We start from the raw sequence: 62,939 nt of genomic DNA, 5'->3' as shown, positions 1-62,939 counted from the left end.
CGAGTGGCCTGGAGTCCGCCGACCTGGTCCTGTAGCAGAAGGGTTATGGTGCCCGGGTCAGTGTGCCGCTTCAGCCCTAGAGTCAGGTCCGGTTGAGGGCATTTCGGATAGTAATTCACCACCACTTTTTGGTCCATCTCCACACAAGCCTTGCTCAACGCCTCCTTCTCCAACCCCATCGCCTCCGACAACAACTCCAGCAGCTTGCAACCCAGCTCCATCAATCTCTCGCTGTATCGCTCCGTCGCAGCAATCCATCCCGCCGGCTTGTCCGGCCACCGCGAGTAGTCCCTCAACCGCCGCGGCTGCGAGAAATATGTCACTATCTCACGCCAATCTTGTACTGTTTCTCCCTGCAATAATAACCAAAATCAAACAAAATCAGTATACATACATACACATATATATATTTATATAAGATTTTTAGTTATTACTTGTAAGTGGCTAGAGACGATGAAGCCGCCTTTCTTGCCGCCGGACATGTCGAAACGGAGCTTTTCTTCGGGGGGAAGAGCGAAGAATTCGTGAGCGAGACGAGTCATCTCGGCGATGAGTGTGGTGTCGACGCCGTGATCAACCACCTGAAAGACTCCCCATTGTTCGCAGGCCTCCACGATTTTCCTGCGAATCTCTGATCTTTTGCCGTTCTCTCCGTCGTCGTCGATTCCGGCGAGGGATATGACCGGAATCTCATTGCTGAATTGGTTGTAAGGGACTTTGGGTCGCTCATCTTCGTCCCGAACGAACTTGGTTTGGAGAGTTTTGTCCCCTGCTAGAGCGGTGAGTGTGGTGGGGTAAGCCATGGTTGTAGTTGCAGGAGCCATATATAATATATATTTATATATATATATATATAGATGAGTATGTATATACGTGTGAGACTTTGTTACAAGGAGAGGATGCTGAAAAGTGTGTTTTGATGAGAAATGATGGTTCGTTTGAATGGGGGAGATTTGGTTAATGGTTTTCTATATATATTACCAAAAAAAGAAATATATATATATAAATTATTCTTTTTTAATGATTTGTTTTGTTAAGAATATTATAAATATTTAAGAGAATATATTTGTATAACTAAGTCAAATTAAATATTTATTAGTTGAGTAATGAAATCTGCTACAAAATATATATCAAAATATTATAGATAGTGATGTCATAGTTTATCTTATTCAATCACAATTATTAAAATTAGGATATACTATTTTAAAAATCAATAACACGTGAGTGTGTGTAATATATATATAGGAAAAAAAATTTATAGGGCTCCCCTTTAAGTCTTACTGGTGGGGTTCTCAGTGTTTCTTGACCCGTGAACAATTTTAGACGCGATTTTTTATGATCGTATATATTGTAGCTATTTAGAGCATCCTGCAAATTTTCAGAAAATTCCGAATAATTTACAGGACCGAAAACTAGATTCAAACATGCTGTTTTACACGCGCATAAAAAAATTAGTCACGCGTACAAAAAATGTTTGAACTTAGTTTTCCGTACTGTAAACTATTCAGAATTTTCTAAAAATTTGCAAAATGCTCTAAATAGCTACAATATACACAGTCATAAGAAAAATCGCACCAAAAATTATTCACAGATCAAAAATAGTAAAAATCCTACTTGGAAGACTTACTATAAAAAAAAATTCTACAATATATAAATATAAAGGTTTTGTTGTTTGGTACGGGGAATGGTAGATAGTAGCACCACGTGATGATCTATACAAACCAGTCGATAGCCCTACTTATAGTATCTACCTAAATTTATACATTTACATTTAAATTAAATAAAAAATTGATGTATAATCATTAATAAATGAAAATGACATTGTATATGAAAATTAATTAATTTTATTACAAATTTTTAGTATGTTTAGATAACATATATTTATATATATAAATATATTTAACCTTTTAAAGATGGGATCAAAAAAATATTATAATATAATATGAAGTTTATTCTTATTTATAATTGATTACAAATTAGTACTAAAATTTTGTAGGATTATTAAGCTATTTCAATATAAAGTAAAGTAACATTTTAGGAAAGTTTTAATGTAATTTATATATATATATATATATATATATGAGTAAACACTCAAATATTATATGTCAATTTCACTTAATTAATCACATTTATTAAAATTATATGATTTATTATTTTAAAAAACAATAATACGAATTATTATGTTTGAGTGCATATAGAGTCTATATATCATTACTCGTATATATATATATATATATTTATATGCATATCTAAAAGTTTTGTTGTTTGGTAGGGTGAGCGATAGATAGTAGCACCACGTGATGATCTATACCAACTACCTATATTTGGTTTCTACCAATGAGTTTTTTTAACTTTATTAATAGTCACTTGTTTGTTAGTACTTTTTTCAATGAAATAATACAGTCCTTTGTTCCAATTAAATGAAGAAGAAAATTGGTTCTAATAAATAAATAGTCAAAAAAGGACACAACTTTTTACTTATTTTTATCACAATGGTGTTTCAATGGAAAACAAGCCCTTGATATATCATGTTAAGAATTATACAACTATAGATTAAAACCAGAGTAATCATATTCTTGTAAATTAGTTGAATATTTTCACACACTTTTCTCGTATAAAAAACATATATGAAATATTTTTAGGAGAGAGTAAGAGGTTTTGTTTAAAAAAAAGATAATCAACTCAACTACACTCATTCTTTCTTTAATAAAAAAAGAAAGAAAAAGATTTAGCTTAATATTAACTTTGAAAAAATAATAACACTTGTCATTTTTTTTTTATTTGAAAGGGAAATAGTCGTAATATTTTTTTTGAAGATAGGATAATTGCGGCGAAAATATTTAAATTATTAAGTTGTAACACCTTAAGTATAATCAATTTATTTTTTTGGCAACGAAAATATCTTATTTTTATATTTTGGTGTAGTTATTTATTCCCACTCTTACGCTTAAGTAGTATTGAATATGCTTATAACTTAAATACTTTTACCTTAAATATGTATTTAATTAAGTACTTTTACTACAAATAACCATTTAATTAAGTACTATATGGTTATAACTTGTACACTTTCATTTTAAATATAATTTTACTTGGTACTTTTCTCGTATATGTCGTAAACAAACTTAATAATAAAAACAAATAGTTATATCAAATTACACTAAAACATGAAATGAAAATATTTTCACTCTAACAAAAAAATAACTTAAACTCTTAAGTGTTACAAATTTAATAGCAAAAGTAAATAAACACAAAAATACCATTTATTACATTACTCTAGTGAAACAAACACTCTCTTGCATTGAATCTCCTCGACAAAAGAGAAAAATGGTTATTAATGATAAAATCATCAACGATGTTAGAAATAAATATCATGATTCAGTGTCCTTATTATCATTCACTTTCACACGTAATCACAATGTTTTTATTTATTTCTTCAAGTATATTCTTTTTTTTTTTTGAATATTTATTTTTTTATTTTATTTCTTCAAGTATATTCTAATTTGCTTTCTTCTTGAATTTCTTATAGATAGTTACACAGTTTCTTTCTTCAACATATTCACATAATTCATGTTTATTTAATTTGTTTTTGGAATAAATCTAAAAATCACAATTCAAGAAAGCAGGTTTTTTTTTTTCTAAATAAATTTGCTTTATCAAGCTTATTAATTTATTAAGTTTCTCAATATTTTATTTTTTATTTTAAGTAATTTATTAATTAATTATGTTACGTTATATTTCTTTGTAAATTTTACTTAATTTTATTTAAATTTTCTCTTATGTAGATGTTTTAATTACATAGTCCTTCATATTATTATTTTTTTTTTCCTATATTTTTAATTATTTTTTCAGCTATTTTTTTTTCTTTCTTTCCTACTAATTTTTTCCTTCATCTTTTTTTTTCTAGGGGTGCACATGGGTCGGATTTTCGGGTTTCGAATGCATCGGGTTCGGGTTTTGCGGGTTTCGTGTGGAAAAAATGGTACCAAAGCCGATCCGAAAATTTCGGGTTTTTGTAAGGTTTCGGGTTTTGGGTTTGTTCGAGTTGGGCTGGGCCTATTAGGTTTTGGGCCGAAAAGCCCAATTTTGCAAAAATACCATTTTTTTACACTTTTTTTTTCAAAAATACCATTTTTTTCGGGTTTCGGGTCTGAACCCGAGTTCAACAAATTTCAAACTCGAACCTGACTCAAATCCTGTCGGGTTCGTGTCAGTTTTAACTCGAATCTGACGAATTTTCCCAAAAAATGAGTTTTCGGGTTGCAGATTGGGCGATTTTTCAGGTCAAAATATCACCCCTAGTTTTTTCTTTCCATTGTTTCATTGTTCTTCTTTTCATTTTTATTCATTTATCTATTTTTTTTCTTTCATTTGTATTGTTTTTTTTTTCCAGTTTTATTTCCTATTTTTTCCTTTTTTTTCTTCATTTTTTTATTTATCATTTTCTCCTTTTTTTTCTTTTTCTTTTTTCACACGTATGAGCTTTTTTTTTCTTCTTCCATTTTTTTTTCTACCAATTTTTTCATTCATATTTTTTTCTTTCTATTTTTCCATTATTTTTATTTTTCTTATTTTCATTTTTATTCATTCATCTATTTTTTTTTCTTTATCATTTGTTTTGTTTTTTTAGTTTTCTTTCCTAAGTTTTTTTTTCTTCATTTTTTGTACTTATTATTTTCTCATTCAATTTTTTCCCTTTTTTTCACACATATATTTTAACATTACATAATTATTTTACTATTTTTTTTATTATATTTTATTATTGTAATTTTTTTATAGTATTTCCCACTACATGTAAAAAAATTCAAATCAATTTTTTTAGCATTTTCTTTTTGCTGTAACACTTATAGGAACACCAAAATTTGGAAAGAAAACTAATAAAAATATGAAAACGTGAATGGGTAACTAGTTACCCTGATACGAACATTTAAATCTAGAAAAAAAAATATGAAGAAGATGGGAGAGAAGGAAAATGGGGTGGATCTGATTTTTTTTTTTCTATCTTTAGATCTATGGTAACTGGTTACCTTCACGTTTAGATGTGCATGATATTTTTTGGTTCTTTATGGTAACTATGTTACTAAAATCATAGTTACTTCTTCTTTCTTTTTTTAATGAAGTATTCTTCATTTTTTCCTTCAAATTTGATGTTTCTTTTCATATTTAATATGAGTAACCTGTCATTCTTCTTATGATAGCTGGTTACCCCTCTAATAGCAGAAAGTTACTCATCTCTGGATAACTGGTGACCCCTTCTGGTACATATTATTTAACCTAGCTCTAAGATTTTTTTTTTACATAACTGTCAAAGATCAATCAAGTAACTGGTTACTTTACCCAGGATTTGAAAAAAGAAACATACAATCTAAAAAAAAGGAAAAAAATGTTTATAATAATAAATAAAATATAAGTTTAAACAAAATTCATATTAAAAAAAAGACAAATTTTGCAAAACAACCAAATAAATATTTAATATAAAATTAGTAATATAAAAATAATATAAAAAACAAATAAGCTAAAAAAATAATAATAAAATTACAAACATACCCTTCCAAATTAATAAAACTTGATTAGGAGTAAAACTATAACATAAACTGAGAAAATAAACCCATAAAAGTGAAAGTTCTTAAAAAAAAACCATAAATAAACTTTTTTTGAAAAAAAAAACAAAATTATGTCATTTTGTTGAGACCAAAAACTCCTAATCAATAAGAAATTACATTTTATATGGGGTTTTTTATTTATTAAAGTTTGCAAAAATATGGTTTTTAAAAAAAAAAATGATTTTATGGTTTTTTCTAAAATTTTTCACTTTTATGGGTTTAGTTTCTCATATTTTTGTATAAAAATTAGTTTATTTCATAGTTTTACTCTTAATCAAATTTTCAATATCTAGTTATTTAACAATTATATTTCCCATACTTTGGTTTTCTCTTTAATAAATATTTCCATACAAATTAGAAAAATTAATGATATAAAAACCATATTTATGAAAAATCCCACCTAATCAAACCATTAAGCCCAATCTAAGTAAGTAGCTAAGGCCCACAGTATTAGAAACCTAACGCGTCATTATTCAAATAATCGCCCAACGGCTAGTTTTAGCCAACGGGTTTACGCCATGTTGCTGTGCACGCGCCAACGGTCATATTCTAATGCTTCTCATATATAAACCATCTTTTAGCTTCCGCAAAAGAACATCTAATCTTTCTATTGTCTGTAATCGATTTCGCTTCGCAAAGAAACATCTAATCGTCTTCGTCTCTCTGTTTTGTCAATCCAAGTTCGCTTGATTCAATTCCAATGGAAACTCCATCATCAGCAAGAAGGGTCACAAGATCACAGACCATCGCTACCCAGAATGGAAATAATATTCCAATTTTGAGTGAGTGAATATTTTTTTTTTTTGTCTTCTTGTTTTCTCACTTTCGTTATCTGTTTGATTAATCTTTTTCTTTTTTCTAGATTTTGAAAAGGGTTTATCGAATTCGAGGCAAAGAAAGGGAAAGCAACAAGATCGGTCTGTGCTGGTTGATATAACCAACGATTCTCCGATTGTTGGGGTTGCAGTGGGAAAGTTGGAGACTCCATTGTCGTCCATGGCGAAACAAGCCAAGAACACTCCAGGGTCCGGTGAGGCCTTGCTTCGGGGTCAAGTCAAGACCCTTTTGCAGAAAGTTGAAGAGGAAGCCGAGCTTTCGAAACTCACTCTTGAGAGCCGCCCTTTTGTTCATCTCAAGGGACTTGTGTATTCACCAGCGGGACTTCTCGCCCCTACACCTGCTAACACACCACAAATCTCAAATTTCTCTGGGGAAGAAGTTAGTATGAACAACAACAATGGTTTGTCTTCTGAGGCTCCATCTCCGATTGTAGAAGAGCAATTGGCTTTCCAGGTAGAACAAAGCAAGAATAAGCAATTTCCTTGTTTTCTATATTGTTTTCTTTCATCAAATTTATTATCCTTATACCTACTTTGGTTTGTGAGAATATGTTTATTGATCTACTTAACTGGGCAGGTTGGAGATGATAAGCCAGAGGAAAGTCTTGAAATGCAAAAGAGCATCATCACACGATCTCTACTCCTAGATTTCTCTGAGAAATCGGACAGCTGTGACTCTGTGGTGACATACCAAGGAGATGAGACAGAGAGCAAAGAAAAATCAACCCCAGATGATGATAGCTCTTCCATCTGGTCTACTCAGGTTAATGCTAGTACTCTAGGGGAGGATGATGATGAAGAAGAGGAAGAGGATTTTGAGGAAGATGAAGAAGAAGACTATGATTTCGAAGAAGGTTACGAGTATGGAGAAGAGGAGCAGAACGAGTTGGTTGATGAACTGTGTGATTGTATCAGTAAGATTTCCATGAATGAGAAGAAAACGCTGCCTAAGTTTGCAGGGAAACACACAAAGTTTGTGTACGATAGCGATGACGACAATTGTATCGTCAAAGTGGAAGAGACCTGTGTGGATTTGGCTGATGGAGCTTCTTCTTCACCAAGCATTGTGAAGTTAAATGGCCTGCCAACTCCTAAAGGGAAGCACCTTCGCTTTCTTGAGGTAGAGAAGGAGATGACTGAGAAATGAGTTGTACTGTTTGGTGGTTTTCTTTTTATTTTAGTGACTTGTTTTGTCATTTTTTCGGTGATTCTTATGATTGGGGGGTTCAGATATTTGAAGCCACAAAATTTGTGGTTGAATGATTGTTTTAAAATAACACATTTGATCAATGAAAGCTTCTCATTTGCACTACATTTTTATGTTCTGCTAATTACTTTTATAAGACTTGTCTGTCAATGAAAACAGCTTCTCATTGCTTTTTAATCTAATCTACTGCTAGAGATAAAATTACGCAACAAATAAAACTAATGGAATCAAATTTGGAACTCGCCTCTTTATGAAAGACTCCGTCTGTTGCTGTGGAAAATGCTCTTGCCCATTTATGAACTCACCTTTTTATTGCCCATTTGTCAATTGGTTCTTTCAGCCACCTCTTCTGGATATGAAAAACTAATAGTACTTGTAAGGAATTTGCAGCGGTCTTGTGTGATCTCATGTGTGGGGAAAGCTCGAAACAGACAGTTTCATAATGGGAGGAGTGCTGCTGGTGGTGCTGCTCAGCCCAAGACTATGATATACCAAGCTGCGGCTGACTACACTGAGGTTCAGCTCATCTTGGCCTTCTAAGACTGTTTTCCGCTGCCTCTTTCAGAAATGGAGTTGGGGCGGCTGCGGTGATTGGGCGTGATGGAAATGGCCACATGTGTGCGTTGTGTAGTTCCATGGTTACTCAGCCCGGGACTATGATATGCCAAGCTGCGGCTGACTACACTGAGCTTCAGCTCATCTTGGCCTTCTAAGACTGTTTTCCGATCCCTCTTTCAGAAATGGAGTTGGGGCGTGATGGAAATGGCCACATGTGTGCGTTGTGTAGTTCCATGGCTGCTGCGGGGGAGTCTGTTCGAAGCTGGCTTTATCCATGCGCAGGCAGAGATAGCCAGTGGCTGGAACTCTGCCAAGCTGTTTGGCGTAGAGCTTGGTCCTCTTGTTGGAGTGCTGCTGATCTTTATAGAGCTAGGAACGGTGCTGCCCATTAGTGCAAACAATGTTCGTGGTGGTTTTTCCTTTTGGGAGATGGCTTGTTGTCAAACTTACTTCTGCGATTTAAATAAATACACCAAGTGTTTACGACTCTTTTACTCGAGTTTGTTGTTTGAACTGAAGATGCAATGCAACATTCAATTTTCCATGACTTAAAATAACCATGCCAAAAGGCTAAAATATCTGATGTTAATTAATCATAGAAGATCCAATATTACAGCACATATGTATTGTAAACACGTAGTTGCGAATAATCCAACCTAAGACAATTCTAAATAAAAAAAAAGTCAATAATTTCAAAGAGGAAAAGGAGACTACTCAGCATGAAGTTAAATACAATGGAACTGGTAAAGACAAATGAATTCATCAAGAAGTTTCATTTAGGGTTTATATATATGTCGAGCCTAGTCGTCCCTTGAATTGATTCCAATCCAAGTAAAAGATATTAAAGAGAATCATAATAATTATAATAATCCAAGTAAAGTGATGCCCTAAATATATACGATTTTTTACACCCTCATGATAAAACTAATGAACCATTCGAACTATAATTAAAAAAAAGTTCAAGCCTGAAATGTTAATCGTCATATGTACACAAAAAAAAAAAAAGCTTAGATGATATTTACAGGAGGTATATTATAAATAACTGATACTAACGTTAACTCTACAAGCACTCAGTGATCTCAAAACCAAGGATGCCACGTCGGATCCATCATGCAAAGGTTTCTTGGGGTCAATGCAGCTTCAACCAACTCAGTGACTCCTCTCTGAACAGATTGTGGTGGGTCCACAGTATTCTCCTCCTGAATTTATAGAAAAGATAATTTAAGGTATCATAAAATTTGTCTAATATTATACTACATGGGAAATTTGATCAATGGTTTACCTCTTCAGAGAAATACTGTGGAGCTATTCCACTGATCCGGTTTATAACGTTGTCAACATTTGTAGTCACTTTTTGCTTGAAGTCCATGGGGTTCATGCCACTGCTCCCTCCGACGAGAGGAGCAATAGGCATTCCGAGGGGTCTTCTCCAAGACCAAGACAACAATTCATCGCGGAAAAACATGGCTAACTGATGCCAAAGGTGTTGACTTTGCTGCAATATAAGAAAGAAAGAAAAAAATTGTGATGAGAACGAAAAATCGTAATGATTCTCAAATCTTTACATAAAGTTGTAAACAAAACTCACTTTAGGCGAAACGACAGCCTGGGATGCGGCACACATTGCCGACACAATGAGGCCCTCCACTCCAAAGTGGGAGAAGAAAGCTTGTAGATTCCTTGTTAGACGGAAAGGCACTGGTTCGTTAAACTCTATCATTCCGTTTTCGTATGCAGGATGAAAATCTGTTTGGAATATCTTCCCAGTGTTCTTCGCAAATAATATCTTGTTCGGGGACCTTCCCCCAATTTGCAACATGTAGGACATGAAACTTGAGAGAGCCAACTGGATGGCAAATTGCTTTTTAAAAGCCCACATGTGGTTGCCATTTAAGAGCGTCTTGTACATATATTGAGAGAAGATTCCATCGCTTACAAGATTTCTCGTTATGTCAGTATAAGCTTGAACCCGAAGATCTACAATAGCCTCCGAGGAGATTTGACCAGATATAGCTTGATTCAGTTGCTCCTTGAAATAGGTAATAGGATGATCTGCCTCTTTGTCATTTCTTGCACAATTGTTCTCGTACACCTCAAGGAAGGTGCTGTACATTAGATCATCTTCCACCATGCGCACCTGTAATTATGTAGAGTAATATTGCTTATAAGAAATCACATGGAGTCAGGCTATAACAACCCTTGAGGAAAAGTAAAGTCATGTAGCGAAAATATCACATATCTTGATCTGAGCAATCATTTCCAGGGTATACACACACACACACACACACACACATATATATATATCCATGAAATTAACAACAAAAGAAAACCAAGTACTACATCAAAGATCCTAGGAAGGTCGTCATATATATTAGGGCAAAATGTGATGTCTTAGAAAGATTCAATAGATCAAGAATAAAAGATGAACACCCAACATTCTAAGGAGGTCATCATATATATTAGAGCAAAAAAATATAAAGTAGAAAGAAATCAAGATATATATGATGCGAAAACGAACCTGTGACCAAACAGGAATAATGATTGGGGTGTGAATAGAGATGTGCCGGCGCCTTGATTCTTTGTGCTTGTCAAACATTTGGTTTAACACTCGGAACAGCTGCAATATGCGTTCATCACTTCTAGCATTGGGAGTCAAAGATGTCTGGACAATAAAATGGCGTTGAGAACCATCGGAGCCAATTAGAGTCAAACGGCGGAAACTACTTCCATGTCTACGCACGATTGGAATGTCAGCTCCAACCCTGTCTAACTTTACAGTGTGGTCCGGTGCAATTTCCTGCATTGATTGTATACAAATGGTTTATTATACATACCAACAGCCATGTGCAAGAACTACAAAAGATATAAACTGTTAAATAAGAGACTATGATTTTCAGGCCCATGACAGCTTATGCATAATACTCCACTGTCTGTCGAATATATTACCAACAAATATGCACACACTGATTTAATTACCTGATCACTAAAGTACTGTCCTGGTACTTCCACATCAACCACATGGAAGTCTCGCAACACCTTACTTTCTTCTTCCAGTTTCAATACAGCTGGGAACCTGTCCTCAACATTGCTCTGAAGAACATTTTTCCAGTGTTTCAATCTCTCAGTCAGTTCAGAGAGGGTGGCAGGAAACGTAGATGTGCTTTCCGGATCAAGATCGCGTTCAAATTCTTGTTTGTACTCCCTCACAAATTCAACATGCTTGTTAACAGCATCAGCAGAGAAGCAAGCTCTGCACACACCAGATAACTCCTTCTTAAGAGACTGGGGAACCTCAGCTGTAGTGGCAGTTGGATACTTGTAGCAACGGTGAAGCAGTGCATTTACTACAGCAAGAAGTCTCTCCTCTGGCAGAGTGACAAACTTTGATCCAATTTCTGTTAGCAGAGCCTGAGTGATTTGATGTAATACTGAGTTAGTAGAAGTACAAAGAAAAGAGAGGTGAGGAAAGGGATAACCTACCAAGAGAGCAAAAAAAAAAAGGAGAGGGGGCACACTGGAACTAAAGAAAGTTAACAATTTGGTAAAACCCGCATATACAACTTTTCGGGATTCGTAAAAATAATGATGTATACAATTATACATATATTTGCAACAAGTACAAAAATGAACTGATGAATTTGAATACATAAATATAAATAATTAAAAGAGCTCAGAGATGCAATAGCCACCTCAAGTTCACTGGCCAAATTTGCATGCTTGCTTCTAAGAGCCTCCATGATATCCTTTGCGGCATCAAAAGCGCTAGCAGCAGAAGGCACAAAACCCAAAGGACCATTACGTCGCAATGCATTCTGACCACCATCATTGATACTTGAAGAACTTTGCTGCATAGGCTGATCATTTCCTGAATGCATGCCACTCTCCACCCCAGTGGACCTTTCAGGTTCCTGCCCATGAGCATTTCCACCATCATGAGAGCCAATGCCACCACTGGATTGATTTGCTTGGTGAACTTGGTTATCTGAGGATAAAGCACCCCCAGCATGACCCTGTATTCTGGCATTTCCATCACCAACTAAGCCAATGTTACCAGATACACCTTGCTGCATTCTTTGTTGTGCCAAAGCCATTCTATTTGCCTCAGATTTACTTGCAACATCACGCCGTTCAAGCAAATATGTGCGCAGCCAATAATACAGGGCCTGCAGTTTGAATGCAAGAGAATAAATTTCTTTTAAACAAATTAAGTGGAAAAATAATCCATTTAAAGGTATCAAATACATAGAGCATTTACCTGAGGATAAACGGTTGCAACTTTTAATAGAACAAGTTTGCAATGAGGAGCTTCTGATCGCTGCAAAGAAAGTAGGAGTTGAGGAATCCATGAAAGCCAAACCCAATGGGGAATTTGCTCTAAATGCTTGTCAAAAGCCCTTCCCACAGGTTCATTGGGAGTATCAAAGCTAAGAAGATACAGAACACGAGCTAGATGGCTTCTTGAGTTAGAAATGCCAAATTTTATGCCTTGAAGAAAGCAGCTGACAGCATATTCCAGCCAAATCTCTTCACGAGTTTCTTTGTAAGCCTGTACAGGGAGGGGAAATCAAACAGAACAAGAAAATTCAGTATTTAATCAGGTAAAAAATGACCAAATGAATGCAGAGCATAAAAATTAAGTACCATGTCACAATAATTTCCCCAGCTTATCCATCCTTTTGGCAAATTTTTAAATAGGGTTATGGCATTGGAGTACGCAAGATTGGCCTCTTCAGAGTCATTTAGCTTTAACAGAAAATCCCCTCTTAAGCGATATATTTCTGCTTTGTGTTTCACAGAAAAATACTCTAGATTAGTGTTATTGATCAGATTAAAACCACTGGTAAGCTCTCCCTTCATTTCTAGATAAGCTTGTGCCTGCTCTCTTATCTTAGTAAATGCTTCCTGCATAAACCAAAAGGAGAGATCAGAAACCTATTAGAAAAATGCTTCAAATTACAGTGACAAAGATGTAAACTCCTGCAGAAATACACGCTTGTACCATTTGGACCTTTAAAGTCCACAATTTGACTTATCTAATAAAAGCATTCACTCTTGTTGTCTGAATATTACAAGAAAGCCAACCCAACAATTAAAATCACAGTTCTTATCTATGTGCAATATTTTAGTAATGTAAAGACCATAAACAATGAAAACAGATAGCAATGGATACGTAGTCATAGGAAAGCAGAAAACTTTCATTTCCACCATTACCATGTGGACAACATAACATTAGTAGTACCTGCACTTCCATGGTTGCATGACCATACATCTTGTCAAGTATTGTCACGCATACATCGTAAAGGCCTTGCTTACGAGCAATATGAGCAAGCTTGTTAACATTCCAGGCTTTGTCACGAAAACCAAGGTGATGAAGTTGTGGGTTTGTGGTATTAAAATCCTTGAATGCATCTATGACTGATGTGTACATTTCATTCCTCCATTGAAGCAAATCATACCAAACCGACATATTGTCCCATTTATTTGGAGTCCTCAATCTCCAAGTCTCAAGAATGTCTTTTAGATCCGAATAAAGATTACCATGTGCACCAACAACAGAACCTCCAGAGAGCTTGTTTCCATTCGAAATGTCCACAAGAATTCTTGCTGATTCTTGAACTTCAACAAGTTGCTGGAATTGCTGCAAGAGAGGGATCCTGGAATAAACAGACATCTCTGGTAACTGCCACCATTGCTCTAAAGCAAGATCAACACCTTTTCCTACTATATTTTCAGCATCCCCAACACCATTTACATTTCTATCATGCAGTGCAAAATATGCTTGAATAAGTCGAAGTTTTGGAGTTTCTTCTACTTGAGCTTTTGGAATTACATGGTCCTTCATATAAGTCCAATCGGGTAACTTCCATAAACTATCCAGAAGTATTTCATAATTCTCAATACTCTTGCCAAAATCTACCAATGCATCCCACTGACTTAGTTGTGTAGCACAATAAAGCCATTGTTCTTCCCAAAGACACATCTCAGCTTTTGGTACTGTATTGTTATATGTCCCTTGAGTTGCCTTTACCATGGCTTGATAAAAGAGACTTTGAGCACGCTGCCAATAACCATGCTGAACTAATGAAAGTCCAGCCCTGGTTTCTGCAGTAACTGACTTCTTCTTCCATAATCCACACCTCATATCTTCCTCATTGAGCAAACGATAAAGCTCAGCCAGAGATTCAGAGCACTTTGTTTCTTTTTGAAATAGCATGACATGGCTTTCTAGCAGGGCCAATGCAATATGCCAAGCATTATATGTCTTCCCAATATATTTAATGAGTTCACTTGGCATTCGAGGTTGTGGATGGCTCAATTGAAGCCCTTCTAAAAGTGCTTGCACGACATTAGGTCGACTAGCTTGCTGTTTCTTGTGATAATCTTTGGAGAGGAGAGCAATCATTGGTTTTGCAAGCGTAACCTGCTCTTCCTTTTGTAAAGTGACCCAGACAATGGGAAATACAAGCACCCACAGATGATATGCAACATTTGCATCAGTATGAGCCAGCTCTCTCAATGGATTAAGAAGATCAGCCACCTAGAAGACGGAGAGACAGGTCAGAATTGTCATTTGTAATCAAACGCATACTAGGCCTTTACTAGACTGTCATAGTTCAAGTTAATTTAAGACTGAACCAACAACTTCGGAAAACACTGAACAATTCCTAAATATGTGAACACAATAATTTATTCCAAAAGGAAAAACTAGAACAAATAAGCATTGTACTTGTAGAACACTAACCTTTAATTTGCTCATTTCATTCAGAAACTGTGCATGCTTAAGCACGAGAGTCTCAAATGTTAAAGGAGCATCGTCGGAACCCTCTGACACATCAGTAGCCTGGTGTAGCATCCCAGAAGAATCTGGAAGATGCCCTGAAACCACTAGTGGTGGTACCCTTGCGGTGTTTGGAGCAACCGTAATAGGTTTATCCTCAACTAAGATTGCTAAAAGAAGATCAAGTCCCTGTTTGAGCCAAAAAATATCGCTTACAGCTTCCCAGTCCTGAATTTGAATAATATACTGCAGCCTTGAAAACAAAGATTTCCCAAGAGATTCATGATATAACAAAAAGAACTTCATCCTCATTTCAGGATCTCTTGCCCGCAATCCCAGCATGGACTGTCTTTCAACCCTTAGAAACACTTCCTGACGCATTTGTTGGGAATATCTGGAAATCATTAACATTTAAAAAATAAATTAATAGCCTAAAAAGCAATATAACATTCCAAATATAAACCACTTTTTTTACTTGCCTAATTGCATCAGAACACACGCCATAAAGAAGCTGAAGATATTTCCTCTCCCACTCCTCCAAAACAGCCTGGGAGAGGTTTTGCTTATCAACTTGTGAAAGCTTCTGAAAGAAAGAGACTATTTCCTTTGGGGTAAGAAAAGCATTTGCCATGACTGATGATCCTGGCTTAGTGAAGTCATCTTCAATCCACCCTTTTATCACATCAAGTATGCAAAGAAGCACACTTGCATCAGTACCTTTCTCCGAGAGCAATGCATTCAAAATCTGAGTTATGGATCGTTTGCATTCTGGAATAACCATAACCCTTTCACTAATGAGTTTTAAAACAGATTTTAGATTAGAAATGACTGCACCAACGTCAGCACCCTGACGCGAAGAACTAACTGCAGAATCTGGATCTTTTGTTTGACCCTGACAATGATAGAACATTTTTTTAACGGTAGAAAGCAATCCATAAAACTTAAATGTCACCTTCGATTTCTAAGTAAAAATTTCATTTTCTCTCGTGAAAATGAAAGGCAAACAGGTTGAAATCAATAGTGTATATTTAATAAACAAGATGTACTAAAGCAAAAGAAGCCAAATCACAAAAGGATGCATCTATCACATCAGAATCAGCCAACATTTTTAAGCACATATCACTTCCACTTCTTACTGAACCCCATGGAAAAAGACAACCCAGCATCTCCTTCAAAAGCCCCACAAAATAATAGTAATGCAAAAGAAGACAACAACTTGTACGTAATGGTAATGTATGACCTACTAATATGGAGCGGATATATGGACCCAGGGCCCCAAGGACAAAAATCTATGATAAAAGATGCATCGTACCTGTCTCAAATGAGAACTTGATGATGAACCCATATCTCTGGCCAGGCGTTGAAGAATACGAACCAAGATAAAAGGATCAGTGAAGTTCTTGTGCACCTCTGTCAAGGTCTTTATCACAAGCAGAATGAAGCTTATTGGACTAGAAGTGCTTTCTTCATTTGATGTTTGATGAGCCGTAACAGCAGTAATATGCTTCTGTATCAATTCATCAACTTTCTGATACAATTGCTTCACATCGGGAGGTGTAGTAGGTGCTTCTAAAGGGAAAGCTACAAATACCATCTTCAACAGGGAGCACAATGACTTTCCAGCATCTAATAATTTATACTTGAAACAGGGTTCAAGAATCTGTTAACCAGTTTCCCCACATCCCCAAAAACAAAAGAGAAACACATAAACATTAAGAAAAGAAGCAAATATCAATATTTAGGAAATTTTAAGCTTGTCGAAAAAAAAAAATTATATAAAAACATTCCAATGCATACCTGGGAAATCTGGCTAATGTTATTTCTAATGAACAAATGTGGCTGCTTCTCTAGAACCTTGTTCATGACATCCAAACCCTGGGCGAGGGCAGTGGAAGGATCCTTAGACTGAGATTGTTGAATGCTGCTTAGCAACTTGTCAAGATAATTGAACTTAACATTGGCATTTGGCCAGACCTCCAAAGCTTGTGAAAGTAGTTCTAAAGCTTGTTTATACATAGTAGTTGCTTCTCTGTCCTTGGGCTCTATAACCAGGGCAACCTGTTTTTCAAGAAGGCATGAAAATCACAAAACAGTAAATCTCAAAGGCATTGACAACCATTAGGTGTCCAGAAATATAATAAACTAAAATCAAGTGCTATTGGATGTAATATAAGGACTGGGACATCTAAAAACACGTCAAATCTACAATTTCAGAATATAAAATGTTAAATACTTCATATTTCTTTTGTGCCATACATGGTCACTGTCTAAATACATGTGTATATTCATAAATAAAACAAAAATACTTCCAAGATAAATGATAAAAAAAAACATTAAACAAATTCCTATCTCAGCATAAATCTATAAACAACAAATCAAAATTATAAATAATGTGTCTGCTTATGTATACAACAGAATATAGATTACTGTCACTACTATTAAGAAAAAAATTGAAGCAGTACTTTATAAAAAAAAATACACCTGTGCAATATGAAGTAACAGGTTTTCAACATATGGATCTAACTCATAATTCATAAGTAAAATAACAAATTGATGAATGCCTCACCCTTATAAGGAAATTAATAATCATTTCTTCCATAGCAGCATTGGGCTTGAATTCTTCATCAGGTTGACTAGCCGGTCCAGGGGTCTCTATATTAGGAATTGATGATGCACCTCCAGGTGACATGACACAAAGTGACTGGAGACCAGGTTCAACTTTAACGCGCTTAGATGTATCTTCAGAGAAGGTAGTCCCATCTACAGAGCGCTTAGGATCAGTATTAACAGGGCCTGGATTAAATCCCTCAGCGTTCTGGTTGGGTACATCATTATCTGTCACTACTTTCATCTCATTTTGCCTTTGCCTTTCCCAGCCAACCACCAAACCAGCAAGCTCAATGGCTAGACGCCTGTTTTCTGCTGTAGTGTTATATGGCAATCCAAGTCTACTAAGAGAATTCACCATTTGAGGCACAAACTGAGCTCTGCAACTGTAGAAGAGATCTGAATGGCGTACAATGAGCTGGAAAATGTGAATCAAATTAGGGACTGAGTGACCTTCCTCAACAAGAATCTTTTTTGTATATCGGATCCAAATTGGCATACGCGAATCCCCAACAAGGGGCAACCTTCGTGGAAGTGCTGGCATTAGTATATCAAGGGCTTGTTTGACCAACATTTTGTTTTCTGGCTGACAAGTCCTAAGAAGCGCAACAAAAACCTGCAACCAAAAACCGACTTTAGGAACTTTCTCAAGGACAAATGCAATTTGATTGTGGGGGACAGGGAAGTACCTGCATACTGCCTGTGTGTGCACCTGTGTTTCAGTTTAAAGAAAAACAAGTACATAAGAGCAACTCTGCAGAGTTAGTGCAACTACCATTTTCAATACCTGAAGTATAATTTTTTCTGGAGCCTGATAGGCTTCTAAAAAGTGGCAGACATTCACAAATGCCCACTGTTTACTGGCACTATCTTCACGTTTGAGATGATTCCAGCCAAATTTGATAAGTTCTTTTCTATGATGAACAAGGTCATTCTGAAGATACTTAAGAAGCAAAGTTGCAAGCTGAAGAAGTTCTATTCTTAAAGGCTCATCATACTCAGCCGAAACCTACAAAAGAGATGCAGGAATATGGGTGAAAAAGAGAGCAAGTTGTGGAGGATCAAGAAGTTTGTCAGCAATTGTTTTAATAACAAATAACAAAACTAAGAAACACAAATCATACAGAAGAGCTAGAAAATCACCTCTTCTGGAGGATCAAGAAGTTTGTCAACAATTGTTTTAATAATGGTTGGGTCAACAACATCCCAACTTTGGCCATTTTGGAAGGCATGAGCAAGCATTGGAAGAATGAGCATTTGCATTATGATAACCAAATGATCATGACCAAGTTGTTTCGATTGGAAAAGGTCTAAGAAATGCAAAAGAAGTGCTTTTTTCAAGTTAGGAGGGTAACCTTCAGCAACCTGAAAGAGAGAATGATCGTTGAGCATTCATCAACAATAATATAACATAAGATATGACCAAAAATGAGTAGTTGAGTTCAACCAAATTAATTCGAGATACAATACCTCAATTATATAAAACTCCTTCAAAAATGTATAATCAATGCGAGTATGAAACAAGAAGATGGAGAGTATATCAAAAAGAACATTCACTTCAGTTTTGTCATGTCGTAGATAATTTAGGAAGCATTTGACCAGCCATTTGCTTTCTTTTACCTGCATTAAAGTAACTTTTGAGTTCCCCATATTAATTGATCCAAAAAAACAAGCTTAGACAAATAACATTATATTGTTTGTTATTTACTTGAAACAAGAAGTGCTGAAGAAATTACTAATTAAATATCCCAATAGTGTATACTATACAATCATATATATATACACTTTTGGACCTTGTGTTTTGTCAAATTACCTATTTGGATTATGTATTTTGTAAAATTGTTCAAATAGAACCCTAAACTCGATTTTAGTCAAAGTTTGCTGAACTAAAATTACAAATAATTCACAAAACTAACAATTCAAAACAAAAACAAAATCATTATGCCTAACAACAACTGTGTTGTTATATTCAATTTTTTAACCATTTTACATCTTACAAAATCAAAATACAGGATCCAAAAATAAATTTGTCAAATCACAAGTCCAAACAGGTAATGAGACAAAACACACAGTCTAAAAATGTATAAACCCAAAAATAAATCGAAATTTAGTTGAAAACTTCATCAAAGAATATTTAACTAATTAACGGACACTCTGGTAACAATTACAAAGCTAGATATATATTATAAAGTTGTACAGAGGATAAAAATGAAATCTACATTTTATAAGTTATCAAGCCAATCAACCTGTACAAAAAAAAATCAATCAAAGCAAAAATTACAATACTTGGACAGCCCCATGTACAATCACTTGTTAATAGTTATACAACAAAACCAAGCGTCCCTATCACATTCCTTCACAAGAGATAGCATTTGGTATTATCAAGAAATTTAAAATGTTGTTCTTGCATTATACTGCAAACTAATACAGGGTTTTGAACCATATAAGTTCATCAGGATGGTGTATATTCCCTTTAAGATCAAAAACTTTGGATGGCTAGAAGCCTCAAATAGAATAAACACAATTGATGACATTCAGAAACAAAGTCATTGTAAGGTTTCAGAAACAAAGTCCTTGTAAGGTTCTCCCTCAAGATTGGTGTGTTCCGTAAGAGATACTCTGAGACAGTAAATCACATTTTAATTCATTGTGAGTTTGTAGTGAACCTACAGTCTCACAAAATTTTGAATGGAGTGGACTATTCAAAATAGTTGTTATGAGTTTATGGCTCACAATTTTTGAGGAGTTCTAATAAAAGATAAAGAAATAAATGGAAGAAGAAGAAGATAATTTGAAACTGTGGTGGCAAGCCCACTACATGGACAAATTGGTTGGAAATAAATGACAGGATTTTTCAAGACAAGTGTGAAAGAAGGAAGAATTCTCTAGATTATACATAGGATAGGATACATTTGAATAGCAGATAAGTGTGAAACAATTAAAAATCTTCTCTTTTTCTAATGGGAAGTTTTTCTGTATCTTATTGCTGCTTTGAAGTTTGTTTTAGATTGTTTACATTTGTTTTTCTAGTCTTTAATTTTTTAATTCTGGTTGGAATTGTTTTGGTGTGGATTGTTGTACACTACGAACTTTTTCGGTTGTTATGGTATTTACAAATAAAACTAGTAACCTAGCGCACAAACAACTCACCTGCACTAAGTCCAGCTCTTGTTCATTCTGCAAACGAGATATTCTAGCAGGGGACTTCCACACAAGTACTAAGGTATCAAACACAATACGATTGTTTTGAAGCCACCCAGGTATCAGTTTAACTAAAGTTTTAACAAGTGCAAGTCCCCGAAAATAAGCATCAGAAGTTGCTACAGAGGGTGGGGGATTAGAACTTTCTGGTGGAGGTGTGGTAAGACTCTCTTCACCTACTGGAGCAGGTGGAGTTGACGACCCTGGAGTCATCACTGCATCAGACTTTGGAGCAAATTCTGGAAAGGCACTAGCAAGTATCTTCTGAGGTGACTTTGCAAGTTCATCTCTTAACGGCTGGCCAGCATCTGACCGAATAATATACATAAATCTGAATTTTTAACAGGAAATCAAATGAATATAAAGAAGAAAATCTCCCATCAACAAAGGCTAAAGAAACATGTATTATGGGACAAAATCAGAAACAAAAACAAGTGCAAGTCTTGAAGAACAACGAAATTTTCACCTTCTGAAGTATTTCGGACTATTCAGTCGAGCAAGAAAATAATCAACAGCAGGTGTTGCATAGCGATTTAAAAATTTGGTAAGAGGAGGGCGATATGGACTGTTTATTTCACTGAATACTTGTCCAGGGGAGAGAGCTCCTTCCAATTCAATGGTTAATGTAACAAGTTCGTCAAGGAACTTTGATGCAGCCATGGGAAGTAAGTGGAAAAGCTCAATAATAGCTGCATGAATGTGAAAATCACATGAAATCATCCATAACTAAAAATGCAATTAGGAAATAAGCAACTGGTACTGTAAGTAGCCAAGAGATTTAAATAAATTACCAGCAGCAATTTTTGGTTCTTCACCAGCCTTCCATGACTTCTGGCTCTGTGCAAGTTTCTCCGGCTCTAACCATTTCTTCAGGTGTTCTAACAACTTACTACCTAAGGCAACATTAAACCAATTGGACAATAATTCAAGCAGCCGAGCTAGACCTTGCAGAAGAGGCATGCTAAGGTTCTTCGTATGAGCCAAGTTTACCAATATAGGCCTTAGGCTGCTCTGCAGAAGATCTTTAGGCATCCTCTGCTGATTAATAACCTGAAATGCAATCAAACATCAAAAGATATGAGAGAAACAAACTTTTGTAGCTTTAGACCTCAACACTTTCTTTGCCACATTATATGACTGATTTATGTCCACAAACTATACCCGCAAATGTCCACAAAAATAATCACACATAGTATTTGTCAATATCTAAGAACGATAAGAAAGAAAGAAAAAAAAAGATAATAAAGAGATCACAAATACCTGCCGCAAACCCTCTTTCCCAACAGCAACAATTTCCAGTGTTCGACAAGTCAAAGATTTAAAGAACATGGAAATGATCTTTGCACGCAACTCGGCATGATTGGGAGCTTTAAAATCTGTCCAGGCCATTGTTGTACAGAGGAGCTCAATGCAGGCGGTTTTAAGCTTGGTTAATGATGTAGCCACCTTTGGGTTCATAAACTTCACAACCCATACAGTTTCATCAGCCTCGGCTATCTGCAATGCTTCTTGAAGAAAATTCACTAATTCTTGGGTCAACTTGAGAAGGGGTGGTCTCAAGGCCAAGCAAAAATTCAATGCTGTCACCGTGCCAACCTATTTGCAAGAGACAGTGAGCAATTTGTTGCATTACAACAAGACCACAAGGTACATTAATGAAAACCACCAAATATAATACCTGTTGATCAACAGTCTTTGACCGGAGTGGCCGAATCAACAGAGGCTGCAAGAGTGGATGATACAAAGGCTCCAAAAGCTCAGACACCTCACTGCCAGTCCTACTAGCTAGAAGTGCCAAACATGACTGCACATTCTTTCTCACAATAATAGATGCATTTGGATTAAATAGTTCAGAAGCAAGAAAGTCAACTGCTCCTTCAAAACTTTGCCTGCGAGGTTCACTGTTTGCTTCATCAACATTGTTAACTACGCGAAGAACCTGAGTGAGCACCTGGCCTGTCTCCTCCTGCTCTTTGCTAGCATAGATAGGAAGCCTCTTAAGCACATAAACCAGGCCACGAACAATTCTTACTTGGAAAAGGCATAAAGTCTCAACAGTGACTTTGCCAACTAAAGCACCAAGACCCATAACACCTCCCATTTGTGCTTGCCATGTAGTTCCGTAGCAACAATGCAAGAGCCGGGGCAAGAGTTGCTCAAAAATTGGTATACGAACACTTGGAGGAGGTGAATATACAGGATTCATTGAAGGACTGGAGACAATCATAGGAGTACCAGGGCCTCTTGACATCAACACATCAGCGTGCTTTGTGCGGGCAAGTAAAAGAAGTGTTTCAGCAAACACATTTAAAGCATTAAGAGCAGCCTTTGCATGGAGCCTATTTTCATCTGCGAGCACATCAACTAAAGCATCTAAAAATATCAGAGGATCTAACTCTTTGAGGTTTGAAGAATTACTATTCTTGGTCCTTGAACTAGCATTAACATTTGATGCAAGCATAGGACCTCCAAGTGCTGTAGTACTTGAAGAATCAACATGGAAAATCATTGCAAAATGGCGACATACATTGGCTACAAAATCATCCTTCGGTTCAAGCAAATCTGTTTCAGCACTGGCAGCAATAATGGTCATTAAGAGAATCTTAAACACAGATTTTTCAGCAATAAGTTGGGTCTTCGTCTTTACCCCTAAATCAGCCTGCAATTATGCAATCATATGATTAAGGGCAGTATGGCTGGAGAGAAACACAGAATCTTCAACGATGTAGAAGATGATGTGGGTTTTCCTGGGGATATAATTAACTATATGAAGTATGAACATAATAACAAGGACTTTAAGGCATATTCTTTCTCAATACTTCTTTGTGGTTGGTATCTGTGGCTGTAATGTGAAAGTTTTAGCGATAGTTTAGTGCATAGTTACTATATAAGAAGTCTTTTGTGGCTCGTTAGATTGTAATACAGACGATACCCAATCATCCATTATTAATATAAATCATGTATCATATCAAAAAAAAAGATTTCTTAATTCAAAAAGGTTAAGTAATGAATTGACTGCACTTTGTATCTGGCTGTCATTCAACATAACAGTTTGTTATCTTTTGTAGTTTAAAAAACTTTCTAATTACATCAATGACTTCACCCTTGTTTCTTATAATATATTTATATATAAGTATATAGATAAATGCATTTAAGAAACACATGGAAAAAAATTAAAAAATTGAGGAGGTGATAGCATTTATTGTTGAGCTAACCTTCATATCTAAGGTCTCGGACCTTCGCCAAGAAGAATCAACAGTGGAAACTAACATCGTTGACAACTGGCTCGGTGTGTATCCCTCATCCTTTACTTTTTCAGGCAAATTAAGCTGAGAAGATAAACACACGCGAAGGAACTTTAGAGCCTGTTTTCGGTAGAAAGCATCAGTTCCACCATGTTTGTTCATAACAACTGCTACTGCAAGGTTAATACATCGATCCAGTGGAACCAAAAATGGAGTTGAGGGCTCAAATGTAAGGATCACACGTAGTCCATGCTCTGGATTATCCTTACACTCGAGAGCAAGGGGCTCTCTAAGAAATCTTCTATTACGACCACCCAATTTTCCGAGAAGTTGCAAAGCTTTTGCACCCCAAGGATAGGGGGCAGGTCTCAAGTGTGACCACAGGGCTAAAATCACCTCAGACATAACACAGGCCATACTCGGTTCCAGGAAATCAGGGTTCAGACTGTCAACCCAAAACTCGAGTGTTCTTAAACCTAAGCTCACAAGGTCATCACTTCCCTTAAGACACAAAACAAGAGGCTTCATAAGACGGGGAAGGTGAGGTAACAATGAGCTTAAGCGTGCAGGCAAGGTTAAGCACAACTCTAGCAATTGATCCCTCATGTCTTCCCCTGTTGGACCCTCAAGCATAGTCAAGAGCATATTAAGACAAGGTTGCAACATAGGTATCAAGTCCCGCAGTAGAAGTTCAAATTTGCATCCAGCAAGTGCTCGGAACATCAATCGAAGAAGCTGGATATAACCTAGAGGCTTTTCAACTTCAGTAGCATTTTTCATACAAACTTCCATTATTACAGGTACATGAGGCTGCAAAATTCGTTCAAGATCTGGAGGTGCTTTGGAAACTGCACCAAATATAAAGCGAAAAAGATGCAAAACAAGTTTTGCTGCCGGAGAATCTGGATTTTTCAAAACATCAAGTTTGCTGCTTACAAGAAAATTAACCAAAACATCTGCAAATGGCCTGTAGACTTTAGGAGCTTGCAAAAGGGTAGAAAATATGTGAACCAATTGAGTGTTGCAAATCATGCAGTCAAACAGCTCAGGCATACACAAAGAGAGCATGTCCATCAAATCACGGGGCTCCATAATAACCAAAATTTGGGAAAAAAGATTAAGCATCTCCTTCTCCTCATCTTTCTCCTTGAAGAGAGCCAAGCAATGTACACCACTCTTTAAAACCCCCGAGGCTTTCAAGACCTTATCAATTTTAATTGTACCAAATTAATCATCTCTTAAAAGGCAAAAACCAATTTAAAATTTTATAATATTGAGTGTAATACCTCATCTTCTCTCATCCCTTTGAAGGCTTGAGGTGGCTGTAAAGTAGATGGAGAAACAAGCCCCTGTTGTTGTGTCCCATGCATGGAAGTAGAAACCTTAAACCATCAGCAACATTACATAAGATAAAAAATGTCTGAGTCCACTTATGAGAAGGTACCAAACAATAAATGACAGTACCTGTGCCCTGGGCAAGTGTGCATGTGTGATGCTCCATATGATAGTCTTCATTCCTGACAAGCAAATATTGCTTTGTCAAACAAAACCAAATAAGCAAATAAATAAAATGACCCAAATTCGAGAAATTATAGAAATCCCAAAGAAATCAGCACTAAATAAAGCATAAAAGATATAGTTAAAGATGGTGTCAAGGATCCATTACCCATGACTAATGTCTTTATGAGATGTTTACAATCATTCACTTCCTTAGAGTGTTCCACAGGGACCTGCAAATTTAAAACTGCCTGCAAATACATTTTATTTCAGACTTAATGATAGGGCCTCAGAAAAATAATGAAGTGTTTAAAACAACAAAAGAGAAAAGAATATGATACTGATATTGAGGAAAGAAAAGCAGTGAATGGTTGACATTATTCTCATGTAAATATAAATAATGAAAATATGAGTATCTGGTTAAAACTCATGCAACTTGTAACATTGGACAAATTACGAACATGCTGAATAACTCAAATAAAAATTGTCCAAACCACCTGCACAGGAAGCTCCAGCTTTGCCTTTAAGGTAGTACGATCCTTTCCATCATCACCCTCCTCCAACAGCTATCAATCAATAAAGAAAGAAATAAAGAGGGGAAAAAAAACAAATACAACATAAAAACAAGATGAAATGGATTTTTCTAAAATAATTGAAGTAAACGATCTGCCTAACCTCTCAATAAATAAATTTAAACATTTAATACAAAATATCAAACATCAAGATTGTAGAAAATCTTTATTGGCGAGCATAATTCACATATAGGCAAGATATGATGCATTAATTTACTTGGCAATTATTGCAAGATATTCTAGAGTAGCTGAAAGAATTAATGTTGAAAAGCTTGCAACACCTATAAATTACCTGAGGAATAGTTCGCTTAAAAGTACTAAATTTCCCCACAAAAGCATCCAGAATACGCCCCTACAAGAACATAACCCAAATACACATCATTATCAAAATTCAAAAAGGATGATTTTTCCTTTAAAGAAACAAGAAGATTATTAACTAAAAAATAAAGAATACATAAGATGACAAGATGTCAGAAAAATTGGTGCAACTTAGAGACAGACTCAGAATAGAGAAGAAAAGTATGCAGAGATCACTTATTCAAACTTGAGCATAAGTTGATACAAATTACAATGGTGTAGGCAATTCAAGAGGCCTAGTCTCTCCAAAAAGCAAAGCTCTAGTCACTGACACATCAGCAATTCCCTAATCACCACAAGATTGACTCCCCTGCCTATTAGAACACCAACTCACTATCCACAGTTCGGATATAAAAATACTGAAATACCCCTGCTCACAAGTCAACTACCCCATCACCAAACTCAATTTACCTTTTTACCCCTCCTTGCACAAGTAAAACAGATGGGTTTATCATAAATTTATAACCAAATTCTCCAAATTAAATCAGTAAAAGACATGTCTTTGAAGTAGTATTAAAGATCCAAAGAGCGACCCAGTGTTTTATCTTTTTGCAAAGGTAGTGAAACAGGAGATAAGATCCACTAAATTTACCAGTTCAAGACAGAAAACAACAAAGAGAGAGAGAGAGAGAGAGATGGTAATTACCAGTAGAATTCGTGCTTCATCCATGGATGGTTGGTCAACACCTTTCTCAAAAATCGGCTCCACCTATATTCCACGAAAAGCGCTAAATAAAATAAACAACCACAATCATGCAACATATATCAATATAATGACATATTAGTCAAGTCTACAATAATATATAAGTGAAATTATAAAGAATAATTGGTGCATCTTAGCCATATATTGGAACAGCTCCAACTGCAAGACTCACTATAACGAAGGGTGGAAACGCACAAGTTGCATTGGATTCTAGTATTACTATTCTCCATATTGAAAATGGCCAAAACTCTTCTTAGAACAAAAAGTAACCATCAAAATTATAAACAAAATCCTACAAAAACTCTATTAAAAAAGGGATTGGCATATTCACCAAATTCAACATCAACCGAGCACAAGTAGTATGAATGCTGAGAGACAATGAAGCGTCATGCATGTTACTTGAAAACAAGTATATAATCCGCGACAACTGCAATAAAATTCACAAACGCATCAGTAGATAGAACATAAAGCGGGATGTCATATAGTGCAAATGCAACTAGAAAATGTATGGAAGAACACAACAAACCAATACATTAATTAATAAATTTAAATAATAAAAAATACATTTTTTTCACTCTATCAAATTATAAAAAGCAGCATTACAAAGACTAAAAATTGTTAATAAAATCAAAATGGCTAACACACAGAGTATCAAACATACATAGCACAGATGCAGTAGTGCGCACTTTTAGCATCTAAAAACTACCTAAAACAGCTTAGCATAAGTATCACACACTTCACACCATGTAGAGTACCTGTGACAAGGAAAGATCCGCACGAACATGATGAACAATCTCTGCTAGTAGACTATAAGCCAGAGGCCGCAATGTCTCAAAGCAGGCTCTGCCAGTTCCAACTAGGACTCTGAAGAAATTAAAAGCATAAACATCAAATAACTGACCACTCATGCAGGAGCTAACTACTATCACTCACAAACTTGACATTTATTCATAAGACAGTGAAAGGAGCACTTCAGAACAGAAATTATAAGGTTTGAGATTCAATGTCAAAATAACTCTGGACGTTTAGCAAATATTAAAGATAATGGCATGCTGTCAAAAAATCAACACAGATACCAGGGAAAAGAATGTATTGCATGAGTGAAAAAAACTAAATTTCAACTCTTTTTATGAGTGTTTTGTCGTAGAGTGTATGAAGTTGCAGTCACTTATATAAACTTGTTAAGATTCAGAAGAACTTGATTTATTCAACGAATCCAACAAGTGCCAACATTATTAAAATAACAACATAGAGAAAGATGATGATAGAACAAAAAAGTGAATGCTACACTGTCAAACTCCATTTTATTTTTTTCCTTTCCTTTTTGATAAGGCACCAACAAACAAGTGCCACAGATCTTTCAAAATAAGAAAACACTTAATAAATTGGTATGATTCATATTTTAGGTAGCTGAATAACTGCTATATCCTCTTACAAAATACTTGTATGCACCAGGGGTAAGAACCAAGAGTTTCCTCTTCATAATTTCAGATATATGACTAAGTTTTGATATTAGGAATGAAAAAAAAAAATATTACACCTGACATTGATTATTATTTATTCTACTACAGATGCATTAACATCTAGTAGAAAGTGAAGACAGTGTGAAGGGCTTCCATAAGATCAAAGAACAGCTCAATGCATGTTGAATAACTAATTTTCTTAACTTTCTCTTTTACCTAGAAGCCACATAAATTTACATTGAATGCTTCCACCATGAAAAGACAGCATTCTCAATGCATTATAGACCAATCAACTTGACAATTATAATCAAAATATAAATAAAACTTTCGATCACCTCTAATAAAAAATAAAAATAAAAAACTTTATAATTATTAATCAAAATAAAAATAAAATTTCTTATCACTTTTTTGACATTTGTGGGGACCTATAGTATAGATGCAATTTACCTCTCTTCCAAAAGTGTGTCGATCAAAGGAAATAAACCCCTCTTGCAATCAGTTCCAAGAACATGTTTTAATGCTACTAACAATTCCTGCATGCAACAAATTAAATTATTTATTTTTTCAACATACAGCAGAAAAGATGTCAACTAGTCTTTACAAGATTATCTCGAAAGCACTCTCTTTTAGACATGGAGAAGTACTTAGCAACACAATCTCATATGCAAGAAGCCTTTGTTGGAGGGAAGACTAGAGAAATTCTAGAAAGAAGGGTGGTGTTTAAAATAGGCTTTGAGAGGGCTTATGATTACGTGGAATGGCATTTTCTAGATTTTGTGCTCAAGAAAAAGGACAGAGAAAATGGATCACATGTTGTCTATCTTCAATCTCTTTTTCTTTTTTTATTATTGACAAACCAACCAGAAAATTTAGAGATAAAGAGATCTTCTTTCACCTTTCTTGTTCACACTAGTGGTTGATGTTTTGGGAAGGCTGGTTGACAAGGAAAAGGAAAGTTCTATCATTAGAGGCTTTTGGATGAAAAGGACAAGATGGAAGTCTCGTCTTCAATTTTCTGATCGCACTTTTTTTTCTAGAAGCCAATGATCAAAATGTTTATAATCTTATAAAGGTGAAAGCTTTTTGTGATGTTTCAAGTTTGAGAATAAATTTGAACAAAACCCAAATCTTGGGTGTGAATTTCCATTGGTTGTGAAGCAGAAGCTTGGTCTCTTAGTTGTGCATTTTGGGAAACAGTTATCACCAAAGTGACCAAGAGACAAAATACATGGAAGAATGTTTTTCTTACAAAAGGAGAAAGACTTACACTTTTTATACAATCAATGTTGTCTTCTTTACCAATTTACTATGTCTCTTTAGAGCACCAGCCAATCATAAAATGGAAAGATTGATGCGAGATTTCTTTTGGGCAAGAGGATTTAAAAAGGAATATCAATCTTGGAATGTGAATGATAGAGGAGTTCCAAAATTGATAGAGTTGTTAGAATTATTGGAAGGGAAAAATGTTTGTCATAAAATAGAATGTACTAGAGTTTGGTTGGGAGATAGCTCTGAATTATGGTCTTGCAAATCAGCGTTTGAATATCTTAAGAATCAGGTTTCTCCACAATCAGGTCAACTTCAATCTTATGTGGAAAAGTCCAGTTCCATCTAAAGTAAAGGTATTCTTGTGGCAGCTGTTTTGGGTCGGTGATGGTTCACAAGTGTTGCAGAAAATAAGGCCTTATCAATCTGTTTTTGCCCAAAAAAAATGGAGAAATGGCGAACCATTTATTTCTGCACAGTGATTTCTCTTTTCAGCTTTAGATCAGACTGTTTCAGGAGTTTAATGTGTACAGGGTTGTTCAACAACACTGTTCAGATTTATTGGGCTCCACTATTTCAAGGGATAAGAAGAAACAGAAGTTATGGTAATATGGCAGCCATAGCCATTTGCTGGGCTATTTGGCTAGAAAGGAATAGAAGATTTTTTTTATGATATTGAGGACCAACTAGATAACTTGTGGTGGGATGGAATTAGATTTTAGGTAGCAAATTGGCTATATGATGCTAAAGAGTTTAAAAATATTTTTGTTTGATGATTTAGTCAGGGATTGGAATTTTCTGATGTAATTTATTTAAGTCTGATTTTATTTTCAGAATTGTTGAACTATTCTATCATTAATACAAGTGTTTGCTCTTTAAAAAAGGTCAAGTACAATAATTAAATCAAGATAGATTTTTACCTTTCTAATTGAGACAGAGTCTGAGCATGTAACTAGCAGATTCACAATGCTCTTACATATGCTTTCTTCATGAGGCCTTATATAATCAGCAAAACCCTTTAACAGGTACGTCAAAAAAGAAACTGTCTGGAGCAATAAGAAACAGAATTATCAGTAAAAGTAAAGGCCGGGGATACATCGATTAACCAAAAACGCCTTAGCTTCAGTATATTCCAATATCTTAATTGAAGATCAACTCAATGCTATAAAAGAAAGAAAAGATGACCTTAATTTCACTATTACGAGGCTATTGATCTTGGGTATTACATTTGCAAGAGAGACATTAAAAATTTAATTTCCTTATGATAGAAGTCATTTCTAACACAACCTCCCTGCCCATCATTGGTGGAAAGGGAGCAATGATGTTTTTATGAAGCCAAAAGCAGGATGCGGAACATTAACATCAAGCATGAGAAGCTATGCCTTTGAGAATATTTCTAGTAGTTTTTATGCGTGCAACTAAAATTAAAACCTACCCTCCGGCCATATTTGACTTCTCTAAAACAGATATAGTTAGGAACAAGGGAATTCTGGCTCAACCATAGAACACTAAAGATGAGTTAAACATTTACAGTTATGTGGCCATTGAGATTGGTATTACATCTACATGAAAGACAAACAGAATTTATTTGCTTACAATTGAAGCCCAGTTCTAATACAACATCTTTACCCGTAATTAATGGAAAGAAGCTCGCGACTTTTTAAAGACAAGCTTCAATGGTAGGATGTGGTGCATTAAGCAGGAGAGGCTATGTATTTGAGAATATTTCCAGCTTTTATTTTTTATTTGAGAAGAAAATGGACCGTATATTAATAATAAACATAAAAATACAAAAGGTTGACTTCACTTGAAAGTGGAGATAATCAAAGCAATGCCATTATAACTCACATATAAAAGCATAGGCTCAAAAGAGCAGAAACTACCATCATTACAGTAATAGCAGTCATTTTATGCCTAAATATCATCACCTTTCAATCAAAAGTTCGTAAAAGACACGAAATAATAAGTAAATAGCCCGTACCTTAACTTGTGCACCCTTTAGATCAATGAAATGAGTTTTCAAATGGGAAGGAACCTTTTCAGGACCAGGAACAGATATAGCAGCTACCATTAAAGGAAGCAAGTGAGGAATATTAGTCTGTACAAGCCTACTATACAACTGAAAAAGAAACAGGACCACCAGAGGACTCTCTGTAATTATCTTGAAAGAACGACTACTTGGATTGAGCTGCCCGGACCCAGAATACCCACTACTAGGAATGGATAGGTCTGAAGAAGAAGAAGTATCCATAGGCTTAACATCTTCCCCAACCGCAGCCACATTCTCAAAAAAATGGCTCACCGTCGATTTAAAGTTCTGGTAAATCTTACAGACGAAGTCCAAGAACGGCTGAACTTCAGCTTCCAAAGTGGGTCTGAAGTTCCTAAGCAAGTCAAAGATTATACGCACAGATATTAAGGCATTTTCCTCATTGTCAGTGGTGAGAACTTGTAAAGCAACCTTCAAGAGTTCCTGAACAAAAGGCCGAAGAACTTCACTGTGTGGAAGACGATTGAGTATCTCCACAACAACATTTCTAAGCTTATGCTCAGGATTATCAGCGAACTGCGGCTTTGTAATCTGCAAAAGAATCACCGAAAATGCCCGAAAGTAACACTTTAAAAAATTCAAGTACTCGGCAGTGTGAGCAATCTCGAGACTGTCCCGAACCTCCATGGCCATCTGCAATCTGGTCTGAATTGCTGTTGTTTCAAACAACAAAGAAATAAACACCAAAACATTATCCACCATACAAACAAAAAAAAAAACTTGTAACTAAATTTCAAACCAAACACAAGGCCATATTCCTATACATACATAGATACATAGATATATATATATAGAGAGAGAGAGAGAGAGATTACGAAGCTCGGGGTCGACGAGATGCCTCGAGTGCTGCTCGAAGTTCTGAATGGGACTCATGGCGTTTGCTAATGAGTAACAAAAACCCTAAATCCCTCTGTACCTCACTACGTTGTAGATTTTTTACAGTTTAGAAATGAAAATTCAAAATTCGTTGAATTCGGTGCATCTGATAAATCAGGGTTCGTAAGATTTGTGTGGAGATTGATTCCGTTTCTCTCGTTCTTTTTTAACTGTGACGCTTCTCCAGGTCCATGAGGACTCTGAGGAATCGGGACGAAATGATGCGTTTCCCGGTTTGGGACGATGGCCTTTTTATAGCATTTTTTGGGCCTAAATGCCTTATAAGAGAAGACCTCAGTACTAAGTATTTGATCGGGTCAAAAGTAACTAAGGTTACTTGAGTTACTCCTTAGTTACTTTTGATTGGAGGGAATGAGAAAATGAGAATAGGGATAGGAAATGGAAATGGGAATGGGAATGGGAATGGGAATGAGAATGAGAAAATGAGAATAGGGAATGGGAATGTATGAAAAGTAAAATGAACACATGGAGAATGAGAATGGAGGATCACTAAAATAATTGATGGATTAATGGCACTTTTACTAATTCGTAATCGTAATCAGAATAATTCAATAGAGAAAAAAACGAAAATTATTATTAGTATTGTGTTATTTACTAAATTTGTCGAAAAGAGAATCAGAATCATTATATATTGTTTACATAATTAATAAAAGTAATCGGAATGCTTTGATTTGACTTTTTTGTAATTTTTAAGTTATTTTTTAAATATTTTTTCTATTTATTAGAAGAATTAAATTGTAAAAATAATAAATTTTTCATAAATTATTATATATAATAGGTGATATGTCTTTTAAAATCAATGAAACATACCAAAAAAAAATTGAATATAAATATAACAATATTTTTTTTAGAAAAGACATTGCTAAGAAAAAAAAATCATAAGCATATTATTCAAATAACTAGTATAACCAAACCATAAATATATTCTGACAATAACAATTTTCAAGTATGATAACTTAAACACAAACACAAATGTCTAGCAATTATATAATTGCGCATCATCATTCTGCAACATATTCATAATGTATTGCATTTTCACCTCATCTAACATTGCATAAAATACTCGCACCGATGGGGGGTTTTCCGCTAACATGTTGGTGGCTTGAATACATTACATTGCAATTAGGCCATTAATCTTGCTTATTTTTGTGTATAATTTGGCTTGCATCTCAGCTACTTTTTTATCATTTGATAATGCATTTATCAATCCTTAGAGCTTAGTGACGATTTCAATACAGATTCTGCTAATGCACCAATATTAGTGGACATATCATCCATGATTTTGGAATTTTTCTTCTTACTACGTTGTTGGTTGTTGAGTATTTAAGACACCATCAAATTCATATATTTCTTCATCATCCCAACCACCAGCTATATTATCATCAACTCCAAAATCCACGCCAGTTGCATCCTCTTGGCGTATTTCCACTTCATCATCATCAGCATTACCATCATTTGTCCCAGTAGCGCGATCTCGACCATATATTTATGCTAGCTTGTAGTAGTAAGGAAATGGTTTATCATAAATCCATTTGCATCTTTTCGTTTATGTAGATTCACAAAAATAAAACAATATAAGGATATATTCTCATAAATAAGTCATTTATATATATACACACACAAAGAGTAATTTACATTAAATTTACATTCACCCACTCATCAAATACACTTTTCTCACATAGCAGCATCATGTGTTCATTATCCCAGCCAAAACCACTTAAAGATAATTATTATGTCAAGCAACAATATTTTCCCTTTAAAGTTTTAACACGAGATACAATGTGAGGTGAGGCCTTCAATCTAGAACTCTGTAATTTTGCCTCTAACATAATCTCCAATTGCTACAAATATTCATTTTTAAACCCACAATCAGCTCGCTATGTAGGATTTTGACTCAACTCTAAAAGCCAATCGATCAATGCATTGTCTTCTACAGGAGTCCAGTAATGTTTATTTTGACATCTCCCTCTTTGACCAACATTAGAGCTGGAATTCATCTTGTATATTTATATAAAATTCCTTATGAGTATAAAAGTATAACTTAAACTCAAAGTACTTTTAAACTAATATAAAGAAAACTAAGCGCACCAAAATTGAACAAAAATCAAACATATAAAATAATTTATAGTAGGCATGTCTTAAATGTTGGGAATACATGGATTTACTATTTGCAAACCAATAGAATAATGATAATAACGCAATGTTCCAAAGCCTAGATGTTAATCAATATTCAAATTTAAAGTATGAGTGTAATTATTGATAATCAAATAAACATGTTCATGATATGAATGTTAATCTTGAATATAAAAAACTAAATGATTAAATGATGATAAGATGAACTTAGATACATTTAATCATCTATACCAACAATGAAAAACATAATAGAATGACAAAATACAAGATTAGGGTTAGAGAGATACAACATTTCTATTAAGCAACTTGAATCTTCAAACTTGGAGAACTTCTAAGGCTTATACACAATATGATTATTGTTGTCCAAAATCTTTATTTCAAGCCTTCCCAATTGCTTGAAGCTTCAACTAAGTATAATGAGATTTGGGATTGAACAACCCTTGAAACTCATGCAAGTCAAGCAATGCTTGATGAGTATTGTAGCGTCCCAAATTTGCTAATAAGGCTTAGGGCCTTAATTAGCATGCCTAAAGGGCAATAATTGATTTATTATATTAATATGTGAATTTGATGAGTATGTAATTAAAAAATGCATATTTAGGTAAATTAAATATGCATGTGGGCCCCATTTGGTTGTTAGAGGCACGTTTGTAATTTTAGCCTGTTGAGGGCATAAATGCAATATTTGTGTGTATTGTGAGTGTTACCACATGTGAGTGGTGATGTGACAGTCAGAATCCCATGATCCGTAAGGGGAAAGACCGCGTAAAAAGCTGTGCAATCCCACACTTCCTGGGGAAGGTCAAGTGTGATGATTCTGTGACTGTGTAGGTATGGGACTACACAGTTGAATAGGGTTTAAATGGATTGATGGGTAATACCTATGCCAACAAGATGCATCTTCTTTTCGGTAGCCCATCACTTGAGAACTCCAAAGTTAAGCATGCTTGATCTGGAGTAATCTCAAGATGGGTGACTGTAATGCCCCGAATTCTCAGATATGGTTTAGTGGCGGTTTAGTAGGCCGGAAGGGCTGTAATTGCTTAATTATGCCATTAAATTAATATATGCATGTTTATGTGAATTATATTATGATATAATGATATATTCATGCATGTGGGTCCACATTTGATATATTATGATGTTTTGATAATTTGGCCCATTGAGGGTAAATTTGTGTATTTGGGTGCATGATGTGATTTGTGAATGAGATTCCATTATTATGGAGATATATTCGAGCTATTCGGCATGAGATGGTCATATTTGGTGGGTTAGCAGTTTTGTCATAACGGGGTCAATTTTGGGGTAATAGGAATGTTTATTTGATGATAAATTGGGAATATTTGAGATCAGGGTGGAATTCTGAAAGTTTTGACTATAATGTTCCCGGGGGTGTTTTCGGGACCCCGAGCATTAGGTTTTATTTGAGGTTACTTAAGCTTGAAGTAGCTGTCAGATAGAACGTACGATTAGAAAACCTCTCGTTCTCCTTCGTTAGTTCATTTTTGTCACCCGAAGCATATTTGAAGAAATCTTGAGTTCTAGGAGTCGGAATCGAGCAAGGATCGAGGCATAGCGATCCTAGGAAAGATTAGAAGCTTCTTGACCGAAGGATTTGACAGAAAACAACCTAATCAAAGGTAATCTAAGTTTAAAGTTTTGAGTTTTTAGAGTTTCTAAGCTTTGAATTGGACTTTGTGAATTGTTGAGTTTTCGATTCGTTTGAACCTTGGGTTTTGAGGGTTTTGGTGCATTGGGAAGCTTGGGAACCTTGTTTTGATGATTGGGGAATGTTTAGGTATGATTTTGGAGGTTTTGAGAAGTTGAAAATGCGTTTGGGAATGGCCCAGGGTTGGGGGTCGCGACCCTAGCTCGAGGTTGAAGGAGGAGGTTCTGTTTGCGCTGGGCGCCGTGGCGCTTGCCTCTAGAATTTCTGGGGGCCGCGGCTCATGTAACGTCCCAAACTCCAGGGACCGTTACGGTGTGCCTTGTAAACAGTGCTAAACTCGCTAATCGAGTCATTTGGCCAAATCGTGTAACTAAATATGATTAGTGGTTTAGGGATTAAACATTTTGGTTAAGATGTAACGTTTCACTAGAACGTTTAATATATACATTGGGATCCCGAAAATATAATTTCAGAGTTTATTACAGAAAATATTTACAACAGGCCGTTCTAAGAGGCAAAACAGGGTTCAACCCTAGTTCCACTTTAAACCTCGGCCGTGGCAGACGAGCAGCTGCATATGTACACGTCATCACCTAAGCTCTCCAACTCAAGGATGGTCCAGCTTCCTCTTGCCCTTACCTGCACCACGTAGCACCCGTGAGCCAAAGCCCAGCAAGAAAACACAATGAAGCATGATATAATATTAACAACGATCATAATAACCATTCAGGACTATCAGTCCAAGCAAGTAGGTGACAATAGCCAAAAGTCACAATAATGAGCATCGCTCCTTCTAGCCATGTGACGATAGGGTCACCAGGGCTTAACTGATAAATGATCCTTTCATAAGTTCGATTAGGACAGGTGCATGGTGAATGGTCACCAACATAACCTTCCTCCCGACTCTAGAGTCGTGCTATGGACAACGTCTTTGGGCCATGTGACAAACAGTCACCGGGGTCATATACCTTGGCCATAAACATCTGGTCATAGACCAGGCAAGCGCTTATAAGTTCTTCGACCTTAGGGTCGATCTAGAATTTATGCCATAGAGCCATTCAATGCGTGATTCTCGACTTAAGCTTGTTTAGGACAAGTGCAAGGTGATTAGTCACCAACATAACCTTCCTCACGACTCTAGAGTCGAAACTATGGACAACGTCCCTTAGCCATGTGACGAACGGTCACCGGGGTCATATACCTTGGCTATAGTCATCTGGTCGTAGACCAGGCAAGCGCTTATAAGTTCTTCAACCTTAGGGTCGGTCTGGCATTAATGCCATAGAGCCATTCAATGCATGATTCTCGACTTTAGAGTCAGTCCCTGACTAGTCAGTGTCTTTCACTAGTAAGACATGCCACCAACACATATCACATATTCCATATCCATAAACGAGGTATTTAGCATGCTTACTAAACAGGTATTAGTACTATCAGGGCCATGCATCAACATAGAGACTCAAGCTCTGAACGATATCATACTCAGTATATAAAGCATGTCCCAATCACATGTTTCTCATGCGTCATATGCAATATATCCAGCAATCCAACATGCACCAATAACAGCCATGCACGTCACGTTTAATAGTCAATCAACATGCATCAAGAATAGCCATGCATGTCATAAATAATAATCAATCGACATGCATCAACATAGCCATGCTATGTCACATATACACAGGGTGCAGTTTTCTTACCTTTGGTCCAAGCACAGGCTACCAACAAATGAGCCACAAGCACGATCCCGATTCCAAGCCTCTAATGATAACCTAGTCACAACCACAAATGGTGATCCAATGAGTTCAAGTTCTAAAATCAACCCTTGAACTAAAACTTAGCCTCCAAGACATCAATCCTCACTAATCTGGGTAGTAGGAATGATCCTGAGGCCAAAGGTTTAAGTTCCCATGACTAAAAACTCATTTTGGTCACTTTTCCTTTTTTTGAGCCGCGGCCACAACCCTTAGAGCCGCAGCCCCACTCAAGTCAGGCCCAAAAATGCTCTCTGACAGCAATTAGAGCCTCAGCGCTACCCCATAGAGCCGCAGCTCAAATAGCCCATCAGCACCAAATCAGCAACTTCTTCAAGCTTGAGCCACAGCGCCCAAGAACAGAGCCGCGGCTCAACCTCAAACCCAGCCCAAAAATCATCCATTTCTTCATCTAAAATCCTTTCATAAACATATCCAAACATCTCCAAACTCAAAAATCAAAGTTCCCAAACATCCCCGTGATCCAAAACCCATAAAACCCAAGTCTCAAATCACCAAAAAACACATCAAAACACAAAATCCAATTCAAGCTTAAAAACTTTAAAAACTTAGAACTTAAAACTTGATTTACCTCCGATTGAGTTGTTTCCAACTAAATCCTCCGGCTAATAAGCTTCTAATCTTTCCTGGGATCGCTATGCCTCGATCCTCGCTTGAATCCGAGTCCTAGAACTCAAGTTTCCTTCGAAAATGCGATCGGGAGACGAAAGTGGAACTTAGAGGGAGAGAGAACGTACAAAACGTTCTTTTTATTCTTTTAAAAGGTTACTTCAAGCTTAAGTAGCCTCAACCCTTATCCTAATGCTCGGGGTCCTGAAAACACCCCCAGGGACAAAATAGCCAAAACCTCCGGAATTTCCCCTTGATCTTACTAACTCCAAATTTATCACCAAATATTAATTCCCATTACCCAATAACCCGGTAATGCTCTAAATACCCCTTGACTTACTCCAAGTCAAGCTTAAATCCCGTTGTGACTTTCCCACTAGCTTACCTCCTAGGATCGTCTTGTGCTGGGTAACCCTGGCATAACCAAATAATAATAAAGCACCACGCCCATTTCACATATATGCCAAAAATGCCCGAAATGGCCAAAATATGAAAATCACCCAATTAATCACAAATGGGTTCACATGCATATTTAATACACCTAAACATGCATATTATCATTAAATAATACAATAAAGCAATTATGGCCCTCCCGGCCTCCTAATCAAGGTCCTAAACCTTATTAGGGAATTTGGGGCATTACAGCTCATGTGCAGGGTTGAGCCCATTTGCATGTTTTGACCTCGGGAACCTATTTTAGGCCTCGGGAGTATCCCTACTACTTGGATTAGTTTGGATTGATCTCTCGGAGGCTAGATATTGGTTTGAGAACCTTTGATTATCATGTTATTGATGGTATCGTATAATGTGTTATGATTAGGTAACCGCTAAAGGACTAAAGGCTAAACCGTTCTCAAGGGTCGTTCTTTTGTTCATTCTAGCTTGAATCAGAGGTAAGAAAACTGCACCCCAAATGTGACATGCATGGTTATTCATGAGGCATGCTGGTTGTATAAATGTGGACATGGATTGATTGTGGAATACTTAGCAAATGTTGCTCACTTGTGCATGGTACTGACTCATTAGTCAGATTTGGCAAAGGTGCTAGTATCAACTGTGAAGTTGTGACTCATTAGTCAGGTTCGGCAGTGGTACTGGGCACTAGTCACATTGCGCTGACTCATTAGTCAGGACGGCCTTAGCGTGTTCAACGCAAGCCAATAAAGATTAGATCTAATCGACTTTCTGCATTGAATGACTCAAAGAGCATTAATGCCAGACCAACCTTAAGTTCGATGAATATTATAAGCACTTGAAGGCTAGTGGCTTACCTAGCAACCACTCTTCCATTTAAATTAGTGAACTGCTTGTCAGTCACTCAGTATGGTTTACCAGAACCTGTTGAAGGCTAGTGGCTTACCTAGCAGCCACTCTTCCATTTGAATTAGTGATCTGTTTGTCAGTCACTCAGTATGGTTTACTAGGACCTCAAAGTGATATTCACTCATCTGTTTGAAAGCTATGAGCTCTATGTGATTATAATGATAATCATTTGATGATGTTTACATATAATGCCATGTTTTCTTGCTGGGCTTTGGCTCATGGGTGCTATGTGGTGCAGGTAAAGGAAAGGAAAAGCTCACCCAGCCTTGAGTGGAGAGCTTAGGTGGTGATGTGTACATATGCGGCCGCTTGACCATCACGGCCAAGGAGTTCTCAAAGGAACTAAGGGGTTTACCCTATTTTTGTCGCTTAGGTCACGGGGTTTGAAATTTTGGAACAGTAATGACATTTTTGAGTTGTAAATAACTTGTAAATGTTCTTGTGGGCCCATGAACAACTTTATGTTTCAAATAAAACATATCATTTCCTTTTTATTGGTTTTCACCTTAACCTGTTAATAACACTTAGAGCACGTTTTTAACCAAATGACTCAGGCAATGAGTCAAATTTTCGGTTCACCGTAACTGTTCTGGGGTAACCAGGGCATTACAGTGACCTCTTGGGAAGTTTTCCCAGGAGACTCGTGTTGGTTTGTAAGGCTAACCTGTAGGAAAAACTCATTGCAGGATCATTATTTATTTTCATGCAATTTACATATTATCAAATAAACATGCAAATTCCTAGAACATGCTCCTATGAAATTGATACAAATACAGAGTCAAGTAAAAACTTACAATACGCAGCGGAACTGGAACAACTCCATCCTTCAATCTCTCTAACCCTTCATTCCTTTCTGTAGCAGAGTATTAATTAGCATACATTTGCTGAGGATATAATGTTTCAGGGCACAGGTTTAACATGGTGTCTCATGCATACAGGTAAAGCATATATACTATATTTAAGTAGTTATACATATAACCACATAAATAGTTACCAAACCATGAGTCGAGCTTGACTTCAGTGATGTGTGTACATGCCCAGCCAGTCTACAGGAACCTTAACCTTGGCACGCTCTGATACCAAGTTGTAACGCCCTGGTTACCCCAGAACAGTTACGGTGAACCATAAATTTGACCCGCTACCCGAGTCCTTTGGTTAAAAACGTGCTCTAAGTGTTATTAACAGGCTAGGGTGGCAAATCAATAAAAAAGGAAATGATATATTTTATTTAATACATAAAATTGTACATGGGCCCATAAAAATATTTACAAGTTATTTACAACTCAAAATGGTCATTATTGTTTCAAATTTACAAACCCGCCGACCTAAGCGGCAAAATAGGGTAAACCCCCTAGTTCTTCTAAGAACTCCTTGGTCGTGGTGGTCAAGCGGCCACATATGTACACATCACCACCTAAGCTCTCCACTCAAGGCTGGGTGAGCTTTTATTTCCCTTTACTTGCACCACATAGCACCCATGAGCCAAGGCCCAGCAAGAAAACACAGTATTGCATATAAACTTTATCAAATGGTTATTATTATAATCACACAGAGCTTATAGCTCCAATCAGATGAGTGAATATCACTTGAGGTTCTCATAAACCATAATGAGTGACTGGCAAGCAAGTCACTAATTTAAACAGATGAGTGACTGCTGGGTAAGTCACTAGCTTAAACATTTGAGTGACTGCTGGGTAAGTCACTAGCTTGACAGATGAGAGACTGATGGGTAAGTCTCTAACTTAACATATGAGTGACTGATGGGTAAGTCAAACAAGCGCTTTTAGTTTTCATCGAACTTGAGGTTGGTCCAGCATTAACGCTCTTCTGAGTCAATTAATGCAGATGTCGATTAAATCTAATCTTTATTGGCTTGCGTTGAACACGCTAAGGCCGTCCTGACTTATGAGTCAACACTGTGTGACCAATGCCCAGTACCACTGCCGAACTTGACTAATAAGTCCCACCTTCACAGTTGATACTGGCACCTTTGCCAAATCTGACTAATCAGTCAGTACCATGCACAAGTGAGCAAGATTGGCTAAACATTTAATAATCAACCCATGTCCATATTTACACATTCAACATGCCTCATGAACAACCATGCATGTCATATATGGGGTGCAGTTTTCTTACCTCTGATTCGAGCTATAATGAATAAAAGAACGACCCTTGAGAACGATCAATCCAAACTAATCCGGGTAGTAGGAACGATTAGGGCTGTTCATGAAATCCGGAAACCGCGGTCCGAAACCCCAACCAATCCGGACCAAACCATCCAAAACCAAACCAAATGAATCCGACGTCAATGGTCTGGTTATCCGGACCGTTTTCCTCCTTTATGGTCCGATTACGGTTCCAACATTACTCCCACTGGTCAAAACCGGACCAGACCGTTTACATACTATATTAATTTAAAAAATTTAATATATTTATACAAGTTTAAAATACATTAATTAATATAATAAATATGAATATGAACGGTTGTTACGTGGTTGGTTACTCTGTTTTGAAACCTTAAACGTCGACTACAACAGGTTTAATTTTTAAATGTTAAGTACCACTCTTCTCTTTCACTCTCATTAGTCTCATCTTTCTTAACTCTCAGTACTAACTAAGTAAGTTTCTCCAACTGAAACTTTCTCTGTCTATCACGCCGACAGACACGGTGCTCTCCGTCGACCACCACTAGGTTTATTTTTTCTCTTTTCTATGTACATATACATATATATATTATGAATATATTGTTGTCTCACTGGATGTATATATGTCAATTTCTCAGACTGCCTCACCCCTGTCTCTCACGGTCACGATGTTCTCTACTAACCATTACACCAGCTGCTAGGTGTGTTTTCTTTATATATATATGTGTGTGTGTGTGTGTGTGTGTGTGTGTCTTATGTGGCTGTATATACCAAACCATGAAGTTACCGTATAATATGCAGCAGAAGTTAAAATCGTAGATCAAATATGCTAGCAAATAAGAACATTTTTTTTACTCTTCAGTATTTGCAGTTTTTCTTCACTCTTTCTATTATATATAGAATTGAAAGAGCTCACTTGTAGTAATCTTAATATAATGAAAGCTGTATAAATTTTTAAGAAGTTTTTTTTGTCAGTTATTGATGGAGTAAACTCTGTATGCAGAATCATTTTTTTCTTATTAAGAGAAGGCTAGCTTGTAAGCTCTTCTCTTAAAGTTTATGGTGATATTCGTTACGTTAACCACCACCGCAACAGTAGACTATAGGTTAGTTTTTTTTTTTTTTTTTTTTCTGTTTTGTGTTTATATATATATATTTATATATATCGTGATGTAAAGTTAGTAGTACAAATTAATATATATATAAAAGTTTGTAATTTTTTATTTAATATTTATTTATTTGTATATAATATTTATTAATATAATAAATTAATATATATATATATGAATGATGTAGTTTCTTACTTGCTCTTTTTTCATATATGTTAGGTTCTATTTAAATTTAAATTTTCTTAAATGTCTTTTTTTATATCTCCACTAACACTTCAGCACCAATAAATATATATAAGCTATTAAATTCATTTGTGGCTATTTAAAAAATATTGGAGTATTAGTGTGCTCAAAAAATACTATATTATAGTTAGTAGTGATTTTTTTTATCAATTATTATACACACATATATATAAATATATATGAAATATTTTATTTTTATTTTTTCCTAAGAAAAATAATATTTTCAACTCATGGACTTTTATTTTTCTTTATGAAACACATACTTTCTTCACATCATTTTATATTTTTCATATTAAATTATTATTGCTGATTTTTTTTTATTTAGTATATATGTGTCAATTTTGGTATGTTATGTTGCTAAAAATTGTATATTGTTTTGTAATATAATTATACTAGTGAGGTAATATATATTTATTTGCTGATTTTTTGATGGTATATTAGCTAACTTGTTGATTTTTTATTTTATTTTTTTAATAAGTTTGTGGAATGAAGTTTTGACTTGTGAGTTATGTTTTCATGATTAAATGAATTTTAGGTTCCATTGAGATATGGAAGTTGAGAAACATAATCCAACCCAAATTCAAGATCCCCCCAATCCATCCCAAAATGTTACTCCTACTACCACTAATGAAACTAATACACAAAAAAGAAAGCCTAAGAAAACTTCAGATGTTTGGGTCCATTTTAAACCAGTTGAGGGAGGTGATCCTAAAAATCCTAGGTGTATATGTATTCATTGTGGGGCTAACTACGCTTACAATCCAACAAGGAATGAGACTTCTACAATTAGGGCTCATTTGAATAAATGTAAGAAATTTCCAGGAAGGGAAGAGGATAAGAAACAGAAATTATTGTCTTTCACTAAAAAGGAAGAGGGTTCTAATAGCCTAGCAGCGGTGTCTTGGACTAAAGAGGGTGCTAGAGAATATTTAGCAAAATATATTATATTGGATGAGCTTCCCTTTAGACATGTAGAAGGAGAGGGATTTAGGCAGTACTCCCATTACATGAATCCAAAGTTTGACCCTCCATCTAGGATTACTATTGCTAGAGATATTTACAATGTGTATGTGGATGAGAAGAAAAAATTGAAAAGTGTGATGAGTAGGGAGAGAGTATGTTTGACTACAGACACATGGACTTCCATTCAAAACATCAATTACATGTGCGTGACATCACATTGGATCGATGGAGATTGGAAATTGCATAAGAGGATAATTGGTTTTTTTCAAGTCTCCAATCACAAAGGGGAAACAATTGCAAATGAAATGATGGGATGTTTGAAAGATTGGGGAATATGGAAGGTGTTTACTGTGACAGTTGACAATGCATCTTCTAATGACACGGCTCTTGAGAGGTTAAAAAAGAAATTGGGTGAGAAGAAAGGGGGGGTAGTTATTGGTGGTGACTTACTACACATGAGGTGTTGTTGTCACATCATTAATCTGGTAGTTGGAGATGGTTTGAAGGACTTGCACTCATCTATATGCAGTATTCGTAATGCAGTGAGATATGTTAGATCTTCACCGGCACGACTTAGAAGGTTCAAGGAATGTGCAAAGGAGGAGAACATTCAATCCAAGGCATTGTTGTCCTTGGATGTTCCAACTAGGTGGAATTCGACGTACTTGATGCTTGAAGCTGCTTTGAAATTTAAGAAAGCTTTCAGTAGATTAGAGGGGGATTTGAATTTCACTAGCTACTTTGACGAACCCTTGAATGGTAGAGAGGTAGATGGCCCTCCAAGTGAGTTAGATTGGGATAATGCAATTGTGTTTCTTAAGTTTTTGAAGACTTTTTATCAGTTGACTCTCAAGTTTAGTGGATCATTGTATTCCACGAGCAACCTTTACTTCTTAGAAATTTGTGAGGTGAAGCAAGAGTTGAATGTTCTATCTGAAGACTCAGACAATTTGTTGGGCAATATGGCAGCTAGCATGCGGAAGAAGTTTGACAAGTATTGGGGTAATCCCGAAAAGATGAATGTTGTTCTATTTCTTGGTATAGTACTTGATCCACGATATAAATTGGAGTATGTTGCAGTGTGCTTTAGCTATATCTATGAGGAAACAGTTGCAAAAAACTTGTTGAAATCTATTGAAGATAAATTGCGTAGGATGTTCCATGAGTACAACGATATCCCTCCCCCACCAACCAACACAAAATCAGTTGAAGAAGCTTCTCAACCTATACAGTCAACAGAAGTTTTTACCTTGGGTGCTAAACGACAAATTCATTCGACCTTTATGAGACAAAAAGCAATAAAGCGAGATGGGAGTGAGAGGAATGAAGTTGATCGATACTTGGATGCAGATTCCGATGACTTTGGTGATGACTTTGATATACTAGCATGGTGGAAGCAAAATTCTTGTAGGTACAAAGTGTTGTCAAGAATTGCAAGGGATGTGCTTGCAACTCCCATTTCTACAGTTGCCTCAGAGTCGGCCTTTTCTACTGGAGGTAGAATCCTTGATCCATTTAGGAGTTCATTATCTCCTAAGATGGTTGAGGCATTGATTTGTTCAAAAAACTGGTTAAGTTCTAATGGTGAGCCAGTTGTCATTCGTGAATATATGGATGAAGTTGAAGGTTACAAAGATTGTGTTTAAGTTCTTCCAGGTTATTAGTCTTCAACTCTCAAATTTCATTTCATTTAATTTGTATTTACTTATGTTATTATATGCTAACTTGGTTTATTTCTTTATTTTATTTTTAGATGAAGCCTCATTTCTTACACAGTCTTTGGAAATGATTGAGTAAGAAAATTTTTAATTATAATATATTTTTCTTAATTGACAACTTACTCATAATATTATTATTATGTTTTCATTGTAGATTGAAGGATTGATGGGTAGAGGGTATCGTCTTCAACCATTATACTACTTTATTGTTTTACTTAAGTTTGAAGGATTAATGCTTTTATTATGTTTTTTTTTAGTTTGTTATTTGAGACATTGAGTTATGTTTTGTATGGACTATGAACACTATGAAGTATTAGGTTTGGATGACCTAAGACTATGTGATTTGTTATGTTGGGTTTTTATTGCATGGACTAAAGAATTAACTATTAAGGACTTTATGTTATGTTTTGAGAATGTCTTTTATTTTTATTTATGTGTTATGTACTTGTCACTTATTCAGTTAAATATATAATTTATATTGAAAAGTAAAAAAAAAATTAATAAATAGAACAATTACTTCAAAAAAAAATGGAACAATGATAAAGTTCGAACCATGGTTTCGAACCAAACCAATCCGTTCTTAATTGGATTGGTTTGGTTTGGTTTGAGCATTTTATTGGTTTGGTTTGGTTTTGAATTTTCAAAAAACCGCCATACTGGTTTGGTTTGAAAAAATTAACAATCCGGACCAAACCAATCTGTAAACACCCCTAGGAACGATCCTGAGGCCTAAAACCAAGTTCCCAGGGCCAAAACACTCAAACGGGCTCAACCCTGCTCAAGGGTCGCGGCCCCCAGCCACTCCAGGAGCAAGGGTTGCGGCGCCCAGCGAAGGCAAAATTGCTCCACCTGCTTCATCGAGCTAGGGTCGCGGCCCCCAACCCTGAGCCATCCCTAAACACAATTTCCAACATCCCGAAGCCTCCAAAATCATGCCTAAACATTACCAAATCATCAAATCAAAGTTCCCAAGCTTCCCAATGGTCCAAAACCATCAAAACTCAAGGCTCAAATGAACCAAAAACTCAACGATTCACAAAATCCAATTCAAAGCTTAGAAACTCTAAAAACTCAAAACTTAGATTACCTTCGATTGGGTTGTTTCTTGTCAAATCCTTCAGTCAAGAAGCTTCTAATCTTTCCTAGGATCGATATGCCTCGATCCTCGCTTGATTCCGACTCCTAGGACTCGAGATTTCCTTGAAAATGCTTCGAACGGTAAAATGAACTAACGGAAAAGAACAAGAGGTTTTCTAACGTACGTTCTATCTGAAAAAGCTACTTCAAGCTTAAGTAACCTCAAATAAAACCTAGTGCTCGAGACCCCAAAAACACTCCCGGGGACATTATAGTCAAAACTTCCAAAATTCCATCCTGATCTCAATAACTCTCAATTTATCATCAAATAACATTCTTATTATCCCATATCCCAATAAAAGACCCCCGTTATGACAAAATCGCTAACTCATAATATAAGACCGTCTCATGCCGAATAGCTCGAATATATCTCCATAATAATGGGATCTCATTCACAAATCACAATTTGCACCCAAATACATAATTATACCCTTAACGGGCCAAATTATCAAAACACCATATTATTCAAAATGTGGACCCACATGCATGCATATAACATCATATAATAATATAATTCACATAAACATGCATATTATCATTTAATGGCATAATTAAACAATTATGGCCCTCCCGGCCTTCTAATCCAGCCACTAAACCGCATTAGGGATTTCGGGGCATTACAACTATCCCCTCCTTACAGAAATTTCGTCCTCAAAATTTACCTGAACAGCTCGGGATACTGATCCTGCATATCTGACTCCAGCTCCCAGGTCGCCTCCTCGACCTTGCTGTTCCTCCACAATACCTTAACCAAAGGTATCGTCTTATTCTTGAGGACCTTATCCTTTTTGTCAAGAATCTGGACTGGCTGCTCCTCAAAGGAGAGATCTGCCTCAAGCTCCAGATCTTCATAACTCAAAATATGATTCAAATTAGATACATACCTCTGAAGAGCTGAAACATGAAACACATTATGCACGGCAGACAACGCTGGAGGCAAAGCCAATCTGTAAGCCACCTGACCAATCCTCTCCAGGATCTCAAATGGAACTACAAATCTACGACTCAGCTTGCCTTTCTTCCCAAACATTCTCACCCCTTTCCATGGCGAGACTCTAAGGAAGACATAGTCTCCCACTTGGAACTCCACGTTCCTACGCTTGGGATCTGCATAGCTCTTCTGCCTACTCTGAGAAGTGAGCATCCGAGCTCTAATCTTCTCAATGGCCTCACTGGTCCTCTGGACTGCCTCAGGACCCAAGCACCTCCTTTCACCTGTCTCATCCCAATGAATGGGAGATCTACACTTCCTACCATACAACATCTCATAAGGTGCAACTCCAATGGTAAACTGATAACTGTTATTGTAGGAGAACTCTATCAAAGATAGATACTTACTCTAAGATCCACCAAAGTCCAGCACACATGCTCGCAGCATGTCTTCCAATATCTGGATCGTCCTCTTAGATTGCCCATCTGTCTGAGGATGATAAGTAGTACTGAACTTTAATTGTGTCCCCATGGCCTTCTGCAAACTTCCCCAGAACTTGGAAGTAAAAGTAAGATCCCGATCTGACACGATTGACCTAGGTGCTCCATGGAGGCGCACGATCTCTCTCACATAGAGATCTGCATACTGATCAACTGTATAAGTGGTCCTCACTGGTAGAAAGTGAGCAAACTTGGTATAGCGATCCACTATCACCCAAATAGAATCATGCTGACCAATAGTCCTGGGTAAGCCCACCACGAAATCCATCGTGATGTCTTCCCACTTCCACTCTGGGATATCCAGAGGCTGCAATAACCCTGCTGGCCTCTAATGCTCAGCCTTGACCTGTTGACATGTCATGCACTTATCCATATACTCCACTACATCCCTGGCCACCAATACAACGATCTCACATCCTGATACATCTTCGTAGTGCATGGATGAAAAGAGTAAGGTGTAGTATGATATTCATCCAGAATCTCTCGCCTCAAAGTAGTGTCTAACGGAACACATATTCGCTCCTTGTATCTCAACAAGCCCAGCTCAGACACTGTATAATCTCTGGATGCTCCAGCCAGAACATCCTCTCTGATCTTGATCAGCTGTGGATCACTCAACTGACCCTCTTTGATTCTCTCCAACAGCGTAGACTGTAGCGTAATATTAGCCAACTGGCCTACCAGCAATTCTATACCAGCTCTGGTCATATCATCAGCTAACTCTCTGGCTATCAGCCTCATACCATAAATTTGTCCCGGACCTTTTTGGCTTAAAGCATCAGCTACCACGTTGGCTTTCCCTAGATGATCCAGAATCTCACAATCATAATCTTTTACTAACTCCAGCCAACGCCTTTGCCTCATATTCAAATCCTTCTGGGTGAAGAAGTACTTCAAGCTCTTGTGGTTTGTATAAATCTCACACTTCTCTCCGTAGAGATAGTGCCTCCATATCTTTAAAGAAAAGACCACAGTTGCCAACTCTAAATCATGAGTGAGATATCTCTTTTCATACTCCTTCAACTGACGAGAAGCATAAGAAATTACCTTCTCTGACTGCATCAACACACAGCCCAAACCCTGATGAGAAGCATCACAATAAATCACAAACTTCTCCTGATTTATCGGAAGACTTAGAATCGGAGTTGTAATCAATCTCAGCTTCAGTTCCTGAAAGTTATTCTCACATTTATCTAACCACACAAATTTCTGACTCTTGCATGTCAGCTCAGTCAATGCAGTAGCAATCTTTGAGAACCCTTCCACGAAACGCCTATAATAACCTGCCAATCCAAGGAAACTTCTAACCTCAGAAGCATTCTTTGGCCTTGGCCAATCTCTGACCGCTTCAATCTTCACTGGATCAACCTTAATTCCCTCCTTATTGACAATATGCCCGAGAAAAGATACCTGAGATAACCATAACTCACATTTCTTGAACTTGGCAAACAGTCTGTGTTCCCTCAGTCTCTGTAGAACCAACCTCAGATGCTGCTCATGCTCTAACTCTGACTGAGAATATACCAGAATATCATCAATGAAGACGATCACAAACTGGTCCAGATAATCCTTGAACACTCTGTTCATCAAATCCATAAAAGCAGGAGGGGTATTAGTCAATCCAAAAGACATAACTAGGAACTCATAATGCCCATACCTGGTACGAAAAGCAGTCTTCGGTATATCTCCCTCCTTGACCCTCAACTGATGATAACCAGAATGAAGGTCAATCTTTGAGAATACATTCTTACCTTGCAACTGATCAAACAAATCATCTATCCTTGGCAAATGATACTTTTTCTTAATTGTCAACTTATTCAGTTCTCTGTAATCAATACACATCCTCAGAGAACCATCATTCTTCTTCACAAACAGAACTAGCGCACCCCAAGGTGAGAAACTAGGTTTGATAAAACCTAAATCCAACAGTTCTTGCAATTGTACCTTTAATTCTTTCAACTCAGCTGGGGCCATTTTGTAAGGTGCTCTAGACACTGGCTCCGTCCCTGGTGCCAGTTCTATCACGAACTCAATTTCTCTATGTGGTGGCAACTCTGGCAAATTGTAAAGCCCTGGATAGCCAAGACCGTTACACTGTGTGTTTATAAAAGTGCTAAACTTGCTAATCAAGTCATTTAATTAAAAACGTGTTACTGAAACTATAATGGAACTAGGGTTAAAAGATTTTGGTCTTAAGAAGTCGCAATTCTTTTAAATATCATTTCTTGTTTACACAGGATCCCAAAAACAATAGAATTAAAACCATTTACAAAAGATTCACGGTAAAAATACAATATCAACCATACTAAGGCAAAATAGACAATTTAGCGATCCCTGTCCTGATCCACTCCTCGGCCCAAAGCGACCGAACAACTGACTATGTACATTTAGCCCCGCAGCTCTCCATCTCAGGACTGGTCTAACTTGCCTTTGCCTTTACCTGCACCACGTAGCACCCGTGAGTCAAGGCCCGGCAAGAAAACACAATAACAGAGCATAAACAATCAACAAACAATCCTATATTTCATATTGCATAAACATGTTCTCAACCATATAAACATTCAGAATAACCAAGTATTCAACATACTACACATATCAACTCATATCATACACCAATTCACAAATGATAACTAGGGTTAGTGTAACGCCCTGGTTACCCCATAACTGTTATGGTGAACAGTGAACCGGAAATTTGACCCGCTACCCAAGTCCTTTGGTTAAAAACGTGTTCTAAGTGTTATTAACGGGCTAAGGTGGAAAAAATCAACAAAAAGGAAATTATATGTTTTATTTAATACATAAAACTGTTCATGGGCCCACAAGAACATTTACAAGTTATTTACAACTCAAAAAGGTCATTACTGTTTCAAAATTACAAACCCACCGACCTAAGCGGCAAAAATAGGGTAAACCCTCTAGTTCCTCTGAGAACTCCTTGGCCGTGGTGGTCAAGCGGCCGCATATGTACACATCACCACCTAAGCTCTCCACTCAAGGCTGGGTGAGCTTTTCTTTCCCTTTACCTGCATCACATAGCACCCATGAGCCAAAGCCCAACAAGAAAACACAGTATTATATATAAACATTATCAAGGATTATCATTATAATCACACAGAGCTTATAGCTCTTAAACAGATGAGTGAATATCACTTGAGGTTCTAGAAAACCATATTGAGTGATTGACAAGCAAGTCACCAATTTAAACAGAAGAGTGGTTGCTAGGTAAGCCACTAGCCTTAAACAAATGAGAGACTGATGGGTAAGTCTTTAACTTAACAGATGAGTGACTGATGGGTAAGTCACACAAGCGCTTATAATATTCATCAAACTTGAGGTCGGTCCGGCATTAATGCTCTTTGAGTCATTCAATGCAGATATCGATTAGATCTAATCTTTATTGGCTTGCGTTGAACACGCTAAGGCCGTCCTGACTTATGAGTCAGCTCTGTGTGACCAGTGCCCAGTACCACTGCCAAACCTGGCTAATGGGCCACAACTTCACAGTTGATACTGACACCTTTGCCAAATCTGACTAATTAGTCAGTACCATGCACAAGTGAGCAAGATTTGCTAACCATTCATATAATCAATCCATGTACACATTTACACAATCAACATGCCTCATGATCAACCATGCATGTCACATATGGGGTGCAGTTTTCTTACCTCTGATTCGAGCTAGAATGAATAGAAGAACGACCTTTGAGAACGGTCTAGCTTTTAGTCCTTTAGCGGTCACCTAATCATAACACATTATAGGATACCATCAATAAAATGATAATCAAGGGTTCCCAAACCAAAATCTAGCCTCCGAGACATCAATCCAAACTAATTCGAGTAGTAGGAATGATCCCGAGTGTAACACCCTGCTCCCTTAGAGCCGTTACTAGGTGAGTTTAAAATCGTGCTTTCAACTCGCTAATCAAGGTTTTAAGTCAAACCGTGTAACTAAGCCATAATTAAAAGAAAAACGTTAGAGAAAGTAGTTTTTCATAGCAAATCATAAAAGTTTACACCTGGGATCCCAAAACATAGTTTAGAAAATATTTACAACACAAAACTGATCTGAGTCGACTAAACGACAAAATCTAAGTTCATTTACAAGCATCTCTCAAAATCCCCTGGCTGTGGCTGCCAGGCTGGTCGGACATGTACACGCCGCCTCACGCCCGCTGTACTTATGGTTGGTTGATCTTCTCTTTACCCTTACCTGCACCACAGAGCATCCGTGAGCTGAGGCCCAGCAAGAAAACCCATAACAGACAACATATGCAATACACAAGTCGAACATATATGCAGGCCACCAAAGGCCAAAACGCATACGGCCTAGCCGTCCCAGGCGTTTACCAAACCCTGGGTTCACGGACCACGCCGTAAGGATATCCCAGGTATCCTGTTAGGGACTTCCCTGGCAACTCGCACCCCACGTGGTCAACGCCGCTCCCAGCCTTTTGCCGTTCTCGGCCTTGCACTCAGTGTGCCTGATGCCGTTCCCGGCCCCACGCCGTTCTCGGTCTACACCGTTCCCAGCTCTCGCCGGTCACACATATAATGTCTAACATGATATATCAACAAGTACAGAATTCAAGCATAAATAGTTAAAGAGCTACGCTCTGCAATTCTAGCATATAGGGCTTGGCCCTGTATATCATTTCCATTCAACACACTGGGCTCAGCCCTGCACACAAGCTCTATCGAAACAGGGGTTTTCTTACCTGAGTTTCGAGCTTCCTGAGCACCGATGCCCCGAGCACAGTCCGCTAACGTGAGCCTCGCCGAAAACCTAGTCACAACACATAGCAATATCCGACCATCAAATTCTAACCCAATAAATAACTCCGAGCCATAATCCCTAACCTCCGGGACCTTGAATTATATCAATCCGGTTGATAAAATCCATCCCGAGCCTTACCCCTTGAGTTCCCGAGCCTAAAATACCTTAAAAACCCAAACTGACACTAAGGGTCGCGGCCCCACCCACTAGAGCCGCGGCTAGCCTCAAAACAGAGGCTAGCTCTTCACTGACCCCCACACGGGCCGCAGCGCGCCCAGCAAGCGCCGCGGCGCGCTTGAATTTCTCGGCCTCCCACGGTCGCGCGCGCACGCGGGCCGCGGCGCTACACAGCGAACCTAGATTTTCTCTTCAGTTTTCCATCCTTTCTTCAAGCCAATTTCCACCAAAACTAAGCTAATAATCCCAGGTCATAACACCATCACTCTAGCTCAATATCAACACCAAAACTCAACATAAATCTGCCCCAAAACACAACTAAAGTACCCAAAAACAGCCTAGTTTCTACTCACATGCAAAGCTTGGAAACACAGCTGAAACTTAAGCATAACTTCCATGGAAACCTTTTGCTGAGCTTAATTCCTGAGATGATCCTCAAATTCCCAGACTTCAAGTTCCTAAAGTATCCCAGCTGAAATCCTTTCAATTCCTAGGCAATTTCTTTAAGTTTCCTCTTGAGTTTTGTCTTAGAGAGTGAGAGAGAGATAAGCACAAGCTAACCTCAGTTCAAAGAGAACGTGGGTTGGTTCCTCATGTTTCTAAACAGTTCCTTTTTTTTTTTTATATATAACTTAAGTCTAAAGGTTACCTCAAGGCTTGGGGTGCCAAAACGTGCCCGAGGGCAAAAATGGTAAATTCCCCAAATATTCCCGCCTAGGCATTCTATCCTCAAATATATCTCCAAATATTTTTTCTATCTCCCGATAATCCCGTAACTCAACTAATACCCGAATAACCCCTCGACTCGCCCCGAGTCCGAATCTCAACCCCGTTGTGGCTCTCCGGCTAACCGCTCCCCAGGACTGTCTCAGATCATGCTGTACATATCACACATATACAACATATATCTCATTTATCACAGTTATGCCCCTAATATCCAAACGGGGCCCACATGCACATTTAACTCAATTAAACATGCACCATAATCATATATACACATAAATTCACATATAAGCATATTAAACCACTTATTGCCCTCCAGGCACACTAATCAAGGCCCTAAGCCCGATTAGCAAATCCGGGTCGTTACAACTATCCCCTCCTTACAGAAATTTCGTCCTCGAAATTACCTGAACAACTCGAGGTACCGCTCCCTCATCTCTGACTCAAGTTCCCACGTCGCCTCCTCAACCTTGCTGTTTCTATACAGTACATTCACTAAGGCGATGGTCTTGCTCCTCAAGACCTTATCTTTTTGGTCAAGAATCTGAACCGGCTTTTCCTCATAGGACAAATCCTGATCAAGCTCCAAATTCTCAAAACTTAAGACATGCATTGAATCTGACATATACTTCCGGAGCATAGATATATGAAATACAACATGAACCCCTGATAAAGCTGGAGGCATCGCTAATTTGTAAGCTACCTCTCCAACTCGTTCCAGTATCTCGAAGGGGCCGACAAACCTGGGGCTCAACTTACCCCGAACACCAAACCGTTTCACACCCCTCATGGGTGAAACCCTAAGGAACACATGATCACCCACTTGAAACTCTACGCTCCTGCGTCTCAGGTCCGAATAACTTTTCTGTCGACTCTGGGAGGCGAGCATACGCGCTCTAATCTTCTCAACTACCTCATTGGTCCTTTGAACCATCTCTGGACCCAAATACCTTCTCTCACCTGTCTCATCCCAGTGAATAGGTGATCGAAACTTTCTTCCATAAAGCATCTCGTACGGAGCCACCCCAATGGTCGCCTGATAACTATTGTTGTACGAGAATTCGATCAAAGGAAGATACCTACTCCACGATCCCCCAAAGTCAAGCACAAAGGCCCGCAGCAGATCCTCCAATATCTGAATCGTCCTCTCAGATTGCCCATCCGTGTGAGGATGATAAGCGGTACTAAACCGTAACTGCGTGCCCATAGCCTTATGCAAACTCTCCCAAAACTTGGAAGTGAAGGTGGGATCTCTGTCCGACACTATCGACCTCGGAGTCCCATGAAGTCAAACAATTTCCCTTACATACAACCCAGTGTACTGCTCCACAGTATAAGTTGTCTTAATAGGCAAAAAAAAGTGGGCGGACTTGGTATGCCTATCCACAATTATCCACACAGAGTCATGTTGTCCCACAGTTCTCGGTAAACCAACCACGAAATCCATCGTAATATCTTCCCACTTCCATTCTGGAATCCCCAACGGCTGCAATAACCCTGCTGGCCTCTAGTGCTCAGCCTTAACTTGCTAACAAGTTAAGCACTTAGCCACATAATCCACCACATCCCTCTTCATGCCCGACCACCAATATAAAGCTTTCAAGTCCTGGTACATCTTCGTTGTACCCGGGTGCAAAGAATAGGGAGTGGTATGCGATTCATCCAAGATCTCTCGCCGGAGATCAGAATCCATCGGAACACAGATCTGACCCCTATATCTCAGTAATCCCATCTCAGAAATGGAGAAGTCCTTTGTCGCTCCGACGAAAGCACTCTCCGTATGACCTCGCAACAGAGAATCCTTCTCCTGTGCTTCCTTGATTCTCTCAAGGAGTGTAGACTAAAGAGTGATGTTGGCTAGGCGTCCAACCACCAACTCTATACCCGCTCTGGTCATCTCCTCAGCTAACTTATCAGATATCTGCCTCGAGCTAAACAACTGTCCTGGGCCCTTCCGACTCAATGCATCCGCCACAACATTAGCCTTCCCAAGATGGTAAAGGATATCACAATCATAATCCTTAACCAACTCCAGCCACCGCCTCTGGCGCATATTCAAGTCCTTCTGGGTAAAGAAATACTTTAGGCTCTTATGGTCGGTGTATATCTCGCACTTCTCACCATAAAGATAATGCCTCCAAATCTTAAGTGCAAACACCACTGCTGCCAACTCTAGGTCATGTGTAGGATATCTCTGCTCATACTCCTTTAACTGTCTCGATGCATAGGCTATCACCTTGCCAACTTGCATCAACATACACCCCAAACCCTGCTTGGATGCATCACAGTAGACCACAAACTTTTCATTCTCCGTCGGCAAGCTAAGTACTGGCGCAGTAATCAATCGCCGCTTAAGTTCTTTAAAACTGTTCTCATATCTGTCCGCCCAGACATACCTGGTCTTCTTCCTTGTCAACTCTGTCAATGGCGTAGCTATTCTGGAGAACCCCTCAACAAACCACCGATAGTACCCTGCCAAACCCAGAAAACTTCTCACCTCAGGAACATTGCTTGGTCTAGGCCAGTCTCTGACCGCCTCAATCTTGCTTGGGTCAACTAGAATCCCCTCCTTACTGACAATGTGGCCCAGAAATGTAACTTGTGGCAACCAAAACTCACACTTACTGAACTTAGCATACAACTTATGCTCCCTCAACCGCTGTAGTACCAACCGCAGATGCTGCTCATGCTCCATCTCTGACTGAGAATACACCAAGATATCGTCAATGAATACGATCACAAACTTGTCCAGATAGTCCTTGAAAACCCTATTCATCATGACCATAAAAGCTGCTGGGGCATTGGTTAATCCAAAGGACATAACCAGGAATTTATAATGTCCATACCTCGTTCGGAAAGCGGTCTTTGGTATGTCCTCCTCTTTAATCCTTAATTGATGGTATCCTAATCGGAGATCTATCTTAGGGGTGTTCATATAAACCGCAAACCGTGGTTTGGAACCAAACCGCACCACACCAAACCGCCAAAAACCATAACCGGTGAAACCGTTTTTGATGGTTCGGTTTTAACCGGACCGCTCAACTTTAATGGTTTGGTCACGGTTTCTAATTTCTTAAAACCAATTAAACTGGACCGGACCGTGATTTTTTCTAAAAAAATAGTTTTTAGAAATGATGGTTCAAAGATTTGAACCCCTACACTTAAGTTAATATAAAATCTACCAAACCATCCAAGCCGACACAATTTAATTGTTTAGGATATGTTTTTAGTAGTATTTAATACATGCACAAGTTTACAAAACTAAAAAAAGAGAAATGTAAAGTCCCACATTGTTTAGAAAGTAAACATTTCTTTTTCCCACTTCTATAAAATGATTCAAAATACTTACACTTACAACAACAAAGAAAATAAGCTTCTTGTAGACTTTTATGGTCTTAAAAGTAAAGCTAAAATTATTATTATTTAAATACAATTATTTAGTTAATTATTTTATAATAAAAAAAAGTTTAAAATTTTAATAATTTAGTTATATGGTTAAAACCAAACCAAACCGCACCAAACCGTTTATTTATGGTTTGGTTTGGTTTGGTTTTTCATTTTGAAAAAACCGCATGAGCGGTTTGGTTTCAAAATTCTTCTAAACCGCACCAAACCAAACCGTGTACACCCCTAATCTATCTTGGAAAACACTGTTCTTCCCTGTAGTTGGTCAAACAAATCGTCGATCCTAGGCAATGGGTACTTATTCTTAATGGTTAACTTGTTCAGCTCCCTGTAGTCAATACACATCCTAAGGGATCCATCCTTCTTCTTAACGAACAACACTGGAGCACCCCATGGCGAGAAACTCGGTCTAATGAACCCCAAATCAAGTAACTCCTGCAGCTGAATCTTCAACTCCTTTAACTCCGTTGGAGCCATTCTATAAGGTGTCCTAGACACTGGCTCCGCTCCTAGTATCAACTCTATGACAAAGTCAATCTCCCTCTGAGGCGGCAACCCTGGCAAATCCGCTGGAAACAACTCCGGAAACTCACACACCACCCTTGTCTCACCCGGTCCAACCGGCACCACCCTAGAAGTATCCACGACACTTGCCAGGAATCCTATGCAACCTTCCTGCATCAGGTCCCTAGCCCGCAAGGCTGAAATCATTGGTACACGCGGTCCACTAACTGTCCCCACAAACACAAAGGGTACCTCCCCTTCTGGTTCAAAAGTCACCATTCTGCGCCTGCAGTCTATCGTTTCCCCATACTTGGATAGCCAGTCCATCCCCAAGATCATGTCAAAATCATCCATCTCTAGCTCAATCAAGTCAACAAACAACTCCTTACCATCCACCTCTACTGGCAATGCCCTAATCCACTTCCTAGAGACTACCAATTCTCCTGTTGGCAACAAAGTCTGAAATCCCCTAGCATACACACCACTAGGTCTACAAAGCTGATCTATCACCCTAGCAGATACAAATGAATGGGTAGCCCCTGAATCAAACAATGCAGTATACAAAGAACCAGCGCTAGAGATCTGACCTGTCACCACTGAGGGGCTGGCCTCTGCCTCAGTCTGTGTCAAAGTGAATACCCTGGCAGGAGCAAGATTGTCACCCTGCTTCTTCTCCTCCTTCTTAACTTGAGGGCAATCCCTCCTTAAATGGCTGGCACTCCCACAAACAAAGCAGGCCCTGATCCTGCACTCACCCTGGTGTCGACGCCTGCACCGTGGACACATAGGAAAACTCCTCCAATTATCACCGCCACCCTGTCGGCCAGCGGCAGCACCTCGCACTCTCCTGTCAGAACCAGGAGAAGTAAATGAATCTGGAACTCTTCTTTTCTGCCCACTAGGGCCACTGCCCCGATTGGACCCAACAAAAGGAGGCACCGTCCTCCTGGCATCGCGCCTAACATCGCTGTCCTTCCATATTTGATCCTCAGCCCTCTCTGCAGTAAGGGCCTTATCCACCGCTTGGCCATAAGTGGTAGTCGTTGGATCCAAGGTAATATTCACATCTCGGGCAATCATAACATTCAACCCCCACACAAACCTATCCCTCCTGGCCGCATCTGTCGGCACTAGATCTGGCGCAAACTTCGCCAATCTATCAAACTTTATTGCATACTCTGTTACTGTCGATCGATTCTGAGTCAGGTTGATAAACTCATCAACCTTCGCAGCTCGTACTTCCACACTATAGTATTTCTCGTTTAAGACACTTTTAAACTCCTCCCATGTCATGACCGCAACATTCCTCCGCTAGCTCACCACATCCCACCAGATGCGAGCGTCAGCCCTGAGCATATAGCTTGCACAAGCAACCCTTTCATGTCCTTCGACCCTCATAAAATCCAAGATCAAGGAAATCAGGTTCATCCACTGCTCCGCCAGCAATGGGTCCGAACCACCCTCAAAGGTAGGAGGTTGCTACTTCCTGAACCTTTCATACAAAGGTTCCAACCTATTCTCCAAGGTAGACTGAACAGGCACTGGCATTGCAGCCTGCTGCATTGGCAGCCCAGTAACCTGAGGCGGAGCCTGCTGCCTCATCTGTCGCAGCTCTTCCTCTGTTCTCTGCAGTCTGGCCTCTATTTCGGCCAATATCTGTTGCCAATTCTGTGGGTCAGGTGGAGGGTCTTGACCCTGATTGTCATCCTCGGCCCTACTACCGCGGAGTCTAGCTGATTGACAAGGCATCTCAACAAATATGCCTGCAACCAACGACGCCGCTCATTAGGCAAGATAACAACATCCAACACCACCTCCCAGGCACATCAGTAATCCACACAAAACAACTCATATAGCATATAACACGCAGCGGGCCATGCCCTAGCATCATGCTAGGTGAGTTTAAAATCGTGCTTTCAACTCACTAATCGAGGTTTTAAGTCAAACTGTGTAACTAAGCCATAATTAAAAGAAAAACGTTAGAGAAAGTAGTTTTTCATAGCAAATCATAAAAGTTTATACCTGGGATCCTAAAACATAGTTTAGAAAATATTTACAACACAAAACTGATCTGAGTCGACTAAACGACAAAATCTAAGTTCATTTACAAGCATCTCTCAAAATCCCCTGGCCGGACATGTACATGCCGCCTCACGCCCGCTGTACTCATGGTTGGTTGATCTTCTCTTTACCCTTACCTGCACCACAGAGCATCCGTGAGCTGAGGCCCAGCAAGAAAACCCATAACAGACAACATATGCAATACACAAGTCGAACATATATGCAGGCCACCAAAGGCCAAAACACATACGGCCTAGCCATCCCAGGCGTTTACCAAACCCTGGGTTCACGGACCACGTCGTAAGGATATCCCAGGTATCCTATTAGGGACTCGCCCTGGTAACTCGCACCCCACGTGGTCAACGTCGCTCCCGGCCTTTTGCCGTTCTCGGCCTTGCACTCAACGTGCCTGATACCGTTCCCGGCCACACGCCGTTCTCGGTCTACACCGTTCCCGGCTCTCGCCGGTCACACATATAATGTCTAACATGATATATCAACAAGTACAGAATTCAAGCATAAATAGTTAAAGAGCTACGCTATGCAATTCTAGCATATAGAGCTTGGCCCTGTATATCATTTCCATTCAACACACTAGGCTCAGCCCTGCACACAAGCTCTATGGAAACAGGGGTTTTCTTACCTGAGTTCCGAGCTTCCTGAGCACCGATGCCCCGAGCACAGTCCGCTAACGTGAGCCTCGCCGAAAACCTAGTCACAACACATAACAATATCCAACCATCAAATTCTAACCCAATAAATAACTCCGAGCCATAATCCCTAACCTCCGGGACCTTGAATTATATCAATCCGGTTGATAAAATCCATCCCGAGCCTTACCCCTTGAGTTCCCGAGCCTAAAATACCTTAAAAACCCAAACTGACACTAAGGGCCGCGTCCCCACCCACTAGAGTCGCGGCTAGCCTCAAAACAGAGGCTAGCTCTTCACTGACCCCCACACGGGCCGCGGCGCGCCCAGCAAGCGCCGCGGCGCGCTTGAATTTCTCGGCCTCCCACGGTCGCGCGCGCACGCGGGCCGCGGCGCTACACAGCGAACCTAGATTTTCTCTTCAGTTTTCCATCCTTTCTTCAAGCCAATTTCCACCAAAACTAAGCTAATAATCCCAGGTCATAACACCATCACTCTAGCTCAATATCAACACCAAAACTCAACATAAATCTGCCCCAAAACACAACTAAAGTACCCAAAAACAGCCTAGTTTCTACTCACATGCAAAGCTTGGAAACACAGCTGAAACTTAAGCATAACTTCCATGGAAAGCTTACCTTTTGCTGAGCTTAATTCCTGAGATGATCCTCAAATTCCTAGACTTCAAGTTCCTAAAGTATCCCAGCTGAAATCCTTTCAATTCCTAGGCAATTTCTTTAAGTTTCCTCTTGAGTTTTGTCTTAGAGAGTGAGAAAGAGATAAGCACAAGCTAACCTCAGTTCAAAGAGAACGTGGGTCGGTTCCTCATGTTTCTAAACAGTTCCTTTTTTTTTTTTTTATATATAACTTAAATCTAAAGGTTACCTCAAGGCTCGGGGTGCCAAAACGTCCCCGAGGGCAAAAATGGTAAATTCCCCAAATATTCGCGCCTAGGCATTCTATCCTCAAATATATCTCCAAATATTTTTTTCTATGTCCCGATAATCCCGTAACTCAACTAATACCCGAATAACCCCTCGACTCGCCCTGATTCCGAATCTCAACCCCGTTGTGGCTCTCCGGCTAACCGCTCCCCAGGATTGTCTCGGATCGTGCTGTACAGACATATCACACATATACAACATATATCTAATTTATTACAGTTATGCCCCTAATATCCAGACGGGGCCCACATGCACATTTAACTCAATTAAACATGCACCATAATCATATATACACATAAATTCACATATAAGCATATTAAACCACTTATTGCCCTCCAGGCACACTAATCAAGGCCCTAAGCCCGATTAGCAAATCCGGGTCGTTACACCGAGGCCTAAAACCATGTTCCCGGGGTCAAAACATGCAAACAGGGTGAAAATTGACCAAGGGCTGCGGCCCCCAGCACATCCTGAAGCAAGGGCCGTGGCGCCCATCATCAAGGGCCGCGGTGCCCAGCCAGTGCAATTTCAGGGAGCTGCTTCATCGAACAAGGGTCGCGGCACCCCAAGAACAAGGTCGCGACCCCCAACCCTGGGCCATTCCCAAACA

The 62,939-nt window shown here is 37.9% G+C and overlaps 3 protein-coding genes across 4 annotated transcripts in view; 1 reads left to right on the top strand and 2 right to left on the bottom strand.

The window, feature by feature from the left end:
• Window positions 1–949, bottom strand: part of LOC133812766 (naringenin,2-oxoglutarate 3-dioxygenase-like) — a 3,010-nt gene extending 2,061 nt beyond the window's left edge. The window contains exons 1-2 of the mRNA XM_062246585.1: window positions 435–949; window positions 1–353 (exon numbers count right to left, since the gene is read on the bottom strand). The exon at window positions 1–353 is cut by the window's left edge and continues 76 nt beyond it. Of these exons, the coding sequence (XP_062102569.1) occupies window positions 1–353; window positions 435–824 (743 nt within the window). The 5' untranslated portion in view covers window positions 825–949. The remainder of the gene's footprint in view (window positions 354–434) is intronic.
• Window positions 950–6,202: 5,253 nt separating this feature from the next.
• Window positions 6,203–7,751, top strand: LOC133812765 (uncharacterized). The gene is made up of 3 exons (XM_062246584.1): window positions 6,203–6,382; window positions 6,463–6,893; window positions 7,017–7,751. Exons 1-3 carry the CDS (start codon window positions 6,301–6,303, stop codon window positions 7,584–7,586), a joined length of 1,083 nt encoding a protein of 360 aa, XP_062102568.1. The 5' UTR covers window positions 6,203–6,300; the 3' UTR covers window positions 7,587–7,751.
• Window positions 7,752–8,945: 1,194 nt separating this feature from the next.
• LOC133812764 (uncharacterized) lies at window positions 8,946–33,049 on the bottom strand. Of its 2 annotated transcripts, none has more exons than XM_062246582.1 (35): window positions 32,759–33,049; window positions 31,875–32,596; window positions 30,814–30,939; window positions 29,075–29,160; window positions 27,920–28,028; window positions 27,496–27,591; window positions 27,108–27,170; window positions 26,397–26,456; window positions 26,030–26,098; window positions 25,702–25,783; window positions 25,500–25,552; window positions 25,322–25,417; window positions 24,006–25,238; window positions 22,469–23,449; window positions 22,051–22,386; window positions 21,582–21,840; window positions 21,257–21,479; window positions 20,740–21,121; window positions 19,060–19,209; window positions 18,733–18,954; window positions 18,377–18,598; window positions 17,549–18,205; window positions 16,780–17,040; window positions 16,295–16,642; window positions 15,462–15,874; window positions 14,947–15,376; window positions 13,444–14,742; window positions 12,846–13,106; window positions 12,460–12,750; window positions 11,894–12,367; window positions 11,181–11,612; window positions 10,723–11,001; window positions 9,793–10,341; window positions 9,487–9,699; window positions 8,946–9,403 (listed from the first exon to the last, which is right to left on the bottom strand). In XM_062246582.1, the coding sequence occupies exons 1-35, from the start codon at window positions 32,814–32,816 to the stop codon at window positions 9,284–9,286; spliced, it is 11,655 nt and encodes a 3,884-aa protein (XP_062102566.1). In that variant the 5' UTR covers window positions 32,817–33,049; the 3' UTR covers window positions 8,946–9,283. The 2 variants fall into 2 exon arrangements, with proteins under 2 accessions (XP_062102566.1, XP_062102567.1); XM_062246583.1 differs by having other exon boundaries at window positions 25,322–25,384.
• Window positions 33,050–62,939: the final 29,890 nt, after the last annotated feature.

This window comes from Humulus lupulus, chromosome 1, assembly GCF_963169125.1.
Source record: "Humulus lupulus chromosome 1, drHumLupu1.1, whole genome shotgun sequence".
Taxonomy (NCBI): Eukaryota; Viridiplantae; Streptophyta; class Magnoliopsida; order Rosales; family Cannabaceae; genus Humulus; species Humulus lupulus.
The sequence above is the reverse complement of the archived record's forward strand: the minus strand, read 5'-3'. Positions and strand labels throughout refer to the sequence as shown.

Excerpts from the sequence above, each read along its gene's own strand:
- LOC133812765 (XM_062246584.1), top strand. The coding sequence starts at position 6,301 with ATGGAAACTCCATCATCAGCAAGAAGGGTCACAAGATCACAGACCATC. Across the intron at positions 6,383-6,462 it reads AAATAATATTCCAATTTTGA|ATTTTGAAAAGGGTTTATCG; the intron begins GTGAGTGAATAT and ends TCTTTTTTCTAG. Across the intron at positions 6,894-7,016 it reads AAGAGCAATTGGCTTTCCAG|GTTGGAGATGATAAGCCAGA; the intron begins GTAGAACAAAGC and ends TTAACTGGGCAG.
- LOC133812764 (XM_062246582.1), bottom strand. The coding sequence starts at position 32,816 with ATGAGTCCCATTCAGAACTTCGAGCAGCACTCGAGGCATCTCGTCGAC. Across the intron at positions 23,450-24,005 it reads CCGAGACCTTAGATATGAAG|GCTGATTTAGGGGTAAAGAC; the intron begins GTTAGCTCAACA and ends GCATAATTGCAG. Across the intron at positions 12,751-12,845 it reads GGGGAAATTATTGTGACATG|GCTTACAAAGAAACTCGTGA; the intron begins GTACTTAATTTT and ends CTCCCTGTACAG.